The sequence below is a fragment of the Echiichthys vipera genome (genome assembly GCF_963691815.1).
Source record: "Echiichthys vipera genome assembly, chromosome: 9".
In the NCBI taxonomy this organism is placed as follows: Eukaryota; Metazoa; Chordata; class Actinopteri; order Perciformes; family Trachinidae; genus Echiichthys; species Echiichthys vipera.
The window spans coordinates 18,419,817-18,479,895 of NC_139834.1; the positions used below are offsets into that span (position 1 = coordinate 18,419,817).

Consider the following 60,079-nt stretch of genomic DNA (forward strand, 5'->3'; position numbering starts at 1 on the left):
CCCTAAATGTTTGAAACCCTTAATAAGTCCTGCATATAACCCCTGATAACAAAAGACCCATTTAAGGATATTTTTATTTTTTAATAGCTGCCAATAGCTTATAGTGCACTTAATGACTGCATGACTCAGTTGAGTCTTTTCCAGCACACTTAGATGTAAAAATGCTTGGTGGTCATGATGGTTACATGACAACTGTTCAAGCTGCAGGACATTTCAGGGTCAATATACTAATGTGAGGCAGTGCTGGAGGAAGGAGGAGGGAGCTGAGAGAAGAGCAGTTCAGTGGGAACACAGCCACACCTGAACTGAGACAATAACTATTTAAATGATGGCTGAAATTCTCTGATGCTGTATATGTTCAACATTATATTTCACCCTTAACCCCACTGCCATTACACACAAACCTTTGTTTTCCAGGCTACAGCGGAGGGGAAAGTGGGATGCAGCCTAAATAAGGATCCAACCATATCTGAATCACAAGGCCTGTCACTTCCATGCACCCCTCTTGCATTACACAATATAATAAAATACGCTCGACGTGTAAAGCGGATATCACACAGCAAAGCCTCCACTCGATCTGGAAAAAAACACATGAAAACATGCAGCCTGTGAGCCAAGACGTCTGTTTTAAAATGGACTCGCAGTCTCTGAGCCTTCTGCTGCTCTGCTGGCGCTGTCCGCTTCAGCACCACACGAGCGCGCACGTACACAAGTACACACACATATACAAATGCATATGCACGAATGCATACATACATACAGGGCTGATGGAGGAGAAAAAAATCATAGCCGATGTGACTGGGAAAGCCGTTTTGCTGTACACCAGGCCTTACAGCTGAGCTGTCCCCTCCGCGCCTACAGTTTATCCTTCAATTCTCTCCAGTGTTAGTAAGTCATGATGACAACACTCGTCTTTGGTGTGTCTCAGCCTCGTGGGTTGCACATTGCCTACATCCAGGTCTGATCGTGCAATATTTCTAACAGAAAAACAGGCACAGTTTTTGGCATCTTCTCCGTCCTCATTTTCAGAGACGCAGAAGAGTTGTTTACTAAACCTCTTAATTAAGAAAGGGGGCCCGTGGACTTCACTGTGTGCCTTGTATCCCCTGTAATATATGTCATTGAATATAAAAAGTGATGTTCGGCTACAGAGAGAAGCACTGCGCAGAGAAGTGGCCCGCTCTACAACCAAATTGGCCAAAGCAATATTGCTGCAGTGGGTGGCTTGTATGTTGAAAATGTCACGCTGTGGTAAACGCAACCGTGGATTTGTCAAAGTCACAAGTTTGATGTCGATGTATCATAATAAATCAGAGCGACGTGCCGCCTCTTGTTATTCAGCACAAAGACAAACACGATTGATTGTTGTTTTTTTTCTCGGGAATATTCTGTGCGGGGTTTTTTTTTTTTTTTGCGCGTTGCCTGGAAGGATCTGCACCACACCCGTGAAGCCATGTCGACTGCCAAATCAATAAGGGCTCAATCTGTGCACAAGATAGTCCAGGGTATATGAAGCTAAACACCAGCATAAAATACACATATAGTCTGAACTATGAGGTTAAACATACCAAATAAGACGATTTGAGAACGGTTATGATGCTGCCACACCGAAATCACCTGGAGGAATGTACATTTCTTGGCTATTGATGGTGGATGGATGATCAGGCTACTCACATAGCATCGACGCCTTACGGTGTTTCAAGAGAACCATCCTGTCGTCCGGAGGGTAGCCTATATATAACCCAAAATAGTGACCAACATTTGGAAAAATATCTTTAGCTTTGGCTTTCTGGGGGTCTGGAGCAGTCAGACGGCGCCCTACCTGAAGCCTATAACCTACTCGGCGTTTTCTCCCACAAAGGTCTAATCGTTGCCACGGATGCTCGATGAAACAGTTAATCCGATAAAATCCTTGCGATCGACATAAACTGATTGATGAATTTCCCCTTTTTTCTGGTGCCCTGGTCCAGCTGGATAGATGCTCAGCAAACGCAGACACCCTTTCCCATCCCGCTCCAAAAAAAAAAGGATCCGGGGCAGTGTGCAGCTCTGCGACATTTACGCAAGGATACCGACAGCGAGAAAATCTTCCGTCCCCTAACAACACATGCACCGTTTTCTCAAACGATTATAAATGAAGAGTACTCACTTTGTAAGCGTTACAATGAATCCGGGAAGCCGTTGCAGGACTGCAGATGTGGAAAAGATTGGGGAGAAACTGCGGTTGTCGCCATATTGTTGCTGCTATCTCCCCCCTCAGTGCGAGCAGTTTCCCTGCATAATTGATGACTCTCAGCAGAATGTAAGGGAGTGTCGGCAAGTGCGCTTCGTAAAATCGTAAAGGTCATTTAGGCCTGCAGCCTCCAAAACCTCAGTGTGTCTTTCACGAAATACAAATGGGCTCGGAGATGAGACGGCGCCTGGATGAGATTGTGCACGGAAAACACGCACAAGGTTTTCATGACAAAACGCATCGGCTCACTGTGTGTTCAGTGTGGTGAGTTTGAAGTGCAGGAATTTATTTTGCTGTGGGCATTCAGTCAGAGACAGCTTCCACAAGGCCACTGCATGTCTGACGTACCTCTGATACATTTGTTTCAAAAGCATATAAGCATATTGATATGATTAATGATTCAATTGTTAAAGGTGAAATATAAAGTGTCTAAGGAGTAGAGTGCAAATGACAACATGATATAATATTGATATATTACACATAATAATGAATGATGGCTATATTATGTTCATTATCGTGCGCAGTATATCTCTATTACATCATTTTATGCCATTTGCACTTTATTCCTTCAATATATTTTTATATTTCACCCTTTTGAAGCTCTTTTGTTATCTTATATTGTCATCTTGTTTGTTTTTTGTTATCTTATATTGTTATTGTATAATTGTTACTGCAATTTTAGAGCAATCTGGAACAAGAATTTCCTCTGGAGTTAATAAAGTTCTAACTTATCTTATCTAATATATTACAAGGCTACATTTACCCGACATAAAAACAAACGTTTACTTTGTCAAAGGTATTTTAAAACATACAATGTTACATATGGACTATAAGATTTATCCCATTACACGTGCACATATTTTGAAGCTTTCAAGCTTTAAATCATTGCAAGCTAGTTTAATTTAGATTCTGTACATCAGACTGCTGCTCCCCTCCCGGACTCTGCTCTTTAATAACACAAATAATGCAAATGGTGGGTTTACAGCAAAGACGCTCACTAGTGTTGGTGTTCCACACACAAACAATGCTCCTTCACAGTCCATCTAAAGCTCCATCTTGTGAATATGAAACATTGTATAGAAAACAATTCATAAACTTTTTTTGTGGTTTTGAAACCAACAGAACATTTACTTCCACTACAATGTTTGGGAACAACTGTGACTTCTTCCCCTTTAAAGACAAAATATTCAACTATGTATTGTGTTATTCGGTCAGTTTATTTCACTCTCGACACACAGGCCCCTGACTTCATTGGTCGGAAGGAAGTGAAGTTGTTTTTGTTTGTGGTCAAAAACATCTTCAGGAGCTTAACGATGCAGTTTAAAGCACTGCTGTTTGTAAGTGCTCTGTGTTTGAGGGCCTGATGTCGACCACAGGACAGAGAGTACAAGCAGGGTGGGAGGGGAGCTAACATCCTGTAGCTTTCTTTAATTCATTTTTAAAAAACTTTATTTTCTAATGAAATATTCAGTTAATGTAATGTTGCTTTTAAAATGCGACAGTTGCCAACAATTAGCTAGCTAAGGTTAGCATGTGCAATAAAATGCTGCCATGGTTACTGAGATTGGTTGTTAGGCAACTGAATTTAAAGCTAAGATGTCACACAAGTAAAATTTTACTCAAAGTAGCCATTTTTTTAGATCAATTAATTTCTTTTTTCTTCTCTTTTTGTTGTTACCATTATTATTATTTGTTTTTATTATTTTTATTTTCTTCCTCTCGTGTATATTCACCACAGATGTGTTGTTGGGAAGTTCTTTTCCCTATAAGTTTGTATTTTGCATTAAATAAATAAAGTTTGTTTGAAAATAGATAAATAACAGTAGCCATTTTCTAATATGTCCTCAGAGTTATTCAGTTTCTTTCACAGCCTTAAAGATGTACTCCATAAGAATTGAGATACCTTGTTTCTAGCGGCCTCTTTGGCGGTACATGCTATCAGGTTCACAGGTCACTTTCAGGTCCATGGACATATTAAAGTATCGACACTTATCTACCTTACTTTGTGCAATAATAACTTTATCCACCACTTAAGTGCATTCATTTAATCTAACTGCTGATTTCTGTCATAAACAGTCATACATATTTTATCTTATACATTTCCTCTACATTTAACTTATCTGATTTCATTTTCCGGGAATTTTATTTTACCTGTATTCTTACATTCTTACTGTATATTTTATACCTCCCTCGTGTTTTTGTGAGCTGCTGGAAATTCAATTTCCTTGCAGTAGTCATCCCAAAGAGATCCATAAAGAGAAGTCTAAGTCTAAGTTGAAAAACGGCACCCATTCATTCCTATGAAAGCTGCTCAGCGGCGCATGGTTCCTTTAGAACGTCGCCACTTCCTGGTTGTGTGGCGTCTTCTCGCGAACGCGCGAGGACTTTCTGGATTTAGAAATGTTCATGCTCCCGAGCCAATGCACGAGCACGAAACAACATGAAAAACAATAGAAAAACATCGGACTTGCTTTGCCCATTATATCGAGGATGCATCGAATGTGACTTTTTGGACTTCACACAGCCAGGTATCCCAGAATGCATTTCACCCTAACATAAGCGAAGATGGCGCGGGAGACAACAAACAACTTTAAGTTATAATTTTCACGAATAGCAGATTTAAGATTTTTTCGGCGAGAATGTAGTTGTTTAAACTTTGAATATGTGGTCAATGTTTCAAGATAGAGCCTATTTTAAAACTTCTGCCCTTACTACGTGACTACAAGCCTGACTCAAGTTGGAAGTTTCCGATTTCCGATTACAAGTGAATGCAGCATAACTGTTAGTGAACAGTACAGTTGGCAGACCAACAGCAGCGTCACTAACATGGCGGCCTATTTACATCTACCCCGCGAATGTCGCCACAGACATGGCGAAAATGAAAGTAGAAGCGCTTTCATTAGTGGGTCCTATGATCGGTCACCATTGTTTTAACTCACTCTTTGATAGATGGTAACTTAAAAGACAATTAAACAAATGAAAGCCTTACGGAGTACATCTTTAACTTACTTGGCCCAATGGTAGTTTATGGAACTGTTCATGTTAGCAAACGTACACTAGAATAATGTTGACATTGTCCAAAGTTTCACTTTCACACACATAACTTAGCACATAACATGAGACCGACCATGTCAGACGTGTTCCTCTCTCCAGTTAGTTAGTTAGTTAACGTAGTGCTAGTTAACTTACCTTCCTACTTGTCTTCCTTACATCAGATGTTTGGTTTCTTCCGGTGTCACGTCTTGTCACCATATGGGTCCAACTAAGTCGGACATTTGTGTTCTCACATACAGCTCCCTCAGTGCATATCTGAAAGTGACTTACAGTGTCAGTTTTCTGAGTTTATTGCTGTATTATTGCAAGTGTTACACTATAGTTTAGTATGTAATAGATTAACATTGGGATTATTTTAGCACAATCACTCACTTCTCGTTCCTAATAAAATTGTTCCTCATCACCAGTTTTTATCAGCTGTGAGAACTGATGAAAACCTTCTCAACAGGCAACTCAACATGGACAATTGAAACTCCACTCCACAATTACCATTTGAATATTTATTTTGTTGTGTTGCGAGGAATGGTGCACATTTCAAACCTCCAAAGTTATTCTAAGCACAAAATGTAAATGTACATGTGAGGTAATGAAATTAGGATCTTTCACACAAAAAACCCCAACAACTCAAGGGCCCACAATGTATACCTCAACGACTGTCTGTTCACTATGCATCGTCGAGCTGCAGCAAAGACATTCTGAACTAGTAAATGGTGCGATAACCTCTAACAACATGTCTTACTTGACAAAAAACACTGTCACACTGTCATTGGATGTGTTTCATGTCAAATAAAAAAAATCCTTTGTCAGAATTTGTTGTGCTTTTTTCTATCTGGAAACTTCAGGAAGCAGCTGCTGCATTAAAGGAAAACAGCATCTTTCTTCCACCAGGTGGCAGAATAACACTTAATCTGAAGACGTTTGCTCCCTCTGTGACGCCATCACCGCCCAGTTTCTGCAAATATTTGACCACATTTACAAGTATTCATACGTTAAACATTATTTTCTCTCAAACTGATCACTTCATAATTTTAATAAAAAATGAAAATACCCCCCTAATAATACTAAAATGTATCTTATTAACTATCTGACAGGTTTTTACCTAAGCATTGGATCTGCATTTGGTTTTATTTGTCATAAATAATAAAAATCACTCACACTTCACATCACATGCGATACTCTTTTTTGTTTGTTCCATGTGGTCATCCACAGTAAAAATCATGATTTTTGTCTGACCAACTGTCTAAAAAAGCAAAGATTTCTAATGATATAAACAGAGAAAAGCAGCAAATCAGCACATTCGATTAATTACAAAAGCAGTGGTGGACTATTTTTTTTGTTGGTTGATTAAATGACTAATTGTATCAGAACTAATTTACAGTAATCTTTTGTTAGCAGGGTCACATACCGCAAATACAGCTACCGTCACACCATTACCTTCAACAAAAACAGGATGTAATTTCAAAAATGACATGTAAAATATACAACTTTACAAATACCTGTGAGTACAAACAGAGATAGTCAAATATCAGTTGTTGTATTTTAATCTTATCCCACATCACACATGAAAAAATTTACAGTACTTTTGCAATAGTATCTACATCATATTTACATGTAAAATAAGGAGGTTCACAGGATCTAATGAAAGCCACATCTGTGTGATATTTAAGAAGGAATGGTTTGTAAAAGGAAAGGCAGTCAGAGTCATAAACAGTCAAATGTTTTCTGTCCGCTGTCCAGAAGGATCAGCAGAAGACGTTTCCGTGTGGTGGCAGGCCTTCATGTGTTATCTGCTCCAGGACATCAGACCCAGATCTGCTCCATCAGTGACGTCAGCGTGCACAAGGAGTACAATGGCGTCACGTCTGACACTCAGCTCTCCCTTCAACACCACTGACCATGTCCAGCCTGTCTGCACGCCAGATAACATCACTCTTGAGTTCACCCTCAACTTCAGCCACTGTTGCCTCACTGGACTATCGCAGACTGACTGAAATTGATAAAGCAGAACCAGAGATAAGGATTTTTATTACACACATTCTTCTTTCTCATTGTGAAACCCCCTACTGTACATCATCACCCACAATGCAACTCCACTTGATTCACGTGACTGTAGAGACGGAGGTGAGTTGGGCTAGTTGTGGCTAACGTAGCCTCAACCTGCTAGCCTCAAGAAGCGATGATGAGCGGGCTGCAGAAGTCTGGCAGGATCAGTGGCGTGCACAGACTTTTGAAGGTTAAGGGCGAAAAGGAAACAAGGCACTTAAGCATGTGTTTTCTTCCAAAACTGCCAGTGCAGATCACTTCTTTCTAACTCAACACAAACAGATCAGTAGTTTTCTGACCCAACTGATGCTGAATCAAGTGTGACATCACGTGGGGCACTCTCTTACATCATTTGATCTTAGCATCACTGTGTTGTAAGATCTCACAAGAGTGTGTCAGAGAGAGACAGAAACAGGTCTCAAACAAAGTTCATTTTCTCCTGATTTGTCAGTCTGAAAAGTGTTATCCTCAAAGCAATTTCAGTCAAAAACAACTGGACTGGTTGTTTGTCTAGGAAGACGTTTCACCTCTCATCCAAGAGGCTTCATCAGTTCATGTACGCATCTGACCAGGCTGGGACTGGTCCAACTAACTGGTGTGGAGATCCAGGTATTTAACCTCTCACAAGGCCGATGATGTCACTGAAACCCTTTGTGCTCCAAGTGCCCACGCCCGTCGTTAGAGTGACAGTCGGTGGTGGGCAGTTGGTTTCGACGTCGTTAGTGCTCTATTGAGTCTGAACGACAGTCGTTGGGGTCACCCGGGCCATGTGTGAACAGTTGTCCTTTGAGGTTAGATTGTTGAATCTCCTGGGAAGGGACGAAAGGGCGGCATTGTAAATTGGAGATAAGTGGTGTCTCAGACCCCCCTAGTACATCCGAAGGACAGAACACCACACCACCACAAAAGCAACCTGGTTTATGCTGTCCAATGCAACGAGGAATGCAAAGATCTTTACATTGGAGAAACAAAACAACCACTGCATAAACGCATGGCCCAACACAGGAGAGCTAACTCCTCAGGCCTGGACTCGGCTGTCCACTTACACCTCAAGGAGAAAGCCCACTCCTTTGATGACAGCAATGTCCAAATCTTGGACAGAGAGGACAGATGGTTTGAAAGAGGAGTAAAAGAAGCCATCTATGTTAAAGTGGAGAAACCATCGCTAAACAGAGGAGGGGGTCTGAGACACCACTTATCTCCAATTTACAATGCCGCCCTTTCGTCCCTTCCCAGGAGATTCAACAAGCTAACCTCAAAGGACAACTGTTCACACATGGCCCGGGTGACCCCAACGACTGTCGTTCAGACTCAATAGAGCACTAACGACGTCGAAACCAACTGCCCACCACCGACTGTCACTCTAACGACGGGCGTGGGCACTTGGAGCACAAAGGGTTTCAGTGACATCATCGGCCTTGTGAGAGGTTAAATACCTGGATCTCCACACCAGTTAGTTGGACCAGTCCCAGCCTGGTCAGATGCGTACATGAACTGATGAAGCCTCTTGGATGAGAGGTGAAACGTCTTCCTAGACAAACAACCAGTCCAGTTGTTTTTGACTGAAATTGCTTTGAGGATAACGATGACCTGGACGAATGAGAACATTCACAGGCTCTGAAAAGTGTTATTTCAGTGACAACATTTCATGTTCAGAAGATATGTGGTTTTGTGAAATATGGATCCAATATTTACTTCAGTTACTATGGGGTAAAATAATCTGTCGTAAATTATGCTCATGTTCATTTCATGAATACACTCAGGACCTACCACTGTTCTCCTAAAGGGGCAGGGCAGTGGCAAAATGTGTCATCGACCCAGGAAATGACAATATGTCGAGCCGTCTCATTTCTGAACCATCTCTGGTAGTACTTCCCAAAACCTGTATCCAGACTCCATCAGTGTCTTGACTCCTTCAAGGGAGACCTTGCCAAGAGAAGCATGAGTCCAAAGAAAGTTACTATAATTATGAAAATCAAATTAAAGTAAACATTGAAGGTTGAATATGGAGAATAAGCAGAACACTGTCATCTATTATCTATACAGGTTTGTCAGACCCGGTCCAGTAGCCTACAGGAGACCAGAGCCTGTTTGAGCCTGTTTGAACCCATCCCCTCCGGCAAATCGCACCATAAAAACAAGTATTGCAGAGGAGTTTGACTGACAGTTACCGTTACAGCTAAGTTAACATGAAAGTTGGCTAATGTGCATGCGTTTTAATGCAGTTGAACTCCTTTGTCTCAGTCCATCGAGTGAATGCTTGGCCTATATTGACGCTCGCCTACAGTAGCTGCGCCTAACAACAGACAACCTGGCAACCCGCAATGCAGGCCACTATTGGCTGGTAAACAGAACTTGACAAAAAGTCATTGTCAAACCCATAAAAAAAATGTTTTAATATTAATTCAGACTAAATATATTTTTTTTTATGAAAAAGCAATTCTTTCATTCTGTACCCCTCAAAACGCCCCCTCAAATATAGCTTTTCATTAAGATTACATATTCAACCTTTGAGGATGGAAATCATATGTTTTAATCTTGTTAAATGTTTAAAATCTTGAGAAAAGCAATACTCAAACTCAAACTTATCGAGGCTTTATTGATGTTTTGCAGATCAGTAATAAGTTAAAATGTACTTTTTTTTTCTTCTTTAAGAAAGCTGAAGAACATTCGTTCCAAAAAATAATTTATTAATAACTTAATAACGTTTGAAAGCTGAAGGCTCGACGGCTTATGTTAGAATGACGACTCTTTATAAATGACCTACCAACATTTGCAACTGCAAGAATCTGCCCTCTGTGGGCTGATTTGGATAAGGCTGCAATTTGTCATTGCTCATGAATTCACCTTTTCATTTGTGAGAGGGAGAATGTGTCATTTCTTCTTACTAAAGTTTCAAAGTCTCACTTAAAATTAAATCATTCTCACTTATATCTACTGGACTTCTCTTTTGTTTTCTTTATTAGCTTTGGGACGACGTATTATTTCTCTGTTACTGCACTGGAACTGTACTTCTTGTCTCCCTAATTTGACTGTGTGTAATTTTAACCGTTTTATTATCCTATTTAACACTTTACTTCAAGTCCCCCTATTTAGCATTTATAAGTAGTATACAACAAACATTTAATCAGTTCTTTATAGCACACTACAATAGTTGTAAGCAGATATAGGTACATTTTTATTAATGTACAGTAACTTCCCCCTGCTTATAACTATATGAAAGTATTGTAAATCATTTATCAAATGTTTGTAGACTCCTTATAAATGCTTACTTGGGGGGTTGAAGTAAAGTGTTTCCCCTGTGTTTATAAATGTTGCTCTCTATTCCTTAGCCCTTTGTAAGAACCATTTCGAGAGCAGGGTGATGACTCTATGAAACATTTTTAAACTTGCTGCAGGTTTTATTTTAATAAGACATGATGGTTGCTGTTTGCATGTGTGCCTCAGGGCGACAGCAGGGGGGCTGCATTGTTACAGCGAGGACGAGGACAGGTTTCATGGGGTACGAGTGACAAGCTTAGGTCACGAGTGCGAACTTCCTCACAAGGTTTGCAGGTTGGCTGAAGACGAGCATCAGTATCTGCCGCACATCGACTGAACGCGAGACTGTTCTCAGCTCAGTGCTGCTCTGCAGCATCCACACAGTCTATCAGCAATAAATACTGTTTCACTATGTCAGGCTGTTTAGATGTTTTCAGCCATCTGGATTGGTGATGAGATGTTCCACCAACTCATCATACGTTTTGTTTTTTGTTTTTACATCATTACCAGCCAGTGTGATTAGACTGTTTCATGTACGAGAGCTTGTTTAAAGAACTTTCTCAATCTGCATCTTACTCTGAGTGATGGTCTCCAACAGGAAGACAGTATTTTCTGACAAAGTGAGAACAAGTCTTGTTATTTCACAAGTGCTTACTATATCTGTGTTTTTATTTATAACAAATACAATACGATACAGGAGTTCTGATAATAGTCAGTGTATTCATATAAAGGAATATCATTTTAGGTTAAATACATTAAAAGTTCAAAAGTGTATAAGTAAGTTAAGGAAAACATGAGGAAACATAATATATTAAACTGAGTGAGATAATTAAAATGTGAGATCATCTCAATTAGGAGAAGAGGGAAAGAAGGATAGAAAACAAAAATAATTTGCCAAATAACATGTTGTCGTAGTAACAAATGATGTCTTTGAAGCTAAAGTGGTGAGTAACATTAGTGGTATTGAGAATAAGAGAATTCAAATATGGACAAAATGTCATTATTTCGTTCATCTTCAACCGCTTGTCCCTGTCGGGGTCGCTAGGGAGTGGAGCCGATCCCAGCTGACATCGGGCGTAAGGCGGGGTACACCCTGGACAGGACGCCAGTCTATTTCACAAAATGAAACTGCAAAGGAGTCACACTGACATTTATTTGTGTAGTATTATCGGTTACACTTTATAATAAGGCGCCCACTCAATTGAGGGTTTTAGTTTTTTTTAATTAGTAGGCTTTAAGCAGTTATGTTAAGCATTAATAAGAATAACTTTTAAGCTGCAAGGTTGTGCAGAAAAAACACCTCTCAACCCTGCCCAGGTCTTTCCCAAGGTGCTGGAAATATAGATTCATTGCAAAATCTATCATTAGCTGGTCCCCAAAGCAATTTCAGTCAAAAGCAACTGGACTTGGTTATTTGTGTAGGAAGACATTTCACCTCTCATCCAAGAGGCTTCATCAGTTCATGTACGCATCTGACCAGGCTGGGACTGGACCAGGACCAAGACCAGGTAGGGACTGGTCCAACTAACTGGTGTGGAGATCCTGGTATTGAAACTTACACAAGGCCGATGATGTCCCTGGAACCCTTTGTGCTTGATTGTTGAATCTCCTGGGAAGGGATGAAAGGGCAGCATTGTAAAGTGGAGAAAAGTGGTGTCTCAGACCTCCTCCTCTGTTTAGCGATGGTTTCTCTACTTTTGCATAGATGGTTTATTTTACTCCTCTTTCAAACCATCTGTCCTCTCTGTCCAGGATGTGGACATTGTTATCATCAAAGGAGTGAGCGTTCTCCTTGAGATGTAAGTGGACAGCAGAGTCCAGGCCTGAGGAGTAAGCTCAGTGTTGGGCCATGCGTTTATGCAGTGGTTGTTTAGTTTCTCCAATGTAGAGATCTTTGCATTCCTCATTGCATTGAACAGCATAAATCAGATTGCTTTTGGGGGTGTGAGGTGTTCTGTCCATGGGATGTACTAGTCTCTGTCTGAGTGTGTTACCACATACGGGATGACTATGTTGTTTCTCTTGTTTCCTTTTTCTTTCTCAACCACTTTGGTTTTCTTTCTGAAAGCAGCTGCCGTTTTCCCAAAAGGCGAGCTGGGGTAACCACAAGTTGTGAGGGCGCCTCTCAGGTGCTTGCGTTCTTCCCCTTGGGCCTGTGAGCTGGTGGGTACGTTAACAGCTCTATGTTGCAGTGTTCTGATAACTCCAAGCTTTTGTTCGACTTCCTAGACAAATAACCAAGTCCAGTGGTTTTTGACTGAAAATGCTTTGGGGATAACAATGACCTGGACAAATGAGAACATTCAAAGGATAATTAGCTGGTGTTTATCATCCTCCAGCAGGTCACTTGCTTCGTCTTTTAAGTTTTCTTTTAATCAGCAAGACCCCTTCAATGGACTGTTAGAGCCCTCATCTTCAGGGAAACCCTTTTCAGAGCATCTAGACCAAAATCCATCTACTCACAATTTATGAACATTTACAACAGCAGACTGCATGTCATATGAGAAACCCATGAGGATTTATTTATGGATCGCCAACAATTGTAACTGCTTCAGTACCAAATAGAAACAATCAATACCAGACAAATGTATTTCTCACAACCTGGCAACTCAAGACTCGCTCGTATTAATGGCGTGAAACTCCCATCAGAGCGTAATGTAACAAATACTTCAATAATAAATCAAAACATCTCAAACACAGCAGGGTGCTTTACATGTGATGTGAAGTGTGAGTGATTCTTATTATTTATGACAAATAAAACCAAATGCAGATCCAATGCTTAGGTAAAAACCAGATACTTAATAAGATACATTTTAGTATTATTAGGGGGGTATTTTCATTATTTATTAAAATTATGAAGTGATCAGTTTGAGAGAAAATTATGTTTAATGTGTGAATATTTGTAAATGTGGTCAAATATTTGCAGAAACTGGGCGGTGATGGCGTCACAGAGGGAGCAAACGTCTTCAGATTAAGTGTTATTCTGCCACCTGGTGGAAGAAAGATGCTGTTTTCCTTTAATGCAGCAGCTGCTTCCTGAAGTTTCCAGATACAAAAAAGCACAACAAATTCTGACAAAGGACTTTTTTTATTTGACATGAAACACATCCAATGACAGTGTGACAGTGTTTTTTGTCAAGTAAGACATGTTGTTAGAAGTTATCGCACCATTTACTAGTTCAGAATGTCTTTGCTGCAGCTCGACGATGCATAGTGAACAGACAGTCGTTGAGGTATACATTGTGGGCCCTTGAGTTGTTGGGGTTTTTTGTGTGAAAGATCCTAATTTCATTACCTCACATGTACATTTACATTTTGTGCTTAGAATAACTTTGGAGGTTTGAAATGTGCACCATTCCTCGCAACACAACAAAATAAATATTCAAATGGTAATTGTGGAGTGGAGTTTCAATTGTCCATGTTGAGTTGCCTGTTGAGAAGGTTTTCATCAGTTCTCACAGCTGATGAAAACTGGTGATGAGGAACAATTTTATTAGGAACGAGAAGTGAGTGAAATGTTGGCATGGAAAAAGAACGACTTCTTTACACACAAAAAAGGGCATCCAGGAAGAATCCTTCTTTGTTACGACATTGGAGGACAAAAGTCAACTTTCCCATATTGAATAGCACCAATGTCTATTGAAAAGGCTTGAAGGCCAACATCACATTATAAAACTTTATTAAAACTTGTTGGAGTGAAACAGTAGCAACAAATCAATTATCACACAGCAGCTCCGAAGCGTCACTTTGTTATTTATGAGTAACTCTTGACATGCCCCAGATAAAGACTCGCATAGATGTCATCAGTGTCGGTCACTGAACGAAAAGTGGTTTATTGACGTGTTGTGCTGTTAAGTCAAGCTGCTTCAAAATCAAATCAGCTATTTGTAGATGTTGTGCAGTTTTAAAGAAAGATTATATCAGGAAAATATTGATGAAACCTCTATAAAAACATACCTGATTCCAATCTTGGATCGAAACAAAATACAGTGGCGGCGACATTTAAAAGAAAGAAAGAAAGAAAGAAAGAAAACAATGGTTCAATGTTCTGGGATCATTTTCTTACAAAAGACAAACCTTGTTGCACCAGAAAAGCCAAATATCACTGGACGCACACACACACACACACTCACACTCCCTCATGCATGCGCGCACACACACACACACATAAAATGATATTGGGAAAGTGCACATTGTTCCTGCCTAAATAATCTGAAACCTATTATTCTCTTTTGCAATGTGTTACCATTAAATTAACAATGCAGAAAAATGCTGTCAAGTATGAAAGATCAGTCAAGTTTTTTTTTTATCGACAAAGTTACACATGAACACCAGTAATATCTGACCTCTAAAATACAGTATACAGACAACATCCTTACCCTCATTTATCACCTCCATTTTTCTAAATAAAGGAGGATTTTGCCATTTTTAAATCACGGGCTGCTTACTGATTGTTGTTCATTCCTAATTAAATTTTTTTCAGTGTTACAGACATTCAGAAAGAATTATTTTAAATGGTAATGATGAAATGAGAAAGGCATGACCGCAAATGTCTTCGCAAAAAAACACAAGACACCCCCCTTCCTCTTAAAATTGTGATACGAGTTTCTCAAACATAAAAAGTACTGAAGTTCCACAGGTTTAGTAAGGCAAAGTTCTGTCCTCATTCTTGATATCTTAGTTTTTTTTTTAGAAATTCAACAGTCCATAATCATAAATGTCACCATGGTGCAATAAAAAAAGGCACTGACTTGCCTTCTGATGATCTACGTTTATCTAATCGACCGTAACACTAACATTAGGTGGAAGTTGCTCTTTGCTTTAACGTGGGGAAACTACGCAAGGACTGAAAGCTAGCCGGTCACTTTCGTTCAATTATCCTGTCCAGCACTTGACAATAGCAATCTCAACTCAAGGTCCACTTTGTTCTGTAGCTTTCATCTGTATTACACAGTTCACAGTAGATTTTTCTTTTGGGCTGCATGTGGACACTGATTTGCATTCCAAATTAGCATACATGCTTGAACACCGGGTATTTCTTCCGACTCACACCAAAGATGAATCTGTGTTTCCGCCTATCAAAGATCCCTTTTAATAGCCAGGGTTGTATATTTATGAAGCGAGTCTTTCTTTTCCCACACCAACAAATAATCCAAGTGTATATTTTTTTATATTTTGTGAATGCCGACAGCATGTCTGCGGGCAAATCCAGTAAGTGATGGGTTGTGTAAGTCATGGTGCACCTGGTAGAGGAAGGTATTCTGTCAGCCCTCGCTGGTGGCACTTTTTTATAATACTGACGTGGATTTGCTCTTGTGAAAGCAGCAAACATTAGGGTTGTCCCCATGAGGCAGGTGAGACAGGAAGCGGACTAAGAGGTGCAAGGACTTAAAGTGCAAGAGGGGAAAGTTCCAGATCCTCTCAGCGGTTCCAGTGCACCATCCTGCCTTCAAGAATCGAGGGGGTGAAATAAAAAGAAGCACACAAGGATGAATGGTTCAGGATAAAAAATAAAAAAAAAACAAGGAATGGAAGGAGGGGGGGTTTCTCTCTTTGATGTTAAAGCATGTTAAAAATGTCTTTTAAAAAAAACGTAAATTTGAGCTTTGAGGGAGAAGCAGGATGCACGGAGAGGATGAAGATCATATTTCCTCCTTATGACATGTGGATCTACTATCAAGAGGAGAGAAAATATCCGTCCCCCTCAGTAGATCTCAGTGAACCTGGACTGCAGCGATTGAGCAGGTGGAAGCAAAAAAGGAAAGGTTTCTGAGAGGGAAGCACGTTCTGGTTACAGTACTCAAACTGTACTTGCATTCCCACATTGTTTGGTGTTTTGAATGTGTGTCTGAGCTTTAACATCGGGGGTTGCTACTGAACGCAGCCCAAAGTCCTTCTCCCTCACCTATGTTCTCAGAGCCTGGCTCAGTTTTCTGCATTTTCATCAGTTGGTGAATCACATGTTGTAGGCCACGTAGATGGGGTCCAGTTGGTCTGCCAGGAAGGAGTCTCGCAGGTGCATCCTCTGCTTCTCTCCTCTGGAGTTGATGGGGATCACCCCAGGGTCCACGATGACCACCACGCCGACGATGAGGTGGTGCTCCTCCAGGACCACGTTGGTGACGAGGGGCACCAGGTCCAAGGCCTCCTGCTCCGAGCCGCTCAGCTCCGCCACCACCACCAGCAGGTTGGTCCATGTAAACACAGCACTGAGGAGCGAGAGGCGTTCAGTCACATCTGTTCTGTGTTACTGTGAAACTGACCCTGAGCTATGGCCTTTCTCAGTGAGTGTAAAGAAATATATATATCTATATAGATATATAGATATCTATATATTTATCATCAAAATAACAAGTTGAAGAATCTCACCTTTCTGCAATGCAGCGGTGGGCCCGTGACACAGACGTCTCGATGTCGATGGGGTGATAGCGTAGCCCCCTCAACTCCAACGTTTCATCAAGAGAGCCCACCACAAACAAGGCATCATGGCGATCTGTAGCACAGAGGAACAAGAGTATTTGTTTATTACAGACTCAACTTGGATTGGACGATATTTGCTGTAAGACGCTAAGTTAGTCTACCTTTAGACATTTAGCCTTTTTCACTGTTTTTGCTGTGGTATCTGCAGTATTTATCTCAGGTTGTATTTACCAGCCGCAACAGTGATGCTGGTGCTGTTTTCAGCTTGTGTGTGTGTATTGTGTGCGTGCGTGTGCGTTTTCACGTTAAAATGTGATCCTGGAGACTCCTCCTGTAGTGGGAACTTACAGTTTTAAATTATTTTGCAAGGTGTTTATGCAGTATGTCTGTCTGTCTGCAGACAGATTTTTCTCACAGCAAAAGCATCGCAACTATATTTTATGCCCATGACCCAATTTTGTGTTGCGCCTGATGTGATCCCATCGCTTGATGGTCTCTCTCCCTCTGCTTTATTACTAAAACAAATGAATACTTATTTCACATTTCTGCATCAATTTGATAATGTACATTTACTTTTTAGATATTTAATTTGTTTTTCCAATTTCTCAATAGATTTTTTAAAGAAACTTTACATCATGATAATGTCACAATAAAAACTTGTATATATCATTGCGTATATGATTGCGTATGTTAAAGGGCTGCGAACAATTCTTTTCATTATCAATTAGTCTGCAGATAATTATTTTTTTTTTTTATTGTTTGGTCTATAAAATGTCAGAAAATCGTGAAATTTTAATTTGAATCCCAGTTTATCAAAGAATTTAGTATTTAAATTTCTTATTATGTCAAAAATCAAAAGATTAATATTAATATATCTGTAATATCATACACTACGAAAAACAGGGAATCTCCAAATTTAGAGGCTGAAAATTTTCTGCCAATGTGGGAAGAAAAATTACTTTAATGATCATTGTGAAATGGCCTCTTACCTCCGCTCGCATCCAGTAGCTCGGTCCTCTTGATGAAGCCCAGGTAGCCCGTCCTGGCCCACAGAGTGTGGGGCTCCCCAAAGCTGAGTCTGGTGTTAAAATGATCCGCCTGCAGACTCTCCTCCCCATAGATGGTGTAGTAGCCACTGGCACTGTGAGGGCTGTTCACCCAGATCTGAACAAAAACAAAACAAAAAGGTGAATCAGGGCCTGAAGTATTTTTTACATTTGTGTGATCTCTCAGTTTTTGTGTAGAAAAGCTGCGATCACTTCGCTCTGTGCGGGTGAAACCGCTCAATATATTGCAGGATCATAAGAGGAAAATGAAAAGGTGAAATGTTTAAATATCAGCATCCCATGATCCTCTCTGCCCACTCACTTCCCCAAGATGTGAATCTCCCAGCGGGCCTCTGGTCTCCGGGTTGACTATGATGACCCTCACTCCTGGCAGGATCTTAGAGACAACATAAAGTGAGAGTTTAGCTTTAGATGGATGATACCACCACTCTGTGGGTCTGTGGCCAGTGACAGCATCACACACACAAGTATTTTTACTCAGTAATCAATACTCACAGTGCCTGACTCCATGAGTGGAAGACTCTGTGGCGCTCCTCGTTCCACTAGCCTCACCCTGAGGGACACAGACAAAAGATGGCCTGTCATAATTCTGTTCAATATGACGGACATGCCATGTTTGTTTTCACCAGATGGATCACATGACAGCTGCCGTTGTTTACAGTTTTACCTGTCATGGCGCAGAGACTTCATGTCAACATAGACGGTGGAGGGGTCTGGTCCAGCAGTGCCCTGAGGATGCAAAGAAGAAATCAGACACTGTGAAATGTAGAAAATCTGACTGAACCTGAAGCTTTTTCACCCATTTATCATTCAGTAACATATAAGGTTGGTATATGGAAAAAAAAACCTGAAGAGTATAGAATAAGAAACACGCACATCATAAGTAAAATATAATAAAAATAACTGTAAGGAAACAGTAAATGACTAAAATGGTTCAAGATTAACAACTGAATTATGGAATTCGGTGTGTGTCCACATAAAACCCACCTGCAGGCAGATGGCCAGGTTCACTCTGGAGCCGAAGGCGGTGCTGACTGCGCGCGTTGACAGTCCAAGATCTTTGAAGAGCTTGGAGAAGGACTGCGTGAGAGCGAGGCGAGGACGCTCCTCTGCTATCACCACACAGCTCCGCACGCAAGACAGATTCAGACCACGCGCCTGGAAACGCGTATAAAGGTTATTCACACTTTTAACAGTTAAGTATAGCCTCAGCCTGAACATCAACTCAACATTAGTGGACATTTTTATCCTTAGTGCTTTGATATATTGAGCTACATTGAACCACCAGAAGCAGATTTATGACTTTAGACAGACATAAACTTCTACATGCTGTTAACACTTAATATCATTATTGCATACTTATTAACCATTTAATATGTAAGTATGCAATTTATCTGTCAGAAGACCTGCAGCTTGGTCTGAAAGTGTAACAGGATGTACGGTTTACTTCTCCCATTTATGTTCTTTCTTTCCCTCTAATTTCCTGTCTTCTCCCTGACGCATAAAGTGCCCAATAAATAAATAAAAACTATAATTTTTAAATGACTAAATCAGACAGGTGTTTATTAGTTGGCTACACAACAGATAAGATTCCTGTGCAACCAATGTATCACTGTGTTGTTATTACTAGAGCAATGAAAGAACATGAAAAAAATGACAGAGCAGTACTTTCAAACCACATGTTGCATAATTATTTATGCATAGGTGTGTACGAGTGTGATTCTGACCTTCAGCATCTCTGTCTGGGTGCCCAGACCTTTGGTGCAGAGCTCCATGACAGAGTAGGAGCAGAAGGTGTCTCTGATCTTGTACTGACTGAGCGTGCTCAGCCACAGAGGCAGCGAGCTCTCCAGCTCCAGGGGAGGGATAAGGATGGACTGGTGACCTGAGTAAACACTGGACCAAAACACACTCACTACAGCAACCACGCCACACTTACAATGAATGAATACCATATTTCACATAACATGCTGTTCGTGTGTGTGTGTGTGTGTGTGTGTGTGTGTGTGTGTGTGTGTGTGTGTGTGTGTGTGTGTGTGTGTGTGTGTGTGTGTGTGTGTGTGTGTGTGTGTGTGTGTGTGTGTGTTACCTGGAGAGGCACCACAGGACGAAGCCCAGGCCACAGTACGGGTCCAGGCAGATGGCTATTTGGCGTGATGAGTAGAGCTCGCACTGCAGCTTAATGGAGCGGCAAAGAGTGCTGACTGCAGCATGAGACATCTGACAAGAAGTAGACATAAACGCTTAAAAAATACTGTATGCTGTCATCAAACCTACCTTGGTTTGTGAACTACCAACCAACAAACTGTAAAAGATGTTAAAGATGACACTGAGAGCATCCAGGGGAAAGATCTGAGTATATGGGTACATTTTCTGTTTCACAACTGAGAACACTACACTAGTATAAACCTTTTTTGCGTATAAAAAGACGACAAGCAAAATCAGCCGGCCATTCATTGTCTATGGAGCAGCTCCAGACTTACTATACTTATTGACATCACAAGTTTAAGATTCACCTGGTGTCTAGATCACAGGCAACTCAGAAGCATTTTTTACTCCACTGTATCACGCTTCAGATTCTCTGACTCGTTTCTCTCATTTAATCAATTCTGCTGTCTCACAGCCGTAAACTCGTCTATATTTTGACAAATGCACATAAACTTGACGTTGATGCCCCATAAAAAGGCTGAAGAATTAGATTTATTTACATTTTGCAACATGGGTGGAGCAGGGCGGAGCAGAGTGTGTGGTCGCTGGAGCCAGGGTCAGAGACCAGCACATTCTGCTCCAGTTTAATCCCACAGACTCTCCCTTCACTTTCACACAGCTGCTGGGAAGCAAGACACAGGAACACTAAGGAGCTGCAGTGTTTATTCATGGGCGAACTGTAATCTACACTGTACATTTACTGACACTTTCGCTGTCGGCCATTGTCTGCCCTGGTGCTGGACGCTTTGAACGCAGACCAGTCGTAACAGCACTCGCTTCAGTGTCGAATAAACCCGACCAGTGAGTCTGGGACTGACATTGGGCATGAGAGAGAGCTCATTTTCTCAAATATTGATTGAATTTTTCCCAGGTCAAGCAAATAAAATAATGCAATTCAAATTTTGGTGTTGTGCCCCTTAAAGTCCCTCCGGCTAAAGTAATTGCTTAATGTTATATGTGATATACAAGATTTGTGAGAGTAAATCACCTTGACTCCAGTCAACATGCCTGTGGTGGACACACTGAAGTCCAGGTAGGCCAGCATCTCAGCTGTAGGGGGTTTATAAATGTGCGGAGGTCGCTTTCTGGGGAGATCATCTGGAAGAAGAGGGAAGTGGATTTTTGTTATTTAGATAATAGATTTTCATATCGGGCAAAATAAATCACACACTTGCACAGTCTTACTGTTAATGTTACTGTATGTTGCTGAACATATTTAGGACTACAAAGAGTAGCTTTTAGTTTGCATTAGGTTTCCCGAACACATTCAAAGTTAAAGAGAAAACCGGACTCTAGCTCAACTGGTAAAGTGTGTGCCCAATATAGGAGTCCTTATATAGTCCTTCGCAGCGGCCTGGATTCGAATCCAACCTATGGCCCTTTGCTGCGTGTCACCTCCCTTCTCCCCCTGCTTTCCTGAATGTTCATCACACTTTCATGAATGCATTAAAATGCCCAAAAAATCTTTAAAAAAGAAAAACAACAACAAAAAACAGGACACAGAAAGGGAACATGTTTCTTATTCTGAAGTTTTTGTGCTAAATCTGTGCGCCCGTAGATGTGTCCTAAAACCATTATTACTTATAACAACTGTGGTCAGCTGCTTCACGTCATGCCTAATGCCTCTAAGCTGTTCTAATTTGAACAGATGTCAACAGATCTCCAAGCACCTGTATCAATGATAGTGGGCCACGTCTTGATGTTGACGCTGGCAGCAGCCTCCCTGGACCTGAGGATCCTCATGAGAGGCTGAGTGGTGAGGATGCAGGCTGCTTTGCTCACCTGTAACACCAAACAAACATAAAAGAAGTTCATTAATTGTTTAACAGTGACCTCGGGTACAAATCCTCCATTCGAGGTGTCTCTTAAATAAAAGGCGTTTCATTATTGTTATATTTTATTGATCCCCGAGGTGAAATTCAATTTTATTCGCTTCACTCCAGGGAATCCACTGGATCAACAGAAGATCTACTTCGCTGTATCTGGTTGGGACTCAGTTACTTGCTTTTGGGCACTGTAAATGTGACAACATGTTTGCTTTGTGCTTTAGGTGCACTGACCCTTTAAAGAGCAGTCTAAGAGGGAATAAATGCAAAGATCGTCCTTGCACTAGTTGTTGTACTTCGATAATTGTACATTAACTACTCTGTTATGCATTGGTAATGCTTGATTGAAAAACACAATGTAACAGAAGCACCCTTAATGAGAAGATCAGTAATGTGCACTCACATCGATGATCATGCGGACAGTGGGGAGGGTAGCGGCCAGGTTTTGTGGGTGGGGCGGCCTCACCGTCACAGGGATGACCCCAGCATAGAGACAGCCATAAAAGGCAGCTATCAGGTCAATACCTGCAGAAAGAGGAGACAGACAGGAACCGTGTGAGCTAAAACAGCTTCTTACTGTATAGTAAATTAAAAAACAAGGAAAGATGGACATCTATAACGATGAGGTGTGTGTGTGTGTGTGTGTGTGTGTGTGTGTTTATTTACCTGGGGGATAAAGCAGCACCACATTGTCTCCTGTGTTGAGGCCTCCTCTCTCCATGAGGGTAGCTGTGATTTTCTCTGCTCTCTTGTGCAGCTGAGCACAAGTGGCTGTGCACACTGCCACCCCCTACAGCAGAAAGAGACGAAGTACAGCTGAACTCACACCCACCGAAATGGATCACCGTTTGTACCATTACTATGGCTAAATAAAGACAAGTATGCATTATTTGTGTGTTACTTTTACTAATTTTCAGATTTATTTGATGTGTGTGTGTACGTTTAATCTACCTTGGCATTGAGCAGCACATATAGGACATGGTCGGGGTCGGTTTGAGCTCTCCATTGCAGAGCTTCGGACAAAAACTGGTGCTGGTAAAGAGATTGTGTCAACACATAAACATTAATGGTGGACTGACTAAATACATGGATTCAAAGCTGCATCCTAGGCAAATAATAATCCGTTTAAAAATGATCCAACAGATAGAGACACAAATAAAAGGTAGTCAACAAGTGGCACTTCGTATATATCATCCAACCAAAAGCCAAAAATACACAGTTATCAGTGACAACAGAATTTGCTGATTTCAAACAGACACTTATTTTGTTACGCTTCTGACCTCTCACACAGAGACTCGCAAGCACACAACAGGAGGATCTCCAGAGAATATTTGTGCAGAGTCATGCTGAGACCATCTGCACCTGGAGCCTCTAACAAGCTATGGGCCTTTCAAACAAAGGGTCATGACAACTTTGAAAAGCTTTGAAATCAACATATTAGTGCCTCACTGTACTATTTCTTAAGCAAAACTGCTGCAAGGAAATAATCCAATGGTTATTTTTAGAATTAAACTTAGCCCCTATTAGTCTGTTAATCAGTCAATACGCTGAGGAACGGGTCAGTGCACAGGATCGAAAAAGACGAGACACAGAAGCAAATGAAGACCGTTAAAGGCAGGTGCCAAGTGAAGACTGGACAACACGTAAAGTAACAGAAAATAAAGGTCACACCATGACAGCAGTGTCAGATTAAAGTCACTGGCTGAAGTCATCAGTGCCAGTCCCTCTCGCTATCTCTCAGTCAGACAACAGGTCGTGCTCTGGTCAAAACATTAATCAGGAGTCACATCATGCAGACTGGCTGCCCTGACCACTCATTAAGCCATGCTACACATGGGAGCATCACAGTGAACACAGCGAGCAGAGGTACACACGGAAATTTGGGGTTTATTACAAGGCATTAGTATAATGCACCACAGTATGTGATTACATGGTCTTCAATGGTTGCATATGGGAGGAGACTGTTTGTAGTCACTCGCTCAAAGTCTCTATTAACTCCTTAATGCAAGAAATACAAGAAACTTTCATTCACTATGAGTCGATGAATGTCAGTTTATTTACTGCTGAGCTTTTGAGCAAACATCCTAAAAGATGGTGATGACAGAGTGTCTGTTATGGGACACTGATAAATACAGGGTGACATTTAACTTCATTTTTAATTTATTTCTGTATATTAGTTTAGTTGTGCAGACCCCTGCTGGCAAAGGAGTCAGCCTGGACAGTCATATCTGTGTGCCGGGTCAAAGCTGTTGCTGGTGGCCATCAGGCTGTCGCGGCTGCAAAGCACATCTGACTGACAGAAGCGGCAGAAGCAAAGACGGGCGGGGGGAGAGGAGGGCAGGCTATTTGCCTTACCATCATGGTGGGCCACATACAGAGCTAAAGCCCAACCCAAACAAAGTTAAAGGCAGAACAACAGAGATTTAGGATCAGACATCAGCATCCATTTTCCCTCTTACAGGGTCATCTCTAACTTAGGCATTTACCATTTATACATAAGTTCAATTTGAATAGATATACGTTTCATATAGTGTAGGGCTTAAATTTAAAATGATTTTCATTATCAGTTTACTTGCAGATTATTTTTGTGATTGAGTGATTCATTGTTTGGCCAATAAAACATCAGGAAATAATCACATATAACCGTCATAATTTTGTAGAATCTGAGGTTACATCATTTAATGTCTTGTTTTGTCCGACCGACAGTCCAAAACACGACAAAACAAGATATGCAGCTTACTGTAATTAAGACAACATCACATATTTGGCTCTTTTGCTTGATAAATCACTCACACAGATTATCATTGCAGCTCCAAAGTAGTGTGAAATATACAGTGACTAGAGTAAGAGTGTTGTCTAACTGTCCAGGTGATAATGTTAGAAAAAAATATATAGAATGCTTTAGTTATAAAAATTCACAGTTTATACAAGTTAAACTGTTGAAAAGAGTAGACCATTTTCCTGACAGCATGCTGAAAAAGGCCACATCCATAATTAGGCTTTCTATAATTATTGCAGAGTCAGTCAGTAGGGCCAACAGTACCTTTCGGATTAGATCCTGGTCCTCCACCACACCCAGCTCTCTGCCTGTAGCCTGGGCGATCCGCTTCCCTGCCACCAAGTTCCCGACCAGCATAGAAGCAGGGCCGACATCCACTGTACAGATCAAACACAATCAGAGTCTGTTCAGTGTCATACTTTCAAAACTGAATTAGTCTCAGTTATGTTAAATAGTAAGCTAATCAGTAGATGTGGTCTAAGGCGGCATACCTGGCTGTTTCTGGCGTGGCTTGGGCATGTTGGTAACACAGGTGTGCGGGCACAGGAGGATATTGCAGGGGTGCAGGTTTCCCTCCAGGAAGTTCTGCTTGGTTTCACAGATGTGAATACCTCCAAGGGGCGTCTTTGGGAGGGTGTTGGCCGGAACAAGGGCGAGGCAGTAAAGGCCGACCTGGTGGATGCTGTCAATGGCCTGCGAAGTAAATATGCATCATGTGATATTGTTTAATGAATGCACAATGAACACAGTATATCAGAACATTTTCTCAAGTGTTGATTCAGTGCAAACATCGTGACTTTGAAAGGTGCACAACTAAAAGCATAAAAGGGAGAATCTGTCACGTAACAAGGGTTAGTGGGCCTAAATACCATCATATAAAAAGAAAAATATTAATTGAAGATACATTCTAGGCGACATGATGTATATGATTTTACCTGCAGTACACGACTCATCCACTGGAAGCTGTCCTCCTCACTGGCATCAGGCCTCTGCTCTGCCACAATCACTATCCTCTCGTCATAAAACACCGTCACTGAGAAAACGGCGATCCTGCGTGCATGAAAACAGAGAAATGAGCACTCACACACGCCACACACCCGAACACCCAGGGAGAGGATGCAGGACGTTAAAGGGATTGTTTAGTTTGGGGGAATAAACAGGAGCTGTTTTTACTTATATACCAATAAAATATCACAAAATTAGTATTACTTATGCATCCATGCACCCTGTTATGGGGTGAAATTGTACAACACACAAAGTGCAGTGGCCTACAGGGATCAGTTACTGTCTCACCTCCCCCTGTAAACTGTTTTGACAGGCTCCACTGCCAGCGCGGTGGCCACCAGGTCATCAGCGTTGTGGCGTCGACCGCTCACCAACAGTAGCCCCTCGATCTTCCCCACAACAAACACCAGACTGCCCTGTGGAGCAGACAGTTTAACACTGCGAGGAAATACAAAGTCTCCCCTTATATCTTCAGTCAAATTACAGAAAGGGAACTCTTTATTTCTGCGTGTGTGTGCAACTTACCGGTCCTACAAAGCCAAGCAGACCAGTCCGCGAAAAGGGAATTTCTCCTATGGGTGCTCCGGCCTGGTTGACTGGGATCACCTAAAGATTTGCAGAGAAATCAAACATTGTGGACTCGAACGCATATAACAGAGTACATCTCGCTCTGACATTCTGTTTCAAAAGGTATACCAAAATAATTGTGATACTAATTAAAAGTTTAGTTTATATTGTAAGTGGTTTTTTATTCACTAAAATATTTTAATTTAAAAATGTACTGGACAAAAACACATTTAGGGGATTATGAGAATAATTTGAAGGAATCAAGGGATTATGGAAATAAATACAACACTTTCATGATGGTTGTGGCTCCATCTAGTGGATCATTTAAACAGTGCCTTTTTTCCCCCCATCCATCCATTTTCTAAACCAGCTTATCATGTGCAGGGTGGAGTGGGACTGGAGCTGATCCCAGCACACACTCGACAAGAGGCAGGGGACAACCTGGACGGGTCGCCAGGAAGTAGACATTTCTTGTCTCAAGCCAAATACTTATTCAACAGCATGTTACATGTTTTTATACTCTGCTCCACTCGTTTGGAAGAAAATCTACATAGAGATTAGTGTGTCAAGAATATATATGGAATGAGTAATTTCAGCAGCACTTAAAACATGTTTTAAACTTTGACAGACCTCGAATGTGTTCTTGGTGACGCCAGGCAGGCCGTAGTACATGGTGCCTCCGGCCCGAGAGTTGATCACAATCTCTCCTATTTCATCTGTCTTGCACAGCTGAGGAGGCCCGTCCGGTTTCACAATGCACATCAGAGCTAAGACACACAAACAGGTCACAACATTATGTTTGTTTCAAGTCCCACTCCAGTTTTCAAGTATGTAAAAAAAATGCTCTGCTATGATTAATATTTTGTTTAATAGGGCTTTCCCACATCTACTCTTTCTCCCTCATTGAGAAATTCCCTGGCCCCACGCCGCCCACCACCCCTGCTCGCGTTATGGTTGGGGCTCATTCAGTGACTACATTCTAGCCTCTCCCCAAGGTTGACAGGTGAAAGAGAAGCCCGCATAGAGATGGCTACACACATCAGAGAGATTCAGTCATAGGCCTACATGTTTTAGCCGGCTTCAGACAGGAGGCAGTGGGGCAGTCGTCTGGCGAAGCCCCCGTGGGCTGATTTCTCAACTTGTTAGTTTGTAAGTGGCCCTCATTTATCAATCTTGCGTGAAAACGGGCGCAGATCTGAGCGCAGAATTGGTCGTAGGACAGGACACACGTGTGATTTATGAAACATTCTTATCCGACCAATCTCAGCGTACGAATGAGCAGGCCTTGATAAATGCGGCGGCTGAATTCGATCGTCATTAACATGTTACGCCCTTAAATATTCCTGGTTCGGAGGCCTCACCCACTGAGGTCAAACATGAAGTGAAAGGAAGACTAGGAAGAAAAGAAACTTTTCCAATACAGAGATCGGCATCCTGACATCCGAGATGGAGCAAAATAAAGATGTGCTTTTTGGCAGTCTTAAGAGTGGAATAAAAGGGGCCCATAAAAACGCTGAATGGAAAAGAATAACGGAGGCAGTCAACCCGAAGCGTGTGCGTGTGTGCGCACTGCTGAACCTGCGCTTCTGCTCTGCAGCGGGGTTTGCAAGCGGGGTTATTAGGTATACCGTTAGAGGATAACCTTTGTCAACTAGAAGAACCATACCAACATGTTAATCATCTGATACCTTGTTTGATTTAATGCATTTATCGAGGGTAGCCACTAACCAAGGAGATGCCTTTGGCTCTGCAGTGCGCCTTCCTGCAGCCGCGCGCAAACACATTCATTCACTCATTCATCTTCAACTGCTTGTCCCTGTCGGGTCGCGGGGGGCTGGAGCCGAGCTGTTTTGAAATATAAAATAATCGCATGTTCCCCCGGCCACCTGGCCACCACGTTTAAAAGCGATAGCTTGGCATCACAAATCACCTGTACATTTATCGAGTGGTAGTTTTTGCGATTGATGAATGCGTAATCATTCATGGATGGTGCCTTCAGACGCACATGAGTACAATCAATTGCTCCAACCATAATTTTTATTTTTTTTATTCGTTTTAAGAATCCGTTTGGATCTGTTCTTAATATGATGCTGCTTATGCTTAATGACAGCTGAGGTTTGTTCATTATTTTCAGCCAGATTTTGCTGTGCTGCACCGCAAATACACAGGCTGAAATTTGCGTACACAACCTCAGACCAGACGTGAGATTTGATCGTAGCTCCCGCTCATGTCCAAATTGATAAATGCCGAAGTTTGCCAGGAAATGGTTGTACGCACGTTTTTCTGCCGTACGTTCGTTTGATAAATGAGGGCCAGTGTGTTTTCGCTCTCAGTCCAGTACTGACAGTCCAGGGTTTTAGGTTTCTTTGCTGGCTTTTGCGTATTAAACAGCGACTGCCTTTCGACTTTGTGACGTACCTAAGCTGTGCTTAAATCAAGGATTTCAAGGAAGTGAAGAGACATCCCCCCTTCAGTAGAGGTGGAAACACCTTTTTAGTAACTTTTGAACAGATACAAGTGAGTCTAGTCAAGATCGGACATTATAGAGGACATTAACATAAGAAAAACACATTTTTGAGTGGAATTTAAATAAATGGAGCAGCTGCAGCGCCAATTAAAGCCAACTCTGATAGCTAACCTCCAGGCATGATGTGGCCCACATCCTGAACAGTGAGAGCAGAGTTCTTGTCCTCTGTGTTCACCCTGATCACCCCGTGGCTCAGCCCGCCCATGGACAGGATGGCCCTGGCTGGTAGTGGAGCTCCCCGTGCACCAGGCCTGAGAGGACGGCACAAAGACAAGTGATGGTGTGAGAGAAATAGTAACAGGTCAGACGAAAGGTATCAGAAAGGTAAAATATCCATCTACTGTACATCTGGTTGAGATCTTCTAATACACAAAACAAGTCTCAGTCTCAAAGTGCAGTGGTTTGGGTGTTTTTTAAAGGAAAAATCACAGCGTACACATATGTTTTAACTGGAATTAAAAAAATGTGTCATGTCAAAAAAAAGGAGAAAGACACTCGATCCGATCCATAATTTAATAACTAGTTTTGCACTAATTTTGACCTCCCCTATATTAGAGTGTCTCTTCCCAGAGCATGTGAGGATGCAGATGTACCTGCGTATGGCCACAGTCAGAGCCTCAGGAGAGGTTGCACATGGACAGATCACCTCAGGCTTCAGACCATGAGACTGAAACACATTCAGGAAGGCATCACACGACGACACAGACCCTGATAACAAACAGTGAGATAAAAACATTATCAAAACAGGGTAGAAATAGGCATACGTGTAAGCTCATAACATAGTGGTTCTTTATTACATAGAGACTGTGTTTGTGTGGGGGAAGTGACTCACATGGGTTTGCTCCATCAGCCACAATAAGCATACGTATGGAGGACAGGTTGGTGTCCCTCTGGTCCTTGTGAGCCATCATGGCCCAGTGGAGGTCACGACACTTAACCAAGGCCACACGTGCTATCAGGGGGTAAGCAAAATACGTTGTCTATTTTTATCTATCTAGTATTTACGGTTTGTGGTTTCTATGTGGTTTCTCCTTGACTGTTGCTAACTTAATTGTCTTGTAGGTCGTCAACTTATCATTTGAAATAAAACCCTTTTTTTGGCTTAATCTGTGTGTGTGTGTGTGCGTGTGTGTGTGTGCGCGCATATATATATATATATATATATATATATATATATATATATATATACACACACACACACACACACATACACACACAAAATTACGTAGGCAATAAAATTATTGGCTGAACCTTTGTGAATGTGGACCCTCTGCACCCAGGACATGGGACATGCTTTCATGACAGCATATGGCACTGTAATGGTGTGGATTCTGTTCATGACACTCTGGGGGAAAAAACACATATTGTCAGTGTCCCATTGTGCTACATACCAAAGTTAAAAAGGTCAACCAGTCAGGATAAAATAATTGCATTTGATCTCACCGTTAAGACGCCATGCCACATGCCCATATCCTTCTTGCAGTCCAGCACATTGACCAGTGTCTCCCCTAAGACAGAAAACACAAGGACACGTTATGCAAGGAATGCAATCACAAGCTGTGTCAATAATTTGAATAATTTGGATTACACTAAAAATGTAATTTTGTGCTCTATTAGAGTATATATTCTCATTAATCATGATCCTCAGCTAATCTTCTACTGAAGCACTGTTAAATTATAGAACTATTTTTTAAGCGTAGTTTATAATGCTAAATATCTTACGCACGCACGCACGCACGCACACACACACACACACACACACACACACAGACAGAGTTAGTGTAAGAGAGGCAGAGAAACAGGAGAGGTATGAGATAGATAAGGCGCTGAGCTCTGACCTTCACAGTAGTTACAAGCCTGCGTCAGGGCTTGACAGTGGGTCAACATGGAGATCTTTGACACAGCAACTCCCATCACTGTCCCCTCCTTACTTGCTTTGTACTGATGGAAGAAACACACAAACATCGACAAAGTTAATAAGAGCACAATTTACCTGGAAACAACCCAATAATTTTTAGTATATTTCATGTATGAAGTACATGTATAGCACTTATCTAGGAGTTACATTTAAAGGCCATTTTACAAGGCATAAAAATGTGTTCATACAAGAAACCATGTGATTTTAAAAATTCAGAGTCAACAAAAAATATTTTTATATAGGATAACATAAAATATGTTTAAAATATTTCCTTAGAGTTATCTAATTTATGAATCTGCTTTCCAAAATTTCTCATGCAGGATTAATTTGGGAATTAATAAATAAAAGGACAGGAGCTGCACCTCTCTATAATTTATTTATGATCAGTAAATACATTTTGTTGGAGAACTAAAGTAGAAATGCTAAATGTGCATGCATGTTCTGAAGAGTACCTCTATGTAGGCGGTGTCAGTGTTGGCAGTGGGGATGTGAGGCTGCCAGTCTTTGGATGGTTTGGTCAGATACTTGGTGTCTGTCACTACCCATTTCATCCTTGGCCATCCTGGTTAACATAATCACAAAGAGACAAAATAGAAATATTTTAGCTGACACAAAGCAAAAACCAAAGGTACACTAATTTTTGGAGCTGCACTAAATTGACAACATTCAACTTGCAACCTCCTGGTTCCAAGGCCAAAGGTGAACAGCCGATACTCTACGAGCAGATGCACCCGTTCACACACATTGGTCCTAAATTAGCAAGTGAACATCACACTGTATATTCTCTTTAATGAGCCTGTCTAATGTCTCCCAAAGAGACAGAGATTACAGCTGCTGAGCAAGCAGCATTGACAATGGTGCATTTGGGCCGACTGACCTTTGAACTGGATGATCTCTCCGCTTGGTGTCTTGGGCAGCCCTTTGAGACACACCTCACTGGTCAGTGCCAGACTAACACCACAGCTGCCCAATAGGAAGCCAATCTGCTGGCTGCCTGCGTCCTATGGAGAGAGACAAGGGTCAAGAGACATATGACACACACGGAAAGGCCAGTCTTTAAATACTGTGACAATTAAAAACCACACATGCACTCTAGTTGTCAATATATTGGTCTTATAATAAATCCACATTTTTATATTACTATATAAGTCACAAGGCATTGTATTTACCATATACAAAAAATTCAAGATGACTACGATTGATCTTGCCATAAAATCTGATCTTGTTTTTCTCGATGATCAACGCGGAGAAATTCACTTGACAACAGTGACGTTACCTGTCGTGACAGTGGCACCTCAATGGGAACAGGGATGACCTCAGCTAACAGGCAGCCATAGAAAGCCACCCAGAACATGCCAGGGTCGCTGTTAGGATACACCAGTGCCACCTAAGAAAGAGAGCAAGTTATTTTCTGTGTTTCTTTGCTACTTTACATACTGAGCGGCGACTGATAGACTCTTACCCGATCTCCAGGTTGTAGGACAGGTTCTGTCTTGGTGCCCAGTTTATTCAGCAGTGTGTAGGCCAGTTTCAGACTGCGACTCCATAGTTTTCCTGTGGAGAAGAAAAGTGAATGATGATTTTAAAATGTCCTGTTTGTTGTTTATTTACCATGTTGTATAACTGATCCAGAATAGTTCAACTTCACAACCCACTGTTGCTCCTTTTACGTACTGTACTGTACATGTAGGTGTTATTCTGCTCAGGCCAACACATTTATATTCAGTTGAACCAGCTCATATGCAAAAGATAAATCTCACATTTACATTTGGTGGACACAAAACATAGACATTAACTTTGGGCTATACAAAGCCTTACTGTAGCTGTCTACATGATCATTTCTATGAGTGGAGGTGCTGCTCACCATATGTTAGTGTGTAGAGGGGTTTGCCGGTGACGTCCAGAGCAGTGAGGGCAGGGCTCTTGGCCTGGGTGGCCCCCCAGCGAGCCAGGGCAGCCTGCAGGGCAGGGGGCCAGTTACTGACCACTCCCAGGGGCTCCCCCTTCACCGGGATGATTTGGCGTCCCTCTGGCTTTGGGGTGTTGGGGTCCGGCTGGGGCACTGGATGACAGCAGAGTGGATGATTAGGCGATTAAGCCAAGAGCATGCAACATTAATTCCTGACCAAGTTTGGTTTAAAATAATAGTAATACTAGATTCAGGTTTTTTTTTTGTAAATAATTAATTAAGTATACATAAATAGCATTAACAGTTGTGTTTGCTGTGTCAATAGCTGTATAAGAAATTCTAACATTACAAAATCTGATTTCAAAAGCAGCAAAAATACCATCTAAAGTCAGTCTGAAAGAAGCAACAAATCTAACATATGAGATATTGTTCAACAGATCATGCGCTCATGTGAATTGGCTTATTCCTGTTTTATTTCAGTTCAAGAAAAACACAAATACATACACACAATACGTTTCTCACCTTCTACAATTTCCTCAGCGTCATCAAGGAAGAATTCGCTGAGTGGTGGTCTCTTCGGCCGTTTGAGTGTGTTCAACAGCTGTTGGATCTTAGTGGACACCCTGCTGTTGACAGGCACGCCTGGACAAACACCAAGACAACAGCCACTGTCAGAAACATATGCAAACGAATAACCCAAATAACACAAGCACACATCCATACATGCAATTCTATTGTAACGAAAGTACTAATCCACTTTACAACACACTCTCACACAGGCAGCACCCTACACACTAGCACGCAGTCAGGATCAGAACCAGCAGCAGGAAGGATTCAAAGGGGTAATTGGTAAGAGAAACATAACGGATCATTAGGAAAATCAAATATAGGAGGTTTTCTAAGTCTAAACCTATGACACGAGACAAACAGAGACAGAGAGAAAGACACCAGGCTGGAAAGCAAGCTGATTTGGGCCTCTTCATCATCCCTTCCCTTCCCCCGATTTCGATTTATATTACCTTTTCTTTTTCCTTTTTTAAATGAAAGGCAAGACAGGTACAGGATTAATGGACCCAAAAAAAAGAACAAAAATATCTGTGATTAGCAGCATTCACCACACAGGGAAATGAGGATAATGTTGAAGATGATTCTGGATGAACCTGGGCAGATATTTTATCGATTCAAATACATTCCGGTCAGCTTCGTCTCTGCAATGCTGTGAGCCATACGGTCAATGCAAAACAGAAAACGTCACTCAATTGCCATAATTAACGCATGCAAATGGTTTGACCTCCTAATTTGAAGAAGATTGATAACCAGACGACAGAAACCATGTTCAACACATTTCAGGGATAGAAAACTACTGTGATTGTACGGAAATGTACACCCTGATATGTACACTTTAACCACTAAAAGACATTTATAAACATCTTGGCTTGTGTCAGTTTACCGTCAGCAGTATCTAATATGCTGGAGCGACTCTGTCCACGGCTCATGCCCCTGACCGCTGGAGGCAGGTCCACCCTGGACCCTCTCTCCTGGGGAGTGGAGGATGTCACATCTGGGGGGACGCTGTTTTCTGGTAGAGAAGGAGGAGGAGGAATAGGTCATAAATGGAACAACAGCCAGCCATCACTGTTATTTGTCTGTGAACATTGGAGCTATTAATCCAAGTGAAGTTTACCTATGCGTGTGTGGGCCAGTACATCGGCCAACAAGGAAACAGCAGGTTGGGGCTGGGGCTGTGGCTGACTCTTGGGCTCTCCATGGGAGAGGGTGGAGGACGCAGATGAGGATGTGGAGGAGCTTTGGACGGAACGGTTGATCCAGTAATCAGGGCTCTGCAGGCTCTGGGCTAGCACTGCACTGAGAGCTGCCTTTCTGCGCAATGAGCCTTCATCCTCTGATGCAGAAGATGTGTCTGATGGAAAGAGAAAATCCTGAAGATATACATGTTTTTTACGCTATTTAGTCTCAAAGGACACATTTATGATTTTTCTTGCCATCCTTAAATGGGTTATAGAAAGGTTAGCTACAGAACAGCACCCCTACAGTTAGCAGGAACACAGTGTCTTGCTCCAGAGACACTTAATTGCCCAGAGGGACTACCAGCTACCCACTGAGTATGAGAAATCTAGTTTACCTGGAGGTGTGCAGGTATCTATGGGAGACTGGACAAATGCTGAGCGTCTCTTGGTTGGCATGGGCAATGCCATCTTTTCTTCTTTGTGTTTCGCCAGTGCTGCCTGCACCGCCTCTGTGTGGATATCTACATAAACGGCAAGAATAAACAGAGACAAGACAAACAAGGAAGAAAGAAAGGAAGAAAAAGAAAAAAAAAGGTTCCAAAGAGTAAGGTGACAGGCTGATGATTCGTTATTGCTGGATAGTATTTATTAATGCATTTTATGATTTATTAAAAAAAGTGGGTTTTTTTATGTACGCTGTGTTCATGCTAAGGTACGCCAGGTACGCAACCTGATCTGTAGCGGTCGTCCCTGGCCCCTCCACTGCGGTGTGCGCGGTGGTGTCTGGAGGCGGAAGATGTGGAGGGGCCTGGGGCCTCAGGACTCGGGCTTGGGTCAGCACTGTGACCCGGTGAAAGCTGTACATCTGGCAGAGACAGATCAACATCTACAGAACACAAGCGGGTATGTGCAAAGTCAATAAAAACACATGTAGGGCAACATTAATAAACAATAAACTAACATGAGCTTTTGGAGAGTTGACTCCTGCTTTACATAATGCCATTACAGCTACATGTAGTCATAAATATTATATTGTACTCAGAACCTCTCTAAATTTAGCCTCACTACAGAGCCTCCGAGCATAAAGTGAAATAAGGACATGTACTTGACTATAGCTACTTATACTGTTAAAACAATACATGAAACTAGGCTTAACTCCTATATATATTTTTAGTCAACTCCTCTGAGCCTGTGTAGATGATGGTTCAGAGGTGTAAAGAGGCTTGATGGGACCAGAGCAGGAGCAGTAGGTGACCTTTGGAGCTTCAAAGCTTCCAGATACAGGCCTTGATATCAAGACCAAGCTGCCCATAACAACGCATAACTCCCTTACTTAATGTTATACATAGAAATTATCCATATGTGATTTAGATTCCTGCACTCCCTGCTATTCCCTGTGTGTGTTGATCACTTCATATGCATCACGTGGTAGCTTAAGCCAAAACAGGCCAACTAGCAGGAAAAGAAGTTTCAGTGGTCCTCTTTTTAAGACAGTGACACATAGAGAAAGATTTTTTCAAGCCAATGCTAATGTGGTGCAATTCTTCCTGAGGAAACACCACACCCTCATGTGAGTCAGCTGACTCAGAAAAACTGAACAGATCATCTTACCAACGAGGTCGGCATGCGTGACTGGCTCATAGTAGTACAGTGAACAGACACTGGTAAAAGCAAATTGTGTCCACAGGTTCAGCTCTAAGGCACACAGTGGTTTTGTTATTCTGGGGATTTTATACAGCCGCACAGTTGTTAGGGAAGTTGTTGGATGTTACGGTGTGCTTTGTTATCATATGTGCAATTCCCATTTTGGCCACTAGAGTGCCACAGACAGCCAGAAAATTCTCTTTGACAACTTGGACAAAGAGAATTACAGTCAGCTGTAATTGTAGCTGAAAAGAACAATGTTTTTTCTATGTAGAACTATAAGCTAAGATTCAAGGTCCAGCATACTGACGTCATGACTTGATGATGAGTTCTGATGCAATTAGTCTCCACATCTCAGAGTGACCAGCACCCAAAAATGCTGACAGGAGAAGGGGAAGATTACGAAGGATCTTACTTGGCAAATGAGGGATGTAGGAGGCCAGCAGCTTGGCTCTCTTCTTCTCATAGCCCTTCTGCGTGATGTCACCTAGGAGAGAGGACAGCGACACCACACCGTTATGTTAGTCATAATTACCACGCAAACACTGGACAACTGCGCACACAGGGACACACACACATAAACCAGATAAAGTACATACAACATTCCTCTGACACGCACAAACACAAAGACTCTCCTTTAGCTAATACATTTGCAGGGGTTGAGTCATATTAATCCTCTTTAAACCAAATCTACTGAACTCCACATGTTGACGGCTCAGTGCATTTACAAGTAGGCAAGGGGATAACGCCATTGTTTGGCCTTACATTAGCCTCGGTGAATAAACATGATGACTGCACAAAAACCTCCTCCAGGCTACGAAACCCAAATATGATTACGGCAACTAGCCGATAGCTGTGCGTGGCAGAGAACAATGGCAAAACTGAAGGCTATCAGGTACAGTTTGGATAGTAAGCAGAGCAAAAGGGAAGCCATGTGAGCCGGTTTCACATGGGACTCAAAGGATTTATCTCTTCCTGCTCCCCCCCTCTTTTTCCCACTGTAAACCAAGCCCACCCCTTTCGGCCTTGGACTGGCAGCACTCTCACCGTGACCAGAGTTTGTTGAAGAGCAACAGAGGCAAGACAAAGTCCACTTAACTGGGACCCCAAAACACACACTGCTGCTTATGCAGCAAACATGCATGCAAGACACACCCGATTCAGTTCACGAACATACAAACACACTGCCCTTGTACACACAAACAATCCAACTGCTGCAAACTCTCTCAGTTATTCCCCTTTCCCTCTGTCCAGTGATAACACAGTATGATATGTCAAGTACAATGTGCCAAAGGACTGCTTAGCCTCAATCCCCACACCTCCTCCTCCTCAGTGACAACAAGAAAACCCTCATCCAGCCAACTGAGAGGAGGAGAAAATGGAGAAAAGATAACAGGGAGTAGAGGGTTGTAGGGAGTGATAAACACATGGTGAGAGTCACTGGCAGAAGAGAAGGAACTTACGAAACAACAATGGAAAGAAAATTGAGAGTGAGGGGTGGGGTCGGGGGCAAAGTTCAACAGCAGATTGAAGGGTGGTGGGCTGGAAAAGCCGGCACTGGGTGGGAAGTCCCATGTGCAACTCAGTTTCTGTGTGTCTTAAAGCTTTCTCACACTGTGATCACTCTCCACTGGTGTGTCTTTGTCGGGAAAAAAACTCTGAATCAAAAAAGGAAGCTCCCTTTAGGATTGAGTATGTAAATTGCCAGTATTTGAGTTTTCCTTTTCTGATCCTTCCCATGATGAAAACTCTTGAGGTTTCACAACACTGAATCATAGGAAACATGTACAGCGGAAGGGAGCAGAGGGAGCGCACACCATTTACAAAGAAAAAACAGCAAAAAACAAAGTCAAATTTCCAGAGAGAGCGATTGAGTGCAGAGTGCTGAGTGAGAAAAGCTCGAATAGGGTGACCAGCAGTCAGCTCCAACTTAATGCCTGGGTGCATTATAGTCTCCTTTTCTTTGTTTCTTCTTCCCTTAGGCACGCTACAGGCTTGCTGATGTGGAGGAAAACACTCCTAGACAGACATGCAAGTGCAGCTATCAGCAGCAAATTGATTGGAACTTCATTGTTGTCGGAGATGGGGTTCTGTCAAGCCTAGTGCTGGTGTCCAAGCGGTGCCCGGACAGAGGAAGGGAGGGATGGAAAGATGGAGGGAGGGAGGGTCATTAACACGGACAGAGGAGAGTCTGTATTAGTGTGAGGGCATAACAACAGGCATGGACTGGCACGACCACACTGGCTCTGTGGCTGGCAGTAGGCAGAGACACCAAGAGTGACTGCCACAGCTGCTTCAAAACAAAGGAAAAGCTGTATGTTTTGAGAGCAAGAATGTGGTGTTTTGAGTGCAAGCATGAGCATAACAGTACAGTGACTGTGTGTGCATGTGTGTGTGTAATCTGAGGTCAGGGGACAGGATATGAGTGTTACCCCACCCTGCGTGTGCGCTGCCAAAATCGCCTCCCTGTGTCTGTCTAGAGAAAGAGGAATGTGCTGATTGGAGAACACCATGCTAACAGAGAGGGCCAACTGGCCAGGAGAGCTAGCCCATTGGCCAAAAAACTCCTCTGAGGTGCAGGAAGCCAATGTATTTGTGTGTGTACATGTGTGTATACACAGCTGGTGCAGGTTAAGGGGTGCTACAGTACACAGAGGAATGAATGCTGACTGAGCCCGGTGCAGAGTTGCATTACAGGCCTTCTCTGTGAGATGTGTGTCAGTGTGTCAAACCAGGATCATGTGTGTTTTGTTGTGTTGTGTTAGGGATACGCTGGAACAGCTCGATATAGTTTCATAAAGCAAGTTTAGAAAAGTGTGTGTGTAAAAATGTCTAAACTCAGTGACAGGGTCATCTCATTTCTATAAGCAATTATAATAACCCTTCCACCTGTCTTCCAAGTTTGTCATTATCAAGCTGGTTGTGTAAACCGGCCAACCAATGTGGCTGCTTCAGAGCTCATTCAAGTCAAGATAACAGTGACCCTCTGGCTCGTCCTTTAAACTGCTGCTGTTGACCTCTGAACTCAGGACAAGTCAGATGGAGGGCTGATCTGCTCACAACTGACAGTGCAGGGTCACAGAGGGGATAAATGCACACATAAACAGCATTCCCAGTTACACCAATAATTTAGGGAGCTCCAGCGTTTTCTGACATAAAGGGATTTTACAGTTGAAGTCACGCATCCAGGCATTAGTGACCACTTCAGTTTTAATCTGCACTGGCATTCTCCAGCACATTAGAGCCTATTGTGTTTGTGCAGCTTATTTGTCCGCTCACTGTGATGTTTGAAACCTTCTAATATAACTTTTTCAGATTCCTACAAATCTGCCTCGAAATTCTGGTTAAAATATACAAATATGGCAATTCACATCATGTTGTGATTAAAGTGAAAAGAAAAAGTCTAACTTTGCCTTTAAAAGAGTCGTTTTCCAAATATTTCCAGATGGATTAAGTAAACTGGTGACTCAAGATCTCTGTGTTTGGTGTCCAGAATGGTGACTCTTCAATATTAGTGGCCCACTACATTCACGATTGTGGCTTACAGTACATGAGACATTTTTTTTCCATCAGCTGTAGATGATTCAGTGTATATTAAACATGAATGTATTGATAGTCATTTCCCTGGGATTTTCCAAGCAGCTCATACTGTATATTGAATCATCAATTGACTGACTGTAACTGACAAACTTCAAATGATGTTTTTTAGGCCACTGTTGGACACAATGGACTGAATATTTCTCAAACAAACCCAAAGAGGAACACCTAATACCACATCAATAGTGGATACATGATGAGTAATTAACAGCACACAGTCAGAGAGGGCTGAGAAGGAAAGACTGAAGTTATCTTTAAAAGCACACACTGTGTGGGGGGAATACATGATGATAACTCAAATTATGAAACTCCAATGAACTGGGACAAATCCTCACCAGAACCACCTTAAGCAAGACTCCAGGTCATTCAGCAATGGGTGAAATGAATCCTGAAATTAGAGAGATTCTTAGTTGTTTTTTTTAACTGAACAAGCCGCCATAAAACCCCAGCAGCAAAGCCAGCGTGCTCCCCAGCTATTCTTTCGATTAGAGTGAAACACCTGCTGCCAACTTTTATACTGCAACGTTCCTTTTACTTCTGAACTGATATTACTTGGCTCATGAAAACTATTCTCAATATTGGAAATGCTCCTCTCTGCCTGAAAGGCTTAGTGAAGCGCTTTTAATGCCAAAGTTTTCCATCTGTTTTGTGGTCAGGGCACATTTTCTTTTATGAAAAACCCACTGACAATTTGAAAAAAGCAAGCGTAAAAGTGCCTTTGGTTGTCTTTAAGAATAGAGGAAGCCCCCCGGGTTATACTGTATCTGAATATTGCAGTATATGAACATGTTTCTGCCAGCAACCCAGGGATCAGATGATGAAAACGCTCCCAACAGTGACCAAAAAAAGAAGACACAAACGAGGAGCCAGCACAGTTTCTGGTGGTCTCAATAACAGTCAGAGGTCACTGCCGGGCTAATGTTCGCTTTCAGACAGAATGATGGGCTAATACTTGATGCTAGCCGACAGGAGAGAGTCTGGAGTGTAGTAAACGCACACCATTCCACCAACCTGCCCAACACACACAAGAACAATCAGATTAAAGTCACCAAAGTACACTGCAGAGATACAACATTTGTGTTGTGTGTCTGTGTGGTGGGGGGCAGTGAATTGCTTTAGGAATTAGCTGATAAGCCTCCCAGCACCCCCACTGACACTTCCAAGATCATGTATGAACAAATTACACAACACCTCATGTCAATAAATATGGTTTGTAATTTTCTGTTGATATTAAAAACAGTGCACATCCATAGTATGTACAAACCACTGTGACGGCATCGGCGCGCACACACACACACACTTTAATTACTGTGGGCAGATTAGCCTAGTGACATGCAGCTCTGTGAGGAAGCAACAGGACTATTTCTATCACCCACGATTTCCTGTTGCCTCACAGTATCAGTTCCTCTACCTGCATGCTCACACAGGTTACTTAACAACACATGACTGGACACAAACACACAACGCAATGAGAAGAACTTCTTAGATTACACAGATAGTAGCAAATAAAACTTCCCTTTCATATTAAGAGAACCATCCAACATTTTTGGCTCTATCTTAATCTGTAATCTGAGATTACATCTAACCTAACAGATTACATCGCACCGTCTGGACATTTGTGTAGACGTGTTAAAAGGATAGATGGCCAAAATGTCTGAGCTGAGGCTAGCCTCCGAGCCCGCGGCGTAGGACTTCTAACCCTGTGAGGTCATGGCCAGGCTTCTAGCCAGCAGTACTGGTTTGATCGGCACAAAGATGTTTTTGTCCATCAGTGGTTTATTGTCTGTGATGAATGAGATGCTAACATGCAAGACTACAACTCAATCTCACGAGAAATAGATGCCAACAAAAGAAAGCTAGTCTCCCGTAGGGTCTCGGTGAGCAGATGACAGTGAGGAGACACAGAGCACAACCACAAACAAAAATACTCACACAAGCAGCCACAGTGCGCACATTTACATGTAAATACACACATAAACACAGGGGCTGAGAGAGGAACTAACGTCACCCACAGGATCTTATTTATAGTGCAGAAACACAAAAACAACGGGTAGACTGTGCTGAGAACATGGGCAAATAGCACTCGGCAGGAAATGCAAATGAAGGAGCCTGACACCAAGGCCATTATATGGCATCTGGTTGTTAGTTAAAAGAGATGTTATTTCTATAGTTTATGCTCTAAAATGGAAGCAATTAGACAAGTAGAAAGATACTAAGATCGAATAGTCTTGATTCACATTCTTATAAATTATTTATTCTTTCATTTTATGAATGTGAACTTGAGCTGAAACATTACCATTAATCGGTTAAACAAGACAAATAAATGCAGCATTTAAAAAAGCATTTTCTTGTTTCCGTGAATACATTGTAAGGATCTGCTGCTTATCTTTGTCTTATGTGATAAATAGAATATCTTTCATCTTTAAACATATTTGGAGTCCCAGTCAAGCAAGTAACTCAATAACGGCAATGTTTAGGAAGTTCATTTTTCAAATTTTATTTTTTATGTTTTATTTTGATTTTCGGTCGAACAAAACAAGACATTTGAAGCCATCACGTTTGCCTGTGAAGTGTGATGGCAACTTGTTGATGTTTCATAGACGAATACATTGCCAAATAACTGGAAAAATTATCGGTAGATTAATTGACCATGACAATAATCCGTAGTTGTAGCCCACACTTTTTCCAACCTGGCATGAAACATGGATATTTTCTTTGCATAATAAATTAAACATAATGGAAAATACCAATCTGTATTAGGTTATATTGGGTTGGTTGAGCATCTGCACAACATTAGCACTGTGTATAACTCTCAGATATACTGAGCAGTTGAATACAGTTAAATCAAGTAATCAGGTCTCATTCGGGGGGGGGGGGGGGGGTCATGTCTGAAAAGAGATTGAAGCATTTATACAAAGGCCTCTCAACTCCAGGACCAATGTTTTCCACTCCAAAAACAGGCCTACAATTCCTCTGGGACCCAGCGAGCCCATGTGGGGGGTTTTCAGGCAGACAGGGAGGATGAAGTGATCTCAGGATGGAAAAAAGAAATCTGCCGTCCAGCTGAGAAAAAGGCCGGAGGAGTGTAATTTCTCTTGACAGAATCTCCATTGGAAACAGAGATTCGGTTTGTGTTTGGTTGTTTAGAGGGTGGAAGCAGCAGGCCTTGACAGTTAACTGAACGGTTAAATCGTAGTTTATTAGGGCTGAGCAAAGTAAGGTTAGCTATCATAAATCCTGGTACTCTCTTTTAAACATGTGTCAACTTCAAAGTTTACAATAATAATTTAAAATGGAAATATACAGAATATAAACAATACATATAACATTTAGATTTTTATTTAAGAGTGCTCAAATCAAGTGTTGTAACAAGCAGATACAGAATATGTGAGCTGTTTTAAAGCTACATAAAAAGAAATTCAAGGGACCAGGCAGTTAACAATATAAAGTGTGAGTCATTTCCCCCAGAATTACTTCAAACACCTGATAAAGAAGCTGCAGGGACAGCCCCAGTTGATTCTCTATCACCATTCAGTTGCACAGTATGTCATGAACCTCAACAAGACAACTTGCTTTTCTCTATTTTATCAAATTCTGTGACATATATTAAAAAGAATGTCACTTAGTTTTCCTATTATTTAATTCTTAGTATGATGATGATTATTTGGAATATTGGATTATTTTATTTTAGTATTTGTTACTGTGCAGCCATTTTCTACTCTGGGTTGGTGTGTCAGGTCATATCACAGCTCCTATTACTATTCTGAGGCATTTTCTTGGGTAGAACCTCAAAGAGAAGAATAAGCAGACTGAGATCTGCCTGTTAGCACAGCTCAGCATACAATCCAAGACGTGTAACACCTGTGCTAGCCAATATATGGAGGGTAATGAGTTTAGGGAGTGAGCAGCACAGAGGATGTAACAAAAGGTGTGAGTAGAAAACTCTAAATAAAATGTGGCAATGGTAGGACAGCAGCAAGATGGGACTTATAGGAAACTAGAGAGAGATCAAGACAAAGACAAACTCACAATGTGCATTATACACATCAAACAATGTGAGACAAGCCTCAGCTAGTCAACACACACACAAAAAAAACCCTCCCTGACTCAAAAACCTAATCATCTCATCAAATCAGAACCCTCCTGTACAGGATAAAAACACTTCAACTCAATTGTGTTGGTCCTACGTGACTCACAATTAAGATTATTCCCACTATGAGCTGAAAGAAATATCCAGCAATCAGACTGGACAGTCAGCATATTGAAGTTGTTTTTGCCAAATATATAAACTAATGTTCCTTCCAAGCTTTTAAAGCATTGGGATTCTGTGTGAGTGCAGACAGAGTACTTGCCCTACTTCCTCCTTTACTTCTGTTACATTGTGCATTGTGTATTGGCAGAGACAGCACTTTTGAGCCAGTTGTGTGAGTACTTTGGAGGTTTGAGCTGACAGCTTTGAGAAATCCAAACTGAAGAAGAGAGTGCATTCGCCAACCAAAAAGTTGAGAAATTCTTCTCGATAAACCAAGCCAGATCACTGATTCCCCACTCCTAAACTTACATTTCATCAAAATCAGACACTCTCCTCTCTTCTTTGCTTCTGTTAACAAACTTTCACACACTCATCTGGGTCACAGTATTTCCCTGAAGAAAATAACAGACATGCTGTACAATCTTGGCAGTGACTAGCTGTTATAGATAAACTCAGAGCACATTACTTCATCAAAAGTGATAAGACTGGCAAACAACTGTAGATGGTTCATTGCTGAGTCAGACAACTGACGTCAGACAGCTACAAGTGGGTTGTATGTTAGTAACAGTAAGGGGTCAATGTAGTTCCTTCACATTTTCCATTTCAAAATTCCATATTTTCCAGACTTCTCAGAGGAGTTTTCAGTCAGTATTAAACTAAATAACCAATTGTTAGATGCTAATGTAAATTTAAAAAAAAAATCCAACTTTTAACATGTATGTCAAATTCTGACTATGTATGCCATTATGTTGCCAAGCAATCACAAGACATTTTTACCTAGGTATTGTAGCTCATATATAAGTGAATGAACTCCAAACTGAGACATGTTCAACACACAGCATTTTATTCAAGCTAAATGCTAGAAAAGTGCAATTAATAACTGTGAACCTGCAACCCCTACAGACTTTAACAGTAGAGATGTACAATTAACATGGAACTACAAAAGAAAACATAAGTATTTGCTTCATTAGATGGAGTAAACATACTAGTAAATACATGAAATAATAATAAATAGAATAAATAAAGTCATAAATAAAATGTAAATGACATGTAAGAAAAAAAAGAATGAGAATCGCAGACGCACGGCGAACAGTAACCATGCAAACCCGACACCATTCCACATACTCTTTTCCCTTTTTCCATACTTATCCAGACCTGGAAATTAGTCAAATTAAATTCCGTACTTTTCAATACTGCGTAGGAACCCTGTGCCTTTAAGCACGCTATCGATAACCACAATGAGCTGTTAGCTAACAGGTGGTGTGTGCTGTGTTGTTACTGTAGGTCTACAGATGAGCGAGACAGCTGAGATGAGGGGCCAAATCTCAGATTGATTTCTCATCAGAGTAGCTAGCTACCCTGGTCCTCACTTGATTATCTGTCACCTTGAGCTGTACAAAAAATGCTTTAAAATGATACTGAATTGGGGCTATCACACTAATGTGATGATTCATTAATAAACCCTTATCAAAGGAGACATTTTGACTTGTCGCAGTGGTTAAAGCACATGTGTAATTGATAGGATTTATTTCACCTGTGCTTTAAGGACTTGATAATGATATTCAATTTAAAAATCAGCCAGGATATCATTGGCACATTCAACTGGCTTACTTTGACACGTAATAAAACTGAGCCATCGTTAATGTTATTAGTAACACCTGTTTTCCTGCAATGAAGAGTCAAAATGTCTGCTTTGAAAGAGTTTCAAAATGTTGACGCAAAGCCAGAGCTATTAGATGAGAAAAGCGATACCCCTTTCAGTCTCATGTAAGTGTGACGTATGAGAGCAGAGCCAGGAGGCAGTGAGCTTAGCTTAACATAAAGTCTGAAATATTGGTATTGTTCATGCTGGCTCACTGCAACACTTCCTTTGCTTTCTGGGACTCTTGAATAGAACTGAGCCTTTTCTAATGTTTTTAGTAACACTTGTGCTTTTTTTTTTACTGTGACAAAATAAATTATCTGCTAAAATCTTCTGATAAATTGGCCTGTGTGAGTTATTTTGTCACTTTCTCTTCTAGCTCTTTTATTTTTACTATCGGGGCAGCTTAACCAGGTCAGTAGGTTGACTTTGACGTAATTTAGTCAAATGAAAAGAACAGGGAAAACCAAAGTAAAGACTTATTTAGGCATCCTGGACTTTTAGCTGCATGACAAACCAGTGTTTCAGCATTGCTGGGTAACCATAGAGTGCTGAGCAGTGAAAGTGAGTCAGGGGGGATCACATTTCACTGTGGCTGTGTTGTAGTTAAGAGATTCAGGAGTCAGAAGTGTGCAACGGGCCTGACCTGAGGTTCACTGAGACTTGTACATCAACTGTCATCTGTTCTGCTGCCCAACGCGGTCAGTGAGTACACAAGACAACACATCACCAAACACCTGCCATATAAACTGAGCTTGGCTTAGTTACATCCTCCCTTTGTTCCATCTCTAGATGACATATGCACCAATGATGCTCCTTGACTCGGCTTAATTGCTCATGGATGATGGGTTAAAATAGGACATTAAGAGGAGGAACGTTAACCAGGCAGCCCACTCATTAAATCAGTTTTATGAGCTCATAACAAGCCAGGAGAAACACTCACATCCTGAGGTGTTGAGTCTGCAGCTGACATTGAAACCGCACAGGCCTTATTGCCTACGTTCCACTCTGTGGACAGCTCATGGTCCTGACCTCCCACCACCCACTGCTCAGTCATTAAACAGCCTGTCATCGCAGTGGGAATCTATCACCGCTCTGAAAATGATGGCTCTGGATGTGTGGGGTTGTTCAACAAGGTGCAACACTTGAGGAATGTGTGAATGAAAATGCAGTAAGGTGAAAAATAGGCTGAATCAATGAAAACATTTAAATTCATGTGGAAGTGAAGGTGCAAGTCACAGGGGAGTAGGAGTGAGGTGATGTTAGCAACAGGCTACTCTCTAAAGGTGTTTTTATTCGGGAAAGCCGTCACATTGTCGGCCAGGCAATGGCGACAATTTGCCGTTCTCTCTATGAAAAACAGGAGCATAATATTCCTCTTTTCACAAAAGTCAGCTTTCTGAGATAGGCATAAACACGTGACGTGACGTCTGATCCTAATAGATCTTAAAGAAACATGATCTTCACTAATGCAATTAAACATGAAAACTATTTCAGATCTTTTCCGAAACTCTCTGTAAAATGGGTGCATGGAAGACATCAGTCTTAAGCGGTGAAAACATAGCTTTTCAAAAATGATAAATGATTGCTGTCATTTTGGGGAATGTGGTCTTACAGGCACACTTCTAGCCTTCTATGCAGCCTAACCACAAAGAATTACTCAGAAAGGATTAAGATATTTTAATAATTGACATAAAAAGCTAATTGAATAATTGAAAGCTTTCAACATGTAAATTAGTACTGACATGGTTTTGTAGAGTCAGACGCGACTTTCTCACTTGATGACACCACACACCTGGCGACAACTCGCTGATCTTTCTGAATCGTGACATTATTTAGGCCTACCTCAGATGTCTCCAGATCCATATGTCAAGTAGTGTACACATGGTTTAACTCTCAAGAGAAAGATCAGTTGGATAATCTTGGGATATATAACTTTAACTGTAATGAATGTTTCATCAGAACCACAGCTAGACAACAGTCATCAGTGCGTCATCACTGCCAGTGGGAGCAAGTAGCACGACACAAAAACCCCACTGTAGAACGAGGGCCTCCCGCGGATACAGTGGTGTAAGAAATACCGTGATGATATACTCACATTACGCGCAATGGTATATTGCTTATCTTTAGCTCTGCTAACCATCTAATCAGAGTCTAATTCAATGCTATCATTACAAAATCTAGTCCAATACTCATAACAGTCATAACAACACGGATCAGGCTTAGTAACAAATAATCTTAAAAAATGTTCAAGTGTCCAGGAAGGAGGCCAGCCCAGCCAGAACTGTGCCTGTGATTTAAATATTAACCTAATGTTTCCATTCAAGGCTATGAAATTACAATGCATGCAACACTGCCTGTGCTACGGTTAAGCATTATAAGGTTGAAGCCCCACCCATTCAATGAGTTTTCATGGCCTTTGTTTTACCTCTTTCTCTGGGGAGTTGAATTAAAGGGGTCCATGACTACAAGCCAAGCTCCAGCACAATGTGTTCTGAGGGGCCAAGAGGGGAGATACACATCAACATGTTGAGGGCGCTTCCTGAAGACTTCTACTCTCTGGTATTTTTCGATAACCCTTTGACTCCGTACGAGAATTAGGAAGAGGACTTTTCAAATGTAAGGCATGAATCCAAAAGAAAAAAAATAAATACAACAACCCAATGAGTGACTGACAGAGAAAGCTATTGACCTTTTGGAAACTTTCATTGTACATATACAGCAGGACTGCTTTACCCCTGAGCTCGGGTTTCCCATCAGCCCTTCCTGTGACACAGGCCTGCGCTTTCATATATAGAAACTGACCAGCTGCTGAGAGAATACACACCCTCTTCAAAAGCTGAAATGATCAGCTATGGCTGATCAGCTGAAGAGCCCGTGTTAGAGACAAAGACAACGAGAAAGAATTACAACAGACAGCAGGTTTATGGTCAGATGCTCTGGTCATTTCAGTTAATTAATACCCAATCATAGTAAAAAAAAGTCGTTCCTTTTGATTCAAAAATCACATAGAGGCTATTTTTCAATTTACTGTTTATATCATTTTATCACTTAAGGAGAAACAATGTATATAAAGATCCAAATATCGGAAAAGGCCCTTTAGCCTCCAAGTCTCGGGGGATAGAGTTAAAAAAGGACCTCACTAGCCATCTAACGTGCAAAATGACCAATGACTTCTTTATAAGGATGCTTATCAGCAAACCAAGGCTCACTACAAGATATGTGTCCATGCTAGTAAATTAAAAGGGGGAACCTAATGTTTTCTGTTGTCCACCCTTTTTTTCACTTCTGTGCTGCTGTCGGGCGGTCAAATATTTTGAATATTTTGTCTATATGCAAAGATGTAATCCTTTTATGTAAATCTACCCAATGGGACTGATTTTAAAACTATTCCTTCATGATGAGTTCAATGAAGCTTTGACATCGTTCGTTAGTCAGGTTAAGGGGGTGTCACAATTTCTAATCTAAATCAAAAGGCGATCAAAATGAGCATTCAATTTTAATTATCAAAGTTTTACATTTTTTTCAAAGTATTTAAATTTGACCATATGGCCCAACAAATATGGCGGTTATATCTATACTTGATACAATGTTTCCTTTTAAAGGAGGGTTTGAAAATGTAAATGACAGCAACAACAACAACAAACAAATGATCTGTTGATCTTTATGATTCAAGGCTTCCTAGTCTAACAATTGCATGGCCGTCAGAGAAAAAATAACCTATTAGTCGAAAACTGAATCGAATCGTTGAAACCGAAAGTCTATTCGAATCATGGATTTGGAGAATCCTGACACCCCTAGTTATATTATGGAAGAATAGAATCTGGAAGCCAACCACCAAGTAAACGTGAACACAGTGAAAGCAACAATGTCAATCTGGTACTTTCTTGTGTCACAACGGCTGCTGCTGTTTCCCCTCAAGTAGTTTGGCACACCAGCAGGTAAGGTTGCAAAAACTCCCTGCATAACCACACAATAATACCATGACTTTCACATGAAATTAAGTTAAACAAATGTTCACTGTGACTAAATACTTCTGTGATTTTTACGTCATATTGGCATAAAAAGTGAAGCCAAAACTGCCTGCAAATAAGAAATCACTCTAAAAACTTCTGCAATAAAGTTTCAGTATACAGAATTTGTAGGTAACATGCTAAAAAACATCTAAAACCACTAGTATGATGCTTTAACAATTAGCAAACCTATAGAAACTTTCTCCATGGGTCAGACAGCAGGCTGATTGGCCTGAGAAGGGCAGTTCTCAACAGGTCGTGGTATTTCGCACACAACCCGTGGACGTAACAGTGACCCACATGTAGCAGCCAACCAGCCAGTTGGTTGGATGTGGAAGTGTGTGCTACTGGCTGCTGTCTACTAGCCAGCGAGAAAGAAATACGCACAATTAGGACTGACTCCTTGGGACTTCGAGAGGGTGGCCTCCACTGCAATAATGGCGGAGCTTTTGTGTGAAAGAGATGCTTGTTTTCTCCTCCTCAGGCATGAAAGCGAATTTGTCTTGCCAGCCAGGTCTATTTATATTCACAAGAGCATTCTTCAGCATTAGCACAGTCACATGGCCCGCTGGGTAGTGGATATAGCCTGGCGATACATTGGAGGGGCTCTGCATCAGCTTCCACAGTCTGACAACACTAAAATACACAACAAGACTTGGTTTCAGTTTTGCCATCAATGACTTCATCATTTTGTCGATGAGTAGAATTTTTTATTATCATTAGAACCATGTGTGATCAGCACACTCTTGATAAATACTGTCCAGCAAAGGGTAGCCACAGTCTCCCAGACGCAGGCGCAGCATGCAACATAGGTTTGTTTTGCTTCACTGACAGGTGAAAACATGCTGAAAGGCACTGACAGCGTTTCAAGACTCTTCAGCCTTCCAACTGAGCCGTAGGTTTGAAGTGTGGTTGTATTTTGTTTTTTTGTAAGAGTGCTATGGGAAGATGGTCACCCTGTCTGCAGGACATGTAGTAGAAAATTGCTGTGAAAGGCTATGTTACTGTTTGAATGTTTATGCAATATAGAATTTGTTGTGCATCAGTGCACAGTCTATTTTTGAACATTTTCAGCACATTTTAGCAATGTAGCGATAATACTGATAAAATAACTTAATTCCATCACTTGGTTTCATTTCTACCTATGAGAAATAAATCAGAGTGCGAATCAGTCAACATTGTCTGGTGTGTCACAGCCTTGGCCCCTGACTAAATGACTGCAGGCAACAAAAGCACAGAGTGATTGTGCAACGCAACATCAGAGAGGCGCCTCACTGTCACCGTCAAACCAAATGAGATTACAGGTTGGTCGACCGGTGAATGAAGGTGGGTGTAGTACAGTCTGGGAGAAAGGGGTCAGATATCACAAAATTCCAATTCATTCTTCACTTACAGTATGATGAGTCATAGTTTGCATTAAACACAGTAAACAGCCCAGTGAGACAGGAGGCTAAAACAGGTTCTCTCACTTTGCAGTGGATGGATGTGCCCCGGAGAACTTGACACGCCTAACTGCAGTGACTCACAGATCTACGACAGGCAGGGAGCAGGCCTGCCTCGGCTATTGTATTTCTGCTTAGATACATAAGTAGGCTACAATATCCCATCAATAGATGGATGATAATGTTGAATGAAATTTTACTTTTATCGGTAGACAGCGAGAAATTCTCCATTGACTCACCTACCTCCGCAGCGATGTCAGAGCTCAAGGTCAGCACCATTTCAGTGACAGAGTCCTGCTCAAGGGTACCTCAGAAAAAAGGATGCTTATTCTCACAGATGCTTCAACCAAGGTCCTATTTCACAGCTTCCATGTGTAATCGGAGACTATGACAGCACTATAACACATGAGTCCTGACACTGGGGCAAATATTGTGAAAATATGATCACATTTTGTTGTCTGAATTAACTAAATGATGTTGTCTATATTATTAATTTCAATCCAAGTGTGATTTAAAATGTTATTTTTGTTCTGTCAGATGTAATTTCATGGAACATCAATCTGAATGTCTATCATGATGTAATCAGTATCATAAAAAATATATATATTCTTACTAATATTGTTGATTTCTGCCATATTGTGCAGCCCTACCTACCGTACCTAACATATGAGCTTGTTCAACAAGTTAAGCATCTTCTACTGTAGAAAGACATGTGCAGGTCTGGAGGGTTGATGAGTGGGATGTCAGGTTGGCTGTTGGTTTTTCTATGCATGCCTCAACTTTTACCTTGGGAACTTAAAGAAGTCACGCTCACCGACCACACACACCAACACACCCACCCACCCACACCCACGTGAGAGTGTCCTGGAATTTAATGAGAGCATGTGAATAATTCAGCCTACAACGGGTCTGGAGGAGGAAACAGCTCTTCAACCATCATTAACTATTCACCGTATCACAGTATTATGACACACACACATTTGTATGCACAAACATACTGTATCACACACGTAAAGAAAGAACTTTGCCGAGAGTACCCAACCATCTGCTTGGACCTAAGGCCTTGGCTCTGAAGCTACGAGGAAGATGATTTGTGCATTTCGGATTCTGATCTATTGGGCGCTAACAGAAGCATACTACCCAAATATCTCAACTGAGAAAAATAACTTGATATAAATTAAGTTTTAGGATTGACTGGTGCTTCACAAAAGAGTGCTTCAGTCTAACCTTGATGGTGACAATTCATAGTCACTGTTCAGGAAATGGTTGGGGTTGGAGACAGTGATGCTGGCCACCTTTAGTATGCTATGCTAACTCTTTAGACTGTTCAGAGCTTATTTTGATGTGGTGAGAAATTATAGTGGAAGGTTTAAAGTCGTCTTGCAAGTAGAATTGGGCAGTAAATCAATTCTATTGTTTATCATCCATCTGTACACTCAAATTGTTATAAAACGCTCTTGAGGAGGTACCATGGTTCACAGTTGTTGTTTCTATGTTCGCATGCATGAGAACATGTTGTATTTTTTTTTATTTATAGCATTGTGTTCCAGAAAAACACAATGAACACACAGGAAGTAGTTGAGTAGCTTGTAATTATGATGTTCCCGATTTGCTTTAGCTGGGGAAATTCGTTGCATGTCATAGTCCCCTGTACCCCTCATCTTGTTTCCTGTTTCTCTAGAATGTCAATTGTCCATTAAGTTTCTATGATATTTATCACAATCTCCATTTTGAGCATACTGCCCACTCGACAGGTGCTTTAACATTTGGTAGAGCTGTTAAAAAGCATGTTGTATTAGGCCTGCAAGAGTGAAAAAAATTTGAAATCATTTGAATTTGGAAAGAGATTTCAGCTTTACAATCAGTGTGAGAAGCCCTTGTTCCTCTTTTTGCGCCAGCGCATACCTTTGCCTTATATATACACAAGAACTCTGCACCACATGAGCTTGAGGAAGTCTATCACACGTCTGTAATCTGTCTCAAAATAAGCACTTAGCCTGAATATTTACAAAAACACTTTGCTGCTTATCCCATTTATACATAACACAGAGAGGAGAGATGCGTTTCCACAGCTTCCCCCCCAGGTTGGGAGGAGAGTCTTCCTCAGAACTTGCCCTACACACTTTCACGGATGGCTGGGGTCAATAAGATGGATGGTCGATACATACTACATATCAGTGCTGTCATCCTCTGCTAAGTCATCCCTCTCTCTTTATAGAAAACTGAACCAAGCCTGCTTTTGCTGCATTCAAATTGTGGTCGGATAGATGATTGGCCTAGAAAGAAGGCAACTGGCAATAATCTGGACTCTCTGTCTGTGCATACTGATCACAGATGCAAACACAGATAACGATCTCCACATAAACACTGGCACAAGTATGTGCATCCGAGACAGCGTTCCTGAGTTTAAAAACTTAGACTGGGAGGAAATTCCAGTCATTTCAAGTTGTATTTTAATTTCAAAAAGGGCATATTGCCCAGGATCACCAGCTACTAACTCACAGATGAAAAACTAAGCAGTGTGGAATTTTGCTTAGGTCAGCAACATTAGACTTTTGTACAACACAGATGTTGGGGAATGTCAACCAGGTAGGCTGGTTCCACGGAAAAACCAGACATGACCTTTAACCCCTGGCTCAGCTGAGCGATGGGCACGGTAAGAGGGGTGAACCACACCCCTCAGTAGTACATACTACACGTCATCTTCTCAAGTATGACCAGTCAACCAACCCCTCCCTACTCTTCCTATAGAGGCAGCTCATTCCAACGTGCACACAAAGGCTGGGTTTAGCTGAATGGCCTAAATGGCAGCAGAGCTCGTGGCCAGACCAGCTGAATGGTCCTCTTTGTGTCCCCATGGTCACAGGGGGCTAGCAGAACTGGGTTGTTTTTTAAGAGGCCATTTGGCAGGCCTGTGTTCTTATCCGAGCAACGCAGGAACAGGCATTTCCACTTGGTTCAGAGCAGGGCTTGTTATGGACTCAAGAAAAATAGCCTATGGTGATGACATGCCGCCTAGAGCCAGTCATAAAGGGGCTAGCTGGCATACACACACAAACCTAAAAAAACTACAGTCATTAAAATATTTAGCTACTGTGGTTGGTTGAGACAACGTTTATTCCCTCTTTTTGCACTACATTCAATACTCGAGAGCTGGATCTGAAAAGCATTCATCAGCTTTGTTGTCAAACGACCAATACATGGCAAAACATACAATGAGTAAACAGGGCTGCCAGGATAATGTGGATATGATTTTTCTTCTTCTGCAAACTTCACGCTTCTAACAAGCACTTTGAATGCACCAACAAGGAAGAGTCTTGATAACAGTTCCTGTTCACCTCTGCATTACCACAGGAGACTGGCCGAAAATAAAGGTGATGTCTTTCACTGTAATGTATCACGCCATGCATGTTTTGAGTCCAGATTTGATCATTTCAAATACATTCTGAAAATCAGTCATTTCAATGTAATCAGTCAATTCATCAATGAAAATAAGGAGTGGTCAATGTGGACAAATTCTTAAATCAAGGTATATGTAATTTAATATGACAATATTAATTTTCCTGAAAAATAAATTGAGATATTGTTTTTGTAAAAAACTATTCAGACAGAAATGTCTCTGTGGCAAATCGAACAAATGAAATATCTGACATAGCCTACTTCAACACAGTGACGCAAAAATCCGGGAGATGCTAAAGGGATAGAATACAATAGATCTTTATCTCGTATAGAACAATAAAAATCTGTTTCAGCGGTATTCAGCAGTATGCAACATAAGTACAAGTAAACATAGATAAAATTAAAAGTTTAAGTATTTAAGTTTCAATAAATAACAAAGAGCGAGTCAAATAAAAAAACATATACAAAGTCAAGTAATAACAAATAAGTAAGTGACCTAAAACAGTACAGTGTTAATGTGTAGCAGCATATGATGTGTGCAATATGGTAGTGTTAGTAAGCAAAGTATAAATTATGTATAAACAATATGTCAAAATCACAGCAGTAGGGGTGACCCCGAATAGTCGACTATTCAACAATTCAATCCGAGGAGCCTGATTCGACAAAATGTGGTTATGAAACAATGGATTATGCCATTGTGGCTCTGGGGGGCTGAATGTCTGATTTTACATATAGATGCTTTGTTTCTCCCAATAAACCATGATAAATAGCCTATTTAGGTATAAATATAAGCCTATTAATAAATAATGTTGCTGAAAATGTGAAAATAACTCATGTGCTTTTAATCTATCTCCTTAGTGTGCAGGAATAACGCCCTCCCTCTCTTAGAATAAGTTGTACTATCCAGGATCCGTCAGAGGCATCTTGGCTGGGCTTTAAATCTATCTGGGCATCAGAAATACAACAGTCTGCTACTGTTTAATCATGACCATCTTTTCATTTGAATATTTGCCCATTTACTTGTTCTTCATTATAGACGTTCAGTCCGACACAGAAAGTGAAACTACAGTTCTCAATATACCGTCAGCTATTGTCAAAGAAAGATAAAAACAAAACACATTTATGTTATAACAACAAATACTTTTATTAAGACTTCTATCAGAAATCACACGTGCACCCACCACTGTGTGCTTCATGTCCATGGCTCGCCACCCCTGATCAGAGGGTTTTTCATAAGCAAAAAAAAACAAAAACTGATTCAACGATCAGTCGACTATAGGCAAACCGTGACGAACCAGATTCGACTTCGAAAAGTTTTAGTCTGTGGGCCACCCCTACACAGCAGACACATTTCTATCCATCTATACATACAATTGAGTGCGTTTACATGCAGTTTAAAAACCTGATTATATTCGGATTACTCCGGTTTCTTAAACACCATGTAAACACTGTACCCCGGGTAAAATCGGAGTTCACATACCCCAGTTAACAGACCTAAAGAACTCCTCCAGTACCTTGATTATTCGCACATGTAAAACAGCCTTCTCGGGTTAGTATAAGGTTTCGCATCTGCGCATGCTGCGTGGGTTATAACCCCCCCTCCCCACTCCATGGTGGTGGCTTTTGACCCGGAAATAGAATAAACCAGGAAGCCATGGTGGCAAAAAAAATAGCAATAGAGCGTTACCTTTAAACCGAGGAAGGGCTTCGCAACAGCAAGTAACATTCCTACCAAGAAGACCCTTTTCGGTCGGAATTTTGTCCAAAAGTCCGTTTGTGATTTTGACAAAGGTGAACCGGAAAAATGCCGTATTCTGACCAGTTGGTCAAGTTACTTCGTCATTTTCCCCTTTCAACCCCTTTCATGAGGCGAACTTCAATAATCCGATTATTCCCCTAACTGGGGTAAGGCCACTTTTGGTTTACTGATGTGCACGCACACGCACACACAAACACACACACACACATCATATCAGTCACTTTTTAAAATGACATATGATGTAACTGTGGTAAATCTTGAGCCTCTAAGTAAAAGCTTGATTATTATTGAGCTAGTGGTTAGCACTGTCGCCTCACAGCAAGAAGGTTACAGGTTCGCATCCCGGCCTGGGCCTTTCTGTGCAGAGTTTGCATGTTCTCCCCGTGTCTGCGTGGGTTTCCTCCGGGTACTCCGGTTTCCTCCCACAGTCCAAAGACATGCACGTGTTAGGTTCATTGACTCTAAAATTGCCCGTAGGTGTGAATGGTTGTCTGTCTCTGTACGTCTCTATGTGCCCTGTGATAGACTGGTGTCCTGTCCAGGGTGTACCCCGCTTCACGCCCAATGTCAGCTGGGATCGGCTCCAGCACCCCCGCGACCCCGACCCCGGGATAAGCGGTTGAAGATGAATGAATGATAAAACCAAAAGTCAAAATCAAATTCACCAGTATAGCTCCTTAACATGTCAGGCCAACACACTAATTATTGGACGAGATACTCTACACCTGAATGACACATTACCCTTAAAGGTCAGTCATCCCTTAAAATGCAAATGCACCAACATATCATGTTACATTCAATAATATATATGGACTGTAAAAAGACATCAACGGTCCCAGTCCAATATTCTTATAATTAACAGTACATGTAAATATGCATTTGTATTTTTTTTACTGGACTAGGAGAACACGTCACTGTCACAAGCAAAAAATGATATTGTCAATGTCTTTTGTTATTGTCCCATGTTCCTTTTTAAGGTATTATAACAGGCATGACGGAGATGGCTGACCTGAATTTGTATAAAAGTCTTGCAAAAATGCATGTCAAGTACTGTTTATCAGTTTCAGAAACCATAAAATAACAAAACGTCAACCAACATGGATTAGCCCACTCCGCAGGACGACTTGATTCGGTCACCTCAGCTGGGAAGAATGTACCCCAGGTGCCATGAGGCAGGAGAAAGGGGGATACTGTCGTTGGGATGTGACAGTGTGTGTCACTGGGTGTAGAGCAGGACAGCTGCTCTGGGGGGAGGGTTGATTTGCACTATGCTTTAGATGAATGAATGGTTGAGATATTTGCAAACTACAATAAATAGACACATCCATCACCCGCCTACATCCACAAGAGCAGAACAAACATAACATATACACCTGACACAGATCTCACACAATTCGACCACAAGATGAGGGTAGTGAAACCAATGGGGAGCAGCGCATGTAGGGTAAACCTATAATTCCAGTAATAGCAGGTTTACACAGGTGTCACAGGCTCTGCACACATCGTGTCGATCACTGAGGTCATAAACTGCATCTGCTAATTACTGACAGTCATTCACAACAGTCTGTATCTCGGTGATGACTGCAGGGCCTTATCATTACTCAACACTAGTCACAGTGACTCATAGTTTTACTGCAATAAAACGTTTTTTTAGATGAAACCTGATGTCACATACATGTCATGCCATGTGGTCACAGATTAAATTCCCACCATATGAAGGAGCATAACTAATATGACACGAGAAGGGTCCTGATAGCTAGACCTTGCCTCTGGCCATCCCAGACTGTCAGACTCTCTCACACACACACACACACACTCACTCACTAACACACACTCACACACATACAACACACACACACACATACAACACAACACACACACCATACACACACATACAACACAACACACACACCACACAACACACACACACATACAACACAACACACACACCACACAACACACACATACAACACAACACACACACCACACAACACACACACACATACAACACAACACACACACACACACACACACACACACACACACACACACACACACACACACACACACACACACACACACACACACACACACACACACACACACACACACACACAGACAGCAATGGTTTTGACAGTCTCTCACAGCAAATAAGGGTATTTGGGACACGTTTTCAAATGGATGTTTTGCTTTAAATGAGCCACACGTGATTTAAAGAAAAAGCAGACACGAGGGAAGAAGTGGAAAGCCAATCTCTTCTTCTTCTTCCTGCTGCTGCTTGTCATGCACTGCTAGCTCGCGTACCCACATCCTGTATTAGCACAGATATATAAGCTAGCTCCGGTGCCTGACGTGAGCAGCTCTCATTCAATTTATTGTAAACGGAAAGTCGAATAAAAGGGAGTAAAACTACTGTACTCGATGCTGGTTAGCCCAGACAGCTAAAGACACACAGCTAGCTTTTAAACCTGCTATAGCATCACCCCCCTCGTCACCCTCCGGGAAGCCCCATCCCCTCCTTTACCTTCAGACAGCTCCAGATCCAACTCCGCCACTTGGTCTCTAACCTCTTTTGGCAGGGCGGACAAATCCACGCCGCGGTCAGCCATGACTTCGCCTGGAAACACGGGTGCAGTCTGGTTGAAAAGGAGCCGGGCCGCTGCGGGTGAATGTACAAAAATAAAAAATCAAACGCCCTCCCTCAAGACACAAAACAAGCATCAGAGTGGGAGAGACGGTCCATCCGCACGGTTGGTCCCTCCGCCATAATGAGGGGGAAACTCACCAACGGCAATGACACAGGTCACGTGACTGCCTTTTTACCTCGCCTGTACGTTAATTCACTGCATCTCTGAAAACACACACACACCGAAACTGTGGCTCCCCCTGGTGTCTCACTGGCAGAATCACACGCACACACACACACACACACACACACACACACACACACACACACACACACACACACACACACACACACACACACACACACACACACACACACACACACACACACACACACTGCTGGACATTATGCAAAATGCCAGCCACCCCCTGCACACCGTCATCAGCACCCAGAGGAGCCTGTTCAGTGGAAGGCTGCTCCTGCCCAAGTGTAGGACCAACAGGCTCAAGAACTCCTTTGTCCCTCAGGCCATCATCCTCTACAACTCCTCACTCGCTTTGCAATTAATCATCTACTCCTACATACCTGGACACTCATCTTCTTTTCTTTGTGCAATAATTTAATCTTACTGTTCATTTCTGCTTATGTCATATGTCCACTCTATAAAACACAATGCCATATAAAGTCATATATATTTTATCTTTATCTATTTATCCTCTATATGTTTCTCTACACTTAACTTATCTGATTTCATTTTCTGTGAATTTTACTTGTATTCTTATCTCTACTGTATATATATTTAACTAAGAGTTTATTGCTTATTGTCTACTGTTTTATTTTCTGTATTTATTTAGCTAAGAGTTTATTGTTTATCTTATACTATATTTTTTATACCTCCTTTTTTTCTACACAAGTGTTTTTGTAAGCTGCTGGAATCTCAATGTCCTTGCGGGAGTCATCCCAAAGGGATCAATAAAGAGAAGTCTAAGTAAGTTATACAGAGACCCAACAATTCCTCCAAGAGTAGCAAGTCACAATATCTATAATGATAATAATACTTTTACAGTAGGCTATTTATCCAGCAATATTGTGCACACAATGGCAATGAAAACCTTCCCTTTAACAGGCAGGAACGTCAAA

General features: G+C 41.5%; 1 protein-coding gene across 1 annotated transcript; it reads right to left on the bottom strand.

The window, feature by feature from the left end:
- Nucleotides 1-13,693: 13,693 nt before the first annotated feature.
- Nucleotides 13,694-59,072, bottom strand: dip2ba (disco-interacting protein 2 homolog Ba). The gene is made up of 38 exons (XM_083920360.1): nucleotides 58,838-59,072; nucleotides 36,625-36,696; nucleotides 35,296-35,451; nucleotides 34,961-35,086; nucleotides 34,502-34,738; nucleotides 34,268-34,396; nucleotides 33,340-33,459; nucleotides 32,773-32,970; nucleotides 32,371-32,462; nucleotides 32,185-32,295; nucleotides 31,786-31,909; nucleotides 31,361-31,470; nucleotides 30,829-30,931; nucleotides 30,434-30,498; nucleotides 30,242-30,335; nucleotides 29,823-29,942; nucleotides 29,584-29,698; nucleotides 29,102-29,241; nucleotides 27,094-27,230; nucleotides 26,422-26,502; nucleotides 26,185-26,312; nucleotides 25,827-25,941; nucleotides 25,383-25,584; nucleotides 25,156-25,268; nucleotides 23,064-23,144; nucleotides 22,779-22,902; nucleotides 22,516-22,637; nucleotides 21,957-22,068; nucleotides 21,275-21,384; nucleotides 20,168-20,298; nucleotides 19,806-19,974; nucleotides 19,066-19,236; nucleotides 18,746-18,807; nucleotides 18,574-18,631; nucleotides 18,380-18,454; nucleotides 18,001-18,175; nucleotides 16,961-17,084; nucleotides 13,694-16,800 (listed from the first exon to the last, which is right to left on the bottom strand). Exons 1-38 carry the CDS (start codon nucleotides 58,920-58,922, stop codon nucleotides 16,548-16,550), a joined length of 4,740 nt encoding a protein of 1,579 aa, XP_083776486.1. The 5' UTR covers nucleotides 58,923-59,072; the 3' UTR covers nucleotides 13,694-16,547.
- Between the last annotated feature and the right edge of the window lie 1,007 nt (nucleotides 59,073-60,079).

Bases quoted from the DNA above. Each gene is read 5' to 3' on its own strand.
- dip2ba (XM_083920360.1), bottom strand. From the start codon at position 58,922: ATGGCTGACCGCGGCGTGGATTTGTCCGCCCTGCCAAAAGAGGTTAGA. The intron at 36,697-58,837 runs GTAAAGGAGGGG...CCTCTCTCCTAG, and splicing joins GGATCTGGAGCTGTCTGAAG to GTGACATCACGCAGAAGGGC. The intron at 35,087-35,295 runs GTTGCGTACCTG...CCGTTTATGTAG, and splicing joins GGACGACCGCTACAGATCAG to ATATCCACACAGAGGCGGTG.